Genomic DNA, 72,089 nt, shown 5'->3' with positions numbered 1-72,089 from the left:
TTATGTTCTTCTGTATCAGTGCACTGACGTGTTCAATGCTCTGAGATAACAATCACTGTGAGATCTGAAATCTTGCAGAATTTCACCCTCATGGAAGTTCAAACACATAAAGTATGAATACCTTCATTACCTAGATAGTTTCTTCTGGTAAGTGTTTGCAAACGTTGGAAAACCAGAACTCTATTTTCACACTGTACCATATGAAAGATCTTTTGGAAACAATTACCAACACTGAGTAACAACTTCATATAAATCCCACTCACAGCATCTTGCAATCGTAATCAACAATGATCCATTTATTGTGTTTTCTGCAGTGTTTAATCTCAGGTAGAACATGTGACATCTGAAGGTTATGTACGAATCATAGACCAAAGTTTTGTCATTAATTGGAGTATGTTTATTAGGTATCAATTATTAACTTAAATTAATAATAACAATAATCAGCATAAACTTCATTTTTCTTATTGATATGTGAAATGGCTTCTGTATAGTGACATATCTATAGCAAACAAACAAACAAACAAACAAAAAAGAGGTATAGCTTAGGGGAAGGATTTCCAGAAGTGCTTCATGTTGCTTTGACTCATAATTACACAGGGGTGGCACAAGGCCTGGCTGGATAATGCCCAGTGCACACAGGACATCGTGTCTGATCCATGTGGGAGCAGACTTCAAGTTAGGCTTGTGCAATGTGCCCGGGGGCTGTCTGCAGCTAGCAGGCAGGTAGGACACAAAGTGCATCATGCTGTAAACGCTCCAGAGGTTGCTCTTGCATTGAGAGCAGGAGTAGCTGCTATGCCAGGTCAACCTTGAAAGCTCTTGAAAATCCATCTTTATGCCTCTGCGTTACAGAGACTCTCTTCCAGTGTGACAGAATTGCTGCCAGGCCAGTTGTATATCCAGCTCTCAGTTGATTTTCATGCCTTTTGGGTAAGGATCCGTTCTTAGCACAGAGGTGGCATGTTGTCGGTCACCTCCTTGTTCCTCATAAGATGGTTTGTATGTAGGCCTGAATCCAGGGAAGGAGAATATCCAGCTCACTGATGGCCTTGTAGATTCCCTTCTCTCCAAGCTGTCAAGAAGATAAAGACATTAGAAAAGAAGCCACCCTCAACACTTAAGCAGCGCGGGTGAGAGCCAACACCTCCTGGTCTTACCTTAAGAAATGTTGTCTTTATAATTTTGACTGGTGGAGTTAACCTTGTGGATGGAGCACATGGAAGCTGAAGGGATGAGAAGAAACCAAAAGTTTGTTGCACCAAAGATGCTGATGGAAAGACACAGTGGTGAGGAAGAGTCAAACCCACAGTGTGGCACCATCGGACTACTTGTAAAATGTGTGAAATCAGCATCATCTCAGTACCTCCTGCTACTACACTTGTGTCATTTTACTTGTGTGCCTACTGGAAAATTGAGTCCATACCACAAAAACTATAAAGTGAGTATCACCACATCTTCATATTACACACTTTCTATCCATCTCAGGGCTCTTTATATCCGTGGCAGTTACAACCTTTGCACAGTGTGGCCTATCTCTGAGGTTCAGGTCCTTTAACTTGAATTTCCAGCCTTGAGACACTGCCAGCAGGGGGTCCCCAGGCCTGGCATCCACCACCCTGCGGGGCTCCACCTGCTGTGCCACCACTGTCTGCTCACTCTGCATACTCACAGGTAAGTGCTCTCTCATCATAACTCTTTCAGTTGTGTTTTTTTAGAGAAGTCTAGCTAAACTTTCTGAGCAGCACCTTCAACATGGCTTCCTGACTCCCCAGCTCCCTGTGCTTTACAAGGAAAAGAATCCTTCTTTTAGGGAAAAAGTGGAAAAATCTGGTATTTTCCAATTTATGAAGAAAGACAATGTTTTGGAAAAGAAAAAAGGCAAAAGTCTTGAGCTCATATGAAGATGAGTCCATCTTTCTACATCACACAGACTTTTTAAAAAGGAACACAAGTATTTTCTTTTCAAGTTACCTTTTTTACATGTTTTATTTACATGAAAATGTATAAAAATGCAACTCAAATTTATAAACCTTAAACCTCTTTATAAATTTATAAACCTTTTATAACTAGTTCAGACCTTCATGATCTGGGGCTTTTTTTAAGGTACATCTGCATGATGCAGATTTCCATAGAAGTAAATTGGTAGCAGAACTGAACACTGATTCAGTGACAAAACTGCCCCAAGTGTTAGTATGCTTTACAAACTCTTCTCTTCTTGCATACAAAGCAAATGAACAAATAAGCAAGCAAGCAAGTTTGCTTATTTCAAGCTATGCTGCAATATGCAATATCTGCTGAAGACCTAAAAGCACTGCCTGTAATGATTAAAAATTCTGCAGTGAATATATTGCCTTCCTGCACTCCATTGAATTGCAAGGGAAAAAAAAATTCCACAACCTCCTATTTATATAGGAACATCACAAGCAGCTCATAAACAGCTTGATGCTGTTCTCAACAGTGTTGTCATCCCAATAGGGCACACGAGCAAGTAAATGCGCTTTTTGTTGAGAGCCATGGTGCTGCAGATGGATGTTCCCAGTTTCCAAGAAGAAATGTGTATTCCCTTTACCATGCAATCATATTCTAATTGAAAGACCTCGATTTCACCGCAGAAAGGGGATTTAGAGATGTTGGTACCTATGCAGTTTTAAAAAAACAGGACACGGGCTCTTAAGTTATTGGAAAATGTTAATGTTTCTTTGTTTGGAAAGCAATCAATAAAAAAAAATAAAAAAATAAAAAATAAAAAAATAAAAAAAAAAAACAAAACACCAAGAACTAGCAACATTAAAATCATGATGATAAGGTAGTAGAAAATCTTCAGTAGTGGTTTGGAAACAAATGTTAAGAATTTTAAATAGCATGATTATATAACTTGGCTCTATAACTGCCTGAATTAGAGCTAGAGTTCATGAAAGAATATAGTGTGGGTATATATATAAAGATGTCACAGTTTCCCTCAATTGTATAAAGAACTTGACCCCTGAAAGAGGATGAATTCCTTATGGAAGTATGTTGTCATGGTGGAAATCCCTTCTGATAAACATCTTATAATACAACCAGGTAATAAAAATTAAAGAGCTTATGTAAACAGGTGAATGAGATTGCTTATTTATTGGGAAATAATATAGTGGATAAATCCCAAACTGTGTTTTAGCAGAAGATTCATCACTTTCATTCTGATTACAGTTTCTAGTATGCTTTCATATGATTTCTTTTGTTGGCTTTGAATTAATAAAAAATCTTTTTAAATTGTTACAGTTTTCAGAAATTAGATGTCTCCCAGAAAATCATGGCAAGTCATCATTTCAGAAAGAGATATTGTTTTTCTACTGTAACAGGAAGTCTTTTCTTTCCTACCAGTATTTTTTAAGATCTGGAAACTTAAATCATTTAGATTTGTGTTGGATAAAACACGGGTGCTAATTATGAAAAAGAATATAGGAGCTTTGAGAAAATCACTGCATTTTGTCTCCATACAGCACTAGAATCAAATGTATTGCTATATATATTACTGTATATATTGTGTATATATATATTACTGTATTATATAAATGTATTACTATACGTGATTCTATGATTCTGTGATATTATCTCCAGTCACTGATGGTATATCAGAATAAGTAATGTTCTGCTCTGAGTTGAGTCACAGCTGATAGTCTGAACTCTTCTGTGTGTACTGGCACTTGTATGGGGTGTAATTGCTTTTCCAGGCAAGAACGGAATCTCTTTCAATGATATTGTAGCGTACAATACCAGGAATTTTGACAGACACAGATAATTACAACAGCGTATGGAATGCTGTGAATAATGGCTGTAAATTGCAATGATGTAACCTGAGAACTGGTGGAGTTTTCTCCCACTGGGGTCTGAATATTTTTATATTTTACAAATATTTTGGTTGTGTTTTGTAATTCAGCAGCGCAAGGAGATGTCTGAAGATGCTTATTGTTGAATAGCAAATATTTGTGTGCATGTAGAACCAATGTTCCTTTCTTATATGCCACCACACAGTTAAGAACAGACAAATGTATAACTCAATAACATTTCATTGACTTCTCACCCTGCCTTCACTTTTTAAAATTACCATAGACATTTACCTGGCCATTCATGGTTATAAACCCCAAGTCACACTTGAGATTTTGTGACACTGTGATTTGTGAGGACTACAGGTTTTGTGGAGAAAAAAAATATATCCACAGGTCAAAAAGCTTTAAGACACACCCTGTCTTTATTCATGTACTCTTCAAAAAGAAGAGCCAGGTGGTAAGACCTCACAGGGTGTTCAGCAAGCTCACATGTAAGTGACAAGTCTGGGAAGAGAAAGGACCCACAATTGACACTGTCATGTTAGCACCACCCAGTAATCTATGTGTATATTTTCAGCAAAAGTGTGCTTTAACTGCCGTCCTGGTGTCATTTACAGATGAGATGATGATGTTGCTGGTAGAAGCACCTTTTCTCTGGAACACCTGGATCCACTGTAGGGACATGTTGCCAGTGGGCAACTGCTTTGACTTACAGGTATAACTGGCATACAGAAACTGCTCCCTTGTGGTTTATTCAACATCATAGGATCATAGAATCACAAAATCATAGGAACCATTTAGGTTGGAAAAGACCTTTGAGATCATCGAGTCCAACCATCCACCTAATGCTACACAACCACCACTAAACCATGTCCCTAAGCACTGCATCCATATGTCTCTGATACTTCCAAGAATGGCAACTCCACCACCTTCCTGGGCAGCCTGTTCCAATGCCTAACCACCCTTTCCATGAAGAAATTTTTCATGATATCCAATTTAAACCTCCCGTGGCACAACTTGAGGACATTGCCTTGCATCCTATCACTTGTTACCTGAGAAAAGAGACCCTCCTTGCTGCAAACTCCTTTCAGATAGCTGCAGAGAGAGATGAGATCTCCTCTCAGCCTCCCTTTCTCCAGACTACACAGCACAGTTCCCTCAGTCACTCCTCATATGCTTTGTTTTCTGATCTCTTCACCTGCTTTGTTGCTCTTCTCTGGACACACTCGAGCAACTCAGTATCTGTGCAGTGAGGGGCCCAAAACTGGACACAGTACTGATGGTGTGCTCTCACCAGTGCCAAGAACAGAGGAATAATCTCTTCCCTAGAGCTGCTGGCCACACTGTTTCTGGTGTAGGCCAGGGTGCTGCTGGCCCTCTTGGCCACTTGGGCACACAGATGGTTGATGAGCAGCACCCCCAGGGCCTTTTCTGCCAGGCAACTTTCCAGCCACTCTTCCCCAAGCCTATATCACTGCATGTCACTGCTTGCTCAGGAGACACCACCAGCTCTTTCCAGAGTATGGTGGAGCAGAGATGACATGTGAGTAAAAGAACCTGAGTCCACTGGGTATGCTGCTGAAGAAGGAAAGTATGACCAGAGTTAATACTGTGGAAACAAAGAGCCACATCTCTCTGTTTACTCTGCATCTTTGCAGCTTTGGTGCTGAAGGGCAGTATGAGGCAACATCATCAGAAGCACCAGTGGGGAAGTGGGCTGTCTCCATGTCACCTCCACCACCTCGCCTGCCCCCTGCACTCACTCTGAGAGGAAATGAGTGGTGTGAAACCTCCCCAGGCTCAGGGGGAAGCCCTCGGGAAGCTGGGTCTTCTGCGATGTAGGGCACACCATGACTACAAATCACCTCCTCTGCTTGCTAAAAAGGTGTGATCTAGCCCTTTCTTAGCCTCTCAGATGGACAGAGGTAGTTTAGCTCTCACAGATATACTCACACATGCATTCATGTTCTCTTGCAGGACCTGGAAGGCGCTAATAAGGTACAACTTTTCACTTTCCACTTCAAGATGACTGAAAACATTTTTCACGTAGAATGAGAGGACCTGGTCTCGAACACTGCAATTTGTCTGAAAACAAAGCAGGTAAGCAGCTACCAAATGAAAACCTTACAAGTCACATATGACCTAAAATTTTCACCTTGTAAAAATACATGTAGTTAGAAAGCATACAATCAATAGAAATATTTTCGTGAACTTTAATGTTCAGCTCAACATACCCCTATGTTTTCTGAAGGTAAGGCAAGAAGATGTTGCACTGGCACAGAAGGGCCTTATTAAGACTAGTCATGAAAAGAAGTGACAGCAACAAATACAACTAATTCACAAGGAATAAATGGAAGTTGAATATGGGAGTTAAACCAGATTATCTTGGCCAAATTGTAGGTGTCATTGTCTGATTCCTCCACACCAGTGTCCCATGCCATTCGAAGTGCTGTAAGGAATCCCATCTATCCCCAGCTGTTGCTCCAGAAAAGAACAGTCTTCTTGTACATGCTATGTAATACATGTACCTTACTGAACCGTAGGATCTGTTGGATACCCAACAGTATTTCAAATGGCTATATGCCCATTTTTAGGCAACTGAACCAAGTATAGGGTGCAAAATTACCACCAGGAGGGGAAGGCAGATACAGATTAAGCCACCAAAATGCAGGTGTCCACACGTACATCCCATGGGCAAGTGAGGGGCATTCACTCCCAAGGTGATCAGTGAGATCCAGGGGAGTTCAAAGGCCAATAGGTCGCTCAAGGATAAACTGACTCAATTGGCCCTGCTGACTAGATCTCTGCATAAAGGTATGTGAGCTCACATACCTATGAATAGACCCCCCAAATCAGTATTTTACATGCCAAAGCTTACAGGGGTACTCTGATCTCCCTCTTCTAGAACATCTGCCGAGTTCAAAACCCAAAGCAGCTCTTGGGTGCTTGGGTGTCCTGGGTGCTCTGTAGCATCCCTAGGCCATCTGCACTTCTGCACACCCTCAGCAGAAGGTTTCTCAGTTCATGGGATGGTGGCTTTGGTTCTGGCCCTCATGTAAATAAGCTACTGCCTGAAAAGCATTGCTGGGAAGGACCACACACACTAAAGCATTCACAGGAGGAGCAAGAGCTACCACAAACACACGCCTCCCCAATGCGGCAAACACCCTCACCCCAACTGTCCAAGGAAAGTACCGCTGCAACCACCAAGAGACAAGTGTCTACAGCCAGGCTTTCCACATCCTCTTCTTTCTCCCCATATCACACTCACATCCCCTTCATGTCCCATAGGAAAATCACTTTCTTGGGGGGCAGAGATAACATTCTTCCTCTAAGTGAAGGATTTCATTAAATGTACGGCTCTCATAAATACAAAGTCCTTCCCAATTAAACACAGCTGACTTACGTGTCAGCTGTCATTCCTTTTGATCCCACATTCTTATCTCTACAAACCAAAGGAAAATCAAAGCAAGAAAATGGAAAAACAGTTATATAAATCTTACCATAAACAGCACTTTTGTTGTCTTTTTTAGAAGTCTTGTGTTCTTGATGAGATCCTTCTGTAAAATACAGTGTGCTAGTATTAATTAATCTAAGCAGAGGAAGGAAAAGAGAGCTTTGTCTAGTTGGTACAAAGCTTCGCTCTGCAGTAGTGTTTCATACCAAGGTTCTTTGGGTGTTGTAGTAGGAATAATGATAAAAATCTTCTACATCTTATTCAGATGTAGAATGAGGACTCAGCAAATCTATGCTCCAATCCCAGCCTAGCTACAAACTTCTTCCATGGCCTTGGCGAACTCATTCCACCTCTCTATGCATCTTCTTTTTTTCCATCTTTATGAAGGGAGTAGCATTTCCCTGTCTCTCAAGACCACAGAGATTATTCAGCTTATTAAATTTTCCAGGTGGTCAATAACGAAGCTGCCAAAGAAGCATCCATAAATAAATAAACTTCATCTAGTGGGATCAACTTACAGGAACAGATGATTTTAAACTAGTTGCCTTGATATACAGGTTCTCTGTCACTTGGGAGAGGAGTCCTTTTCGGCAGGTATGCTTTCCTGTAGGTGACTTTTTGCCTTCCACAGTGAAAAGACAAAGTAAAACTAAAAAATGCCCAGATCTGAAAATAGAATATACTTTCATCTTCGCTCCCAAATCTTCGTGCCTCTACAGTCACAGCGGCGTATGTGATACAGCAAGACTGGTTAGACGACAGAGGTTAACCTAATTTTGTTAACCCTCAAAGCAGCTTCTGCACTGAGATGCTCATGTAGATAACCTATTGCTCGTGTGCTGGCTGATCAGTATTGTTGCTGCGCTTTTTTATACATCTTGCTCCACTTTCAACAAATTTGACCACAATCATCTGTGACGTTTTCTAAACGATATCTCCATATTTACTGGCAGCAGGGTCAAGGTTTCCAAGAAAGAAGAACTTCCCTCTCATGTGAGAAGTTTTCTTTCATTTAAGTGGTGGTCAAGTGAGAAAAAAATTGTTGAGCTGGTTAGTTTGGTTTTGTAACAAAGTACACCTAGTGTGTGATTTTTTTTTTATTTTTCCACAAAACCTTATGGTAGCAGTTTTGTAAAAGGTAATGGCCCAGAGGAAAAAAAAAATGTGTTAACTTAACCGAGAAATTTTAGAAAATCAGTTATCTATAAGGAAGCTGGACTATCCTGCCTTTAAAACTTCATTGCCTAGCCTTTAACAAGTGTTTTGTTTTCGGGGTACGGCAGCTAGTAGCAAATGATCTTGCTATTTTAATCTCTTGAATTAGTCTTCTACTAGGGCAAGATTTGCACCTGTAGAAGCAGCATGCTACGTATTGTGAAAGAGAGGGCTCCAGCAAGGGCTCTGCTCAAGGACCAGAGCATGCCTGGCTATTGGGCTGCTTCAAGAACCCACCAAGAACCAAAGGTTGCTGGAAAATGGCATGTAGGGTCCCAACATACCCACCACAAAGGCAGTAAAATTTAAACCATAGAGTCAGATGCTCACTTTTCTACAGTCATGCTCAAACATAGATTGGAAAGTCTGTATCTCTAGCCTGCTTTTGAGATAGCCAAAGCTAAGAGCTTCAGAGCTGTCTGAAGTGAAGCTGGAAGAATGGGATAAATTCATCTCAAGTACCACTCAATAAATGCAGGGAACATCACATCAAAGATAGACTTGGAAATCCTGAAGCAGCACCAGCAGTATGATGCTGTTAAGACAAGAACAGGTGTAAATCAGCCATCAAGACCCCTAGGACTAGCTGAGGTGTATGCAAGAAATGGGAGAAAGCAGCTTTTGGTCCAGCATAGCAATTCTTCAGCCTACATTGATACCAGCTCTGGGAGAAAGAAGGATGAGATGAGCTAGATTATAAACTCACCCCAGCCTGGATCCCACTAGCTATTTTATAAAAACAAATATACATAGCCTCCAGGCCAATCTGGACTCACATGTGGCCCCAGGGATCCAAGGATCATAGAAGTATTAGAGCAAGTCCAGAGGAAGACTATGAAGATGGTCAGAGGGCGAGCAAGTCCAGAGGAAGACTATGAAGATGGTCAGAGGGCTGGAGCATCTCTCTTATGACAACAGGCTAGGGGGGTTGGGGTTGTTCAGCCTGGAGAAGAGAAAGCTGTGGTGAGACCTTATAGTGGTCTTCCAGTGCCTAAAGGGGGCCTGCAGGAAAGCTGGAGAGGGACTCTTTGTCAGGCAGTGTAGTGATAGGACAAGGGCGAATGTTTTAAACAAAAAGAGGGTAGGTTTAAATTAGATATAAGGAGGAAATTCTTTACTCAGGGGGTGGTGAGGCAGTGGAACAGGTTGCCCAGAGAAGCTGTGAGTGCCCCATCCCTGGAGGTGTTCAAGGCCAGGCTGGATGGGGCTTTGGGCAACCTGGTCTGGTGGGAGGTGTTCCTGCCCATGGAAGGGGGTTGGAACAGGGATCTTTAAGGTCTCTTCCAACCCAAACCATTCTGTGATTCTATGATCCCACCTGTAACAGCTCCTGCAAAAGGGTTTAAGCACACAACCACCCACACATCCCATTAGCTTCACCAGTGCTGAAGAGCTCTTGGGGTCCAGGCCCAAAGAGGGCTGCCAAGAGAGCTTAGATTTTGGTAAGTGGAGATGATGGAGACCTGATTCCCTGCATGCATTGTAGTGCTCATTTGAACTATGGTCTGTGCTTAAGCTCTCTAAATGCTGTCAGACTTGCTTGATGAGATACACAAAACCTCAGCATACAATGTATGTGGATGGAACGTTAACCGCTTGCTCCAAATTTCTTCCTAGAAAAGGATCTCAGGCAATTGCAAGAGTCAGAATACAAAACTGCCTCAGGTTCCCCAAGGTGTGGTACTCCCTGGTCAACAGTTTTCCTCTAAATGGGTCATACAGCCAGTTTGTAATGGCTTTTCACTAGAAAATCAATAATTTTAAATGTCTCTGAAACTTCTGTTGCTGGAAAACCCTTGAGCCCACAAGGGTTTCATTTTGTCTGTTCTGTGAGCTCCTATGCTTGGAGGGCTGTAGTAGTAACACCATATTGCATTGGGCTCTAAAGAGCCCCTATGGTGAATCAGCAAACATCTTAATGGATCTGGCTAACTTTTAAACTGAGTGGTGTAAACAAATGCAGATGGGTGTAGACATATGCTGTCCATATTACATATTGATAATATAATATATAGGGATTCCTTAGCATTCCTGACGTAGAAGAATGGTGGGTACCATTTAATATCAGTTCCTGTACAGTTACTCTCCACCTCTTTTGAAATGCTTACTTCGTTATCAGTCAGAGAATAACCATTATCCATTAACTTTCTGTTCCCTGTTCAGAGCAAAGTTGTTGTTTTCTTCTTTTGGGGTCTCATTTAGTGCTCTGTAGTACCACTACATTTTAGTGCCACTTTGGCTCTCAGGCATAATTATGATTATAAATAATATAGATTAATAAAGAACTGGTATTACAACATGTTTTAAAGTTGCATGAAATAGAGGAAGAAACAAATTCAGGGACACAGACCTTTTAGAAAAGAACAGTGAGAAGAGCTACAAAGCTTTGTGTGGATAGTGGAACTTGCATACCCAGATCCAGTCTGAGGACAGTAGTAAAACACACAACAGAGCATGTTGACTTCCAGACATAAGATAGAAACCATGGGAATTTAAGGAGACCACCCCAGTGAAAATGGGCTCTTACAGCACGGAAACTTTTAGATGCACAGTATTGTGAATACTTAGAGCAGTACAACACTTTTGACACATGAAAAGTTCATGTATTACATAAATACAACTTGTGTAAATTTTAAAAAGAATAAGAAAAACTAACAGAGCAGACAACATACCAGAAGAAAATCTTGCCTGATTTGCCCTGCCTAGGGACTAAGCTTCAAAGAAGGCTGAAAGTAATTTACAAATGCAGGACCAGTGCATGAGAAGATCTTTTCTTTGCTAACTTATTGAGAAACATTAAATTGAACCATGGAATGTTTTTGATCTATATGAGTTAAATAGATATTATTAATATTAAGTTATCTTTATCTATGTAAAACACACAGACACATCTATGATTGCTACAAAGTTCTTAGCCTATTTAAGGTAACAAACATATCATCTCATTGTTTTGCAGCTTATCTGGTTTTCTGATCTGCATCCATAAAAAGCCCCAACTAGTTTCTTACTTCTGAATCTTTTCACCTTTCACATTTTCTGTTTATTCAATTTCCTGTTAGTATAACTAAATTAGCTGTATGCTTCCTATAAACATTAATAACACTTGTTCACCTGCAGCTAATGTTATCTTATGCTATTTCTTAATCCCATAATTTTTGTTCTCTTCTCCTTTGATATCTGACTCAATTCACTTTGATCTTCTGAAAAATAGTAGGTCTACATGAAGATCTGTGGTGTTTATGCTCAAAAATTTGACTTGATAAGTAATAATGAAGTCTACTGAGAATTGGGGATAATAATACCTATCCTACTATAGGACTCAAAAAAAAAGAAATATTCTAGTGCCTCCATCATAGAGAGAAGCTTGGATTGGAGAAGCTCCTATCATCCAGAGACGATTCTGCAATCTTCTGAACAGGGTTGTAATGAACATAGGCATATAGCTAATTCTGAAATATGCACAGAAATGCCCAGCACTGCTCCTTTTAACCTTCTTTTACCATCTGAAATAATAGCAAACTTCGGAGCTGGTATAGATTTTTTCAAAATTAATGAACAATTATGAGCCAAGTTTTCAGAGAAGAGAAGAGAAGAGAAGAGAAGAGAAGAGAAGAGAAGAGAAGAGAAGAGAAGAGAAGAGAAGAGAAGAGAAGAGAAGAGAAGAGAAGAGAAGAGAAGAGAAGAGAAGAGAAGAGAAGAGAAGAGAAGAGAAGAGAAGAGAAGAGAAGAGAAGAGAAGAGAAGAGAAGAGAAGAGAAGAGAAGAGAAGAGGAAAAGACTACCTGGTCCAACACCCTGCTCAAGCAGGGCCGTCCAGAACAAGTTGCACAGGACTATGTCCAGGTGGCTTTTGAAGATCTCCAAGAAGGAGACTCCACAGCCTCTCTGGGCAGCCTGTGCCATGCTCAGGCACCCACACAGTAAAGAATTGCTTCCTGGCGTTTAGATGGAACCTCTTGTGTTATGGTTTGTGACCATTGCCTCTTGTCCTGACACTGGACACCACGGAAGAGTCTATCTCCATCCTCTTTACACTCTCACATCAGATATTTCAATAAGAAAGATTCCCCATCCTCCTCTCCCTTCCCCCTCCACAAACTTCCTCTTCTCCAGGATAAGCCATCCCAGGTCTCTCAGCCTCTCTTCAGATGAAAGATGCTCCAGCTTCTTAATCTTATTTGTGGCCCTGCACCAGCAGGACCACATGTCTAATGCACTCAGAATTTTTTTCACTTTATGCCTTAGATGAACTTCATAAAAATTTTAAGGCATTAAGTAAAGCAGAAATCAGACTCAAACATAGGCAAAAAAAAAAAAAAAAAAAAAAAAAAAAAAAAAAAAAAAAAAGAACAACCACAATTACATTTCCTCTGGGCATTTGCATTTCTTTGCACATTATGAGTAACATCTTGTGATTAAGCCTCAAATGTGAATTGCTATAAAACATACTCGTAATGCCCTCTCATTTTCAAGGAAAGGCACAAACGGTTTCAGGTAGTGGGTGTCCCTGGGCTACTGGTCTGGTTCTCTGTTTCACTGTGGTGACAGATGCCCTGTAACAGTCTGCCAAGCTAGTCTTACTTCAGCTGCCTGATAAGAAGGTCTCAGCATGCTGTCACTCCAGAGACAGTTTACAGAGTGTGCTCATAGTCCATTTTGAAATCATTAAGGTACTAAACCTAAAATTTCCCTCCATGCACAGAAAATAAGCAGCAGTTTAAGTTTTCAAAGCAGTAGTGAATCATTATGGCCAACAATTAGCTGTCTCGGAAAAATGCAAAGCACTCCCTGAATATCTCAAGACACCGTTCAAATATCTCCAGCTGTGTAATTAAAAATCAGTAATCACTTCATGACTAGACAAGGATTTGTGTTTGACATAAAACCTTTATACAGATATCCTTTACTAGTCACATCATTGTAGTCTGTTGGGGAGATTGCTATTTGAGAGGAACGATTATTGAATATGAAAATATATTCACATTGTCCCAATCAACCCATTACATGCTCTCACTTAATTACAGTGATTCAGTTCCTATACTCTTTAGAAAATGTGAGTTTAATCCCCACCATACTCTTTAAGAAAATTCCTGTACAGAGGTATTATTGCACAGTTTACAGAGATGCTTGGCAGAAACAGACAGCTCAGCTTCCCCTTGTAGACAGACAGCTGTTCCAAACTCTTGACTTTCTCTTGCACATAGAAGAGGATTCAGAAGCCTGTGACCTGCTTTCTCTTGAAATTTCATTATGGCTTTATAAAACAGTTACACTAAAATTGTAAAAGGAAAAAGCAAACCATGTGGAAACCTGGGCACGGTTCTGGGGGAGGAGGGTGCCTACATCTAGGCTGGTAGAAGTGGGTCATTTTGCACGGCACCACTTTTACACCCAAGAGCTTCTGTTTCCTTCCATCTTTGTACCCCACTTTTCAGCTTTTTCTCTTTCCTTCATTTTTTCTTATCCTTCTTGTCTTGTATTCTATTTTTTTACAGTTTTAAATTCTAATTTTTAAAGCTTTTTCCCCTCCATTCTCTTATCCTAGTACATCCCTGAGCAGCTTGGCAATACCAACAGAGGGTGCCCAGATGGCTCTGTGAATAATATTGACTGGGAGCTGGGCTAGAAGACTGTGAAGCTGCAGAAGCTGATTTCTTGGTGTTGGAAATGAACATTGTATCCTGGCTGCTGCTGGACTGACTGCCACAGGATGTCTGCAAACTTGGTTCTCCAACAGTAGCATCAGAAAAAAACAGCAAGGGAAGCAATGACACAGTAGGCAACAAGATTTTCTAGAGCATTTTTCCAGTGGAGGTACCATCCTCCCTCTGGTGAACTTAAACCTATAAGTAATGGATGTGGTTCCTTCAGTTACATTTCCCTTGGAAGTAGCCCCCATTTGGTCTGTGACCCAAAGTCAGAGATTGCTGCTGTGGTGGCATCTCTTCAGCTTTTGTTCAACAGCCACTTAAAATCTCCGGATTTCTCCAGTTCCCACTGTGTATCTGCTTTCTTTGTGAAGTGCTGCTTTCAATCTCATTAGTAGGGGCCTTTTTTTTGTGGAAAATATAATTGTCAGATAAGATCACATTTCACGCTTTTTTGCTACTGAAGATATAGGAGCTGAATAACGAATTACTCACACAGGGTTCATTTTCCAACTTTTTCCAAAATTTTTCATTTTCCTGCCGGCACAGGCCACATAAATAAACACCAGTGAAGTACTTGAGGGTGGAGTAAAATCTACATTTCTTGTTGGCAGTATTTATATAAAAGAGACTGCATTGTAAAGACTTTAAAAGTTATAGGGAAAAAAGAAAAAGTAAAAATGAAAAAACACAAAATAGGGGTAGCACGTAGACAGATGTGCCAAATGTTAAAATATGAATTGACATTTTGACTTAAGATTAGGGAAATTGTAAGTTTGTTTGTTTGCTTTTCCAATTAAAAAAAAAAAAAAAAAAAAAAAAAAAAAGAACACCTTTGCTACCATCTAAAATATCATTGCTTATTACAGTTAGTATTTAATTATTAATTATGACAGTAATTGGATCTAGAAACCCAGGAGAAAACAATGAAGTTCACATTTCCTACATCATTTTAAAGTCTTTTTTAAAAACTTAAGAGAAAATAAAATACTGATTATATCTAACTTTGGATAACTTACTTGTCTGACGTTTTACTCTTTTGCTTATTTTTAGGCTTTATTCCTCATTAGTCTGGAGCCAATATGTAAAATCATGCACAATATTTTAAGTTACAAAAGATATGTTTAATGAATAACTTATTTAAGAAAACATAAATATATCAACTTTAAATTTTTGCAAATTTAGTAAAGCTTTTATGGAATGCTTAGGTGCAAAATTATAATTACAGACCTGAGCATTGACCTTAAAAACTCCCATATATTCCATTAACTTTGTACCTGTAAGAGAAATTTAAAGTATCTTGTATGTTCATTGGACTGAATTTGAAACTAATTAGAAAATTGTTGATGTCCTCATATGGAAATAACTACTATTTTATGTATATAAAGATAGATAGATTCATACCTTCCAGTGAACAATCAATAAATACTGATTCTTTTTTTCCCATTTCTAAAAAACCATACTGGGCTTTTTGAATTCCAGGAGAAAGTCAATACTTATGTAGAAAAGCAGCAAAAACATTCTCTTCTTCACAAAACTCATCTTCTGTCAGAAGAAAACAATAAAAGATTCCAGTGGAAAAGGCCTCCAAAGAGAGAGAGAGAGAAATCCTTTCTCATCATTCTTATTATTTGAATTTGTTACATCAGCAAAAAAAGGCTAAATCTATACCTCTCCTCATGGGCTGGGAAAATTTCAAAACAACCTTGATTTTAGTGTCTTTTTTCCAGCTCTAATTAAATCTTTCAGTATTTTTAAGCAATTGGGAATAAGCTTTTGTCAGTCTCACTGAAAATGTCAGTGTATGTTGGCCCAATACCAAACACCAGATAAACGCCTCTGGGACTATTAAACCTTTCCTCACATTTCCAGATTAGATTAGATTATTTGAAAGCAAATTTTTCACAGAAGAATTCCTTCCCTTGAAAAGGAGTATTTTCCCAGTAAATTTACCTTCACTGCAATTAAAAGGTCCATAAAAATCAGATTTCTTTTGCTTTGGTATTCAACCATGCTGCTTCAAAACTTTCAGGCAAGCCCTGAAAAGAATACCAGGTCTGAAACATTTGATCAAACCTTTGAATTCTACTGAGGTTTGCTCTTACTCATCTGTCACTTCTGAAAACAAACATTTTATTTATCGCAGCAAAGAACAGGAGATACTTTATCAATCCACAACCTCTCTTTTATCTCAGTTCTGATAATGGGGTTACAGAATAAACCTAACTTTCTTGGCCAAAACTTCAGATTGTGGCTCTAAGAAATTCTCTGTTTTACTTTTCGGAAATGTAGAAAAGATGAGTTGCTCCCTTCTTCCTATTTTCAGAGAAACCTCTCATGTTCATCTCACCTAAAACACATTCTTTATTATTAATTGTTCGTTTCCAGCATCATTGGAAACATTGCATAAACTGAAGTTTGTAACTGCAAGTGACATTAAAATAGCAATGGAAAACAGTTACAAAATGAAAAACAAAATCTAAATTTATTGCCAAAATGTTTCCAAAGTAAAATACAATAGATGAAGCTGTTTGTTTCTGGTTCTCTCTCTTGCCAGTAGCTTGACCTTGGAGCAACATAACTCCCTGCAGTTCACAGCTGACATTTGTCATGCTTGGCCATAGACCTCTGGAGGATGGATCTCTGAGCAGAGGATGGATCTCTCATCACCCAGGGTTCCCTCTGTGGCTGGTGGAGGGGAATGGGCCCTCAGAGGATGCGTCACCTCATCTGCCTGACATCCTTGCTACTGAAGGAGCTGGAGATGTCAGTCTACATCACAGGCTCTGTGGAGACCAGTGGGCACCAACTGAGAGTTTGTTGGCTAGTTTTCTGGCACCCAAGGTAGAGGAGAGGACTGATATAAGGCCATTATCAAAATGAGGAAACCATGTGGTGTTTTACAAGCTTGTTGGATCAGAGGGATGGTCACTGCTTTGTTTTGCATTCCCAGTCACTGCCCAGAAGACCTTGTCACTTAACAACTGAATCATTGGCAGATTCAAAATGAGAGCATGATGCCACAGTTGAGTAGCTCCCTGTTTTGAAGGCTTCAGCCTCACCCATCAAGTTAAATGAGAGGGTTGGTGTGTAAGGAACTTACTTCCATTTTCTGAGGCACACAGGGGTCCCAACAAACCAAGATACTTTTCTGATTGTTATGCAACTTCTATTACATACAAGACTAATGATCATTGTGTTGAAATTAAGAAATTCACGCCTACAAATGAATCATATTGTTTGCCAAATTCTGTGCTTGACAAACACATATTGTCCATTTTTGTGTTACTTGAAGAAGAATGAACTTCAAGTCTGTTAAATTCTAAATCTGGGATTATCTACCTAAAATGTCAGTTATTCAAATTGTTTATGATTAAACATGACAAGGGGAGAGGAAATCTGAATTTTCTTCTGCTGTTCAAGACTGACAGAGTTTACATTATAAAGGAGAACTATAGGAAATGGTCAAACCTGAAATTTCAGAGACATGTTTGATAACAAGTATTAACCCAAAACAAAGTCTGGATAGTTTTAGACCAACAAACAAACAAAAGAAAGATCTCTGCAATGACAAACAGTGTGTAATCTTTATCTTTGTTTCCCAAATAAGTGTCATTATTGTGGACTTTCTGGAACAAGTCTTTCCCTGGCACAGTCCAATTTCTCAAGTCTATCTAATACTTGCGCTGAAATCTTTCGCCTTTTCTGTGTAATACAATTCAGTTGATACACATACAAACAACAAGTCTTATCTTGAAGTCAATAGGAAGTTTCTTTCTATATTCTGTGGAGCAAGACAATATACATGATGACCTTTCTATTGGGGAGATCTTACACATCATGGCCTAATGCAAAAGACAAATCAGAAAGTCAGTCTTCAAGAATGCATAACTTTTAGACTGCCAGAGAGAAAACTGCCCATTCCTTTCACAGTTGGAATCAACCAAACAGAATACCATCACCACTCCTTAAATGTACTGTTGGGTTTGGAAGTGCTTCTCTTTTGGAAAACTCTTTAAATTGGTCCAAGTTGGTAATTTTTGGAAGACAATATTGCATTCAGTCATTTGAAACTAGTGCTACAAATTGCACTGATATGCCTTAATGGTTCTTGCAGAAACAAACATACCATCGTTTCAGTCAGTTAGTCAAAGACACATTTTTCTCTCTGTTTTTTTCTCAAAATTTTTCAATGTATGTTGTACTGAATAAAGCAGAAAAAAGGTTTTATTGCCATTTCTCTTTATACAGCCCTACAGAACAAAAATGGCCTGATCTTGTAAATATTTATGTTCCAAAATCAAAAGATATGTATATTTGGGTCTTATGAATTAATTTGTTGAAGATAAATGGGCAGTACTTCTCAGGAGAATTTTCTAAATTTCTCCTTAGAGTTGGAAAGCTGTAGGAATACTTTCTTTCCCAAACCATTCATGGGTGTATTCCAAACGAAAAGACAGAAATCAATATCTGTGAATTTGGCCAGAGATTTGGAATTTAATGGTTAAGCAGAGAGAGGGATTTCCTATACTTCAGAATAAATCATTTCACTGACACAGTAATTCAATACTTTTGCTAGTGTTGAAATTCATACGGTTCATCTGATAAGGTCTGTCTATGTGTAAGCCCAGAAAAAGTTGTTAAAAATGGATATGAGTTTAGAACCACATGTGGTCCCAGAGATGCCATCAGCCTTAACACAGTTCGTATTTAGTCATTCACCTCACTCAAATAAAACTTCCTAACAAATTCTTGAACAACATTGAATCCTGGCTTGGATCCCATGAAAGGTTGCATGACTTTCCTACCTACATGTGCTGGTTTATGCACCATGTCGTAGGTAACCGCCCACCAAAAATCCCTGGAGTCCCATGAGACTGCACTATAGGTTTTCCTTCTTTCCATGGCCTCTATCTTCTTCCTGGTAGCATCAGTAATAAGCCTGAGGTTGACTTTAATGTCTTTACCTATCCTGCTTCATGTTAGCAGGCCAGTTTTACAAACATCCATCGGCTACCGATGACTGCTATGACTGAAAAGGCACAGCCTATCAGGAATGTATGGTTATTCAATGCAGTCTGTACCTCCTTCAAAGCAGAGTTTAGCTGATTGTGTTTTAAAGCACAGGCTGATATAGTCACATGCTGCTGGTTAACTGTTGGGATAGCTCCAGCTCTTTGCAACCTCTAAAATATAGTTCCAGCAGCAAACTGGAAATATCAACGCTTTCTTATTCTAGGTCACTTAAAGAGTATATATTCAGACACTGAGCATGTAAATCTCATAACTGAGTAAAACTCAATATAATATATTTAACAGAGGTTTCTTAAACTGTCACCAATACTTACTCAGCAGGATGTGGAAACTTCTCTTCATGCTTTGGGTTCCCCTCTCTTCTCTACATGAAGTTTCAGAGTTAGCTTAAATGTTTTATAATTATCTATGTAGCAAGAAAGTGCCTGTTCCGGTCCCCTAATGTAAGTGAAGGGGAGGAAAAATCCACAGAAAGTAAATCTGTCCTTTTTTTTTTTTCCTTTTAAAAGGTCCTCCAGCCTCTACAACAGAGGTGTCCTCGACAAAGGATGTGGAGCAAATGTCCTCCCTAATAACACTAAGTCAAGAACTTCTGGGAATTACAAATAGTCCATAACTCGCAGGGTAGCGGTGAGGAAAGGAAAATAGGGCAACGGAAATTAGAATTGTGCAAACAGCAGGGTTTCTGTTTGGTGACCGAAAAATTAAACCAAAAAAAAAAAAAAAATCATTTTGGGTCAGCCCAAAGTACTTGTCAAACTCAAAATGAAAGAGCTCATTTCGCTTTCGTACCTCTTTTCATCGTTTGAGAGAAAATGTAGGTAAAATTCTAAACCAAAACAGTATTTTGAAATATAAAACTGAAATATTTTATTTGGAAAATGTCAAAATTCAATACTTCAGTATGATTTCCCTTTTCCGAGCTGTAACTATTGACCGAAATGAAACCAAGCTTGTCTGACTCAAATTACTTCTTTATTTTCTTTTTTTTTTCAGTAATTGTTTGTCCCAGACATTTCCTTGGTTATAAGGGAAATCTCCAACTTCTACTTCCTTTGTCTATTCAAAACTGACCATTACTCAGCATCTTTCACACACCCACAAGCCACACATACCCTGCCTGCAAGAAAATCTATGTAGGAAACTCTGCAAAATTTGCCGTGTGCCATTTTCAGGGCTCCAGCGCATTAGGTTACCATGGCAGAGTCTTCCATCTGGTGGTTTTCCAGGTTGAGGAAGTTGATACATAAATTACTATCATTTACACTGGTGAACAAATGGTTTATTTGGGTTTGTCCCAGGGTGGAAAGCTTGAGAGATTGATTTGATGTGTCGGGGTAGGACAGCTCAAAAAGGATGATGTGGAAGGGGTCTAGAGGAAGTAGAAGAGAGAAATAAATTAATTATCCATTTGTGAAGCAATGCTATCAATGAGGAACAGCACAAATGGTTCTTGGTCTAGCCTCTATAACCAAGGAAGAAAACAGGTACTTCTAGAGAAAATCCCTCTCATTCTGTTCAGAGTCACAGTCTTTATAAACCTCTAATGTAGATCAGATGAATCACACCTGAATAATTCCTATTACCCTTCATTACATGTAAATTGAGCCAAGTATAACTTTGGGATAGGCTTGTCTATGAAAGGTCAGTGAGATGAATTCTCCAGCTGGTGTTTAACTTCCTTTCTTTAACTTTTACTGTCAGCTGTTGCAAGTTTGAATGATAAGAGAAAGGATGTCAGACAAAGAGAAAAGGTGTTGGACAACAGCTCTTGATAATGTCATTGCTTATCCCATAAGTAAGAAAATAAATATCCTCTTCAATATAGTAAAAGGTTAAATCTCTAACGCGGTCATATGTTATCAAAGCCTGTCTGGCTGTCACCATTGGGTCACTTCTGCCTTGACTGTGAGCAGGGATGTAATTCATTTGTTGAGAGACACACAGCAGAGTGTGGAGCAAAGCAAACCACATTGATTGCATCTAGGTTGACAGGCAATGGACATCTATCACCCAGATGCATCATATATCAGCTCAGTATGTGAGTTCCCACAAGAAAGTGTTATATCGGTTAACATAAACCTTTTTCAAATTGGGTGTGGGTGGATGTTTTTTGTCCTGAGAACACTCTGATTCAGGACTGACAAGGCATAGCTTAATCTTGCTTTAATGACAGTTCATTACAACAGCTGATGTAAGACGCATTGAAACTAACTAGATCTGGACTAGCTTTGATTCCTCTTTGAATCTAATTATTAAACTATCAAGACAGAAATCATTTCCCCCAAATATTTTTACAATTTACAATACCTATTCATGGAGATTCCTCTAGATGTCTCTTTAGCAATCATTTTTTAATTTTAATTTCCCTGAGATGCCATGTTTACAAGACTTCACCTGCGCTGCCAACTCAACTGGATCTTTTATTCTGAGGAACTTCATCATGACTTTTTTTTTAAAGATGTGGACAGAATACTGCTGACTGGATGAATAAACAATAAAGCTTTGTTCAATAAGTCTTTACCAGTTGCTGACTATCCACAATTATATTTATTCTGATTTTCTGACTATTTGGATACTTCTGACCTCTTCAACCTTTATCCAGCCACTAATGACTTTGGCTGTACCAGAGCAACTCTTTTGTCTCCACCCAGGGGACATTGCTGAATCTCAGAAGAATCACAGAATCATAAAGGTTGGAAAAGACCTCCAAGATCATCTGGTCCAACCAGATCATCTGAAAAATCTGATAATGAAAAAAAGTGTGTAAAGTGTTCTTCAGTGATTTCACATTTATATGTCTAGGAGCTTGTGTCAAGAGGAGGCACCAAGCAATTCCCTTATGAAGTGCTCTCAATCCATGATGCTGCAGAGCACTGTCTGGGCTCAGCATGCCTATGGGTCAGTGAGAACTCAGTGCTTTGAATTTTCAATTAATTGCTACTGCTTGACTGTTTCCATCTCATCTGACCTGAGAAGTGGGGGACAGTTTGAGATATTTTTTTTGCCAACGAGACCAGATCTTTCCTAGGGAGGTGCTGAGGCAGAACCAATGAACCTTACCAGTGACTCTCAGGAGTGTTGCTATTTTTCCCAACCCACCCACAAGAAAGGCTGATTCATGTGCTCCCCACTAAGCCCCAGCCTGTGACAAGTGGAATTTTCAGCATTAGGGTGAAGAAGCATTTCCCCAAGCTTTCCTAAGCTTGCATCCTTTCTGGATACAAGGATATAGCCACTGGCCCAGCAGCCCTGCATGCATGGCATGTGTCACCTCCCTTGCATTTGAGTAAAAGAGAAAAGCTCTATAAAATAGCAATATTTGATGACTCAAAATATTTATTATAATAAATTATTGAATAGGCATTTATAAAACAATACATCTGCATATAAATATTACACAGCTGTTTTAGTTTCATAGTTCATGTAAAAGCCTCTAGTACAGCTTCATAAATACATTTTCTTGGCTATGTTTCAATTTATATAAATAAAAGTATGTATAATTATTACCTTAAAATAAGTTACTATTAAATATAAGTGAAAAAAATAATTTCTGAATGTCCAAAATACCAACACTTCAGGTAAGGGTCAGAAGAGGGCAACATACACAAGAGAGATTTCCAATAAAAGACTCAAAACTTCCTGGCCACAGAGCACTGCCTACCTTGACCAAAGCTGACACAGGTGTCAAATCTCAGCCTATTAAATACAGAAATAGTTGCCTTATTCCGATGCAGATGAGCAGAGTAGGAGCATGCCTTTGAAAATAACTCGTGTGCTGTGTTGAAATGTAGCCACACACACTGTTCTGGAGTTTTCATTTGCAAAGAAGACAGCAGTATGCACCCTGTCTCTGCCTAATTAGTTGGCTATTTTCAGTACAGGTTAAAAAAACATATACTTCATCTACAGATGTGACTTTTTTCCTCAGTAGTTAATCAATTTGAATAATAGCATGAGTTTTTTGGAGACATCTCTTCAAGACTGATCTGATATTTTTTCAGTTTTTCTTCTTATTCCCTCCCTTCTTTGGGGCATCAGTACAAGCATTTTCTACGTAGTCAAACAGTAAATCCAGTTCTCCGATGGCTTTATTCTTTCCATTCTCTCCCAACTAGAAAAGAGCAGAATACAAGGTTTAGCATCTCACCATTTCTCAAATTTAAATTAAGCTTGTCACAGAAATTGACTTGGGAACTTACTCTCCTTGTTCTCACAAGCAGTTCTATTAAAGACATTATACCATAAGATACAAATTAGCTCTTTCAAATCCAGTCTAGGATACACAATGATCTGCAGACTGACTTCTGAGGGACAATTTTAAATTACTATAACACATGCAGAGAGTTAATAGCACCAATGAAGGAGGGCTGGAAGTAGAAACATCACTAATCCCTTCTTTTATGCCCCTGCAAACTTCACATCTTAAATAAACTCCAGAGCTTGTTTCATAACTAGGTCAGCCTTAATTCAGCTAAATAATTGGGGTTTTGAACTGTTCTATTTAAATGTTGGGAAAACATGTACCTGTTTCATTTTGCTCTTCATCTCCTCCAGATTCTTTTCAATGTGCTCTCTGTTTCCTGAGAATTTCTATTAAAAATAATAATAATAAAATTAAATTAAAATTAAAATTCAGAGGTAACATTGTCATCTGTATGTGACAGTATGCTGCTGCTTTTTCTACTTTTTTTTTTCACACTTTCCTATCAACCTCCAGTTTGGTATCTTAAATCTGAGGTTTCCTTTCATATCACTGCCTTTCGCCACTCTTTGTGCAGCTTTCTGAGATTCAGGAGCAGTGATGAGATTCATGAGTCAGCAACGGGAAAGAAGCCCGACACAACTTACACATCTGCTCAGCTCCGAGGTCAGGGATGCCAGGAACTGCGCCACCTCCTCAGTGTATGGGTACTTCTCCCTGGCCTCAGTGAGAAGGACGTCTTTCACTATAATCTCCACAATTCTCTTCATCATGTAACAGCGGTTGTTTTCCTATGCACACAAGTAGAAGGTCACGTTAAATCATGGTGAGAGGTCAAAGAGTGCTGCAGAAGAATGTCAAATCGTCCGCCTGGTGTAGGACTTACCTTGATGTTGATGTAGAGCTGCTGCCCAATGAGCCTGTTGTCAGTGTCCTGGTCTGAGGCCCTGGCCTGACAGAAAAAAGGAAATGTCAGGTGAGGGTGGGAGCCTTACCTATAAGTTGACAGTAAACCCTAAGGTTTTTATCAATAACAGTCCAGGTGACACAAGGAAATGGACACTATAGATATCTTGTTCAGGGTAGATAAGCTCAGACATTGTGGTTGTTTCTCCCCTTAACTGTCTAAGAATCAAGATCATTGGAAAATAAATAAGCAGAAATCTGAATTCATGTCCCTCTCTTAAACATTAGATGTCATAGTGGTTACAATGACTAAAGCAGATACTGTGGGTGGCCATCCTCAGCATGGCCCGCAGTGCTGCAGGGAGGTGCTGCAGCTCTCAGTGGTGTGCAACAGGGGGACCCACACATGGCAAGGGCAGGCCAAAAACCCGTCCAAACAGAGAACCCCAGGAGCTGCCTGGCCAATGCTGGAATCCCAAACAGACCCAGCTCTGAATGGGCTGGGGAACAAGAGAAATGTAAGCTCATGCCTCACAATTGTCACAGCAGCCACTCCAGAGGAGCTGAGCTGCACCAGGGCTGCAGGACAGGCAGCATCTTCCCCTGACCACACCACCAGTGGGCAACAGACCTACTCCACATGTCAAGAACCACCTCACTGCAAGTATGCGTTGCTCTATGGAAAGGCATGAGAAAGAGAGAGAAACACTAAAGGCTAGAAGCCGGGGAACCGGCAGAGGAGGAGGTCCCCATATCCTGCCATGAAGGGCAGATGGGTTACTGTACCATTTTAGCCAAGGTGTAGGTGCGATTCCTGATGTAGTGCTGCTGAAAGTTGGTCTTCCTGAGCCTGCAGGTTTGGTGGCTGGTTGAACCCACCCCTGCCCCTTTTGGAGGCAGAGGGCTGGTGAGAAGAAGAGGGAGACAGCAACAGCAGCAGAAAAAGACCCATACTGAGAAGCTCTTGGTCAGGGTCTGCAGGGAGGTCATGGTTCACGATCCAAAGTCGTCCGTCCCAGCAGGCTGCAGTTACAGAGGTCAGCACTGATGAGAGAGAGTAATGTTAGCATCAGGGAGAATAGGCAAGGGCAGAACAGGACAGGCACAAAGGCTGCTAGTCTTACCTTTGCTGTGATTCTAGATGTGCTCTGAAGGAGGTGAGGTGCACCTTATATAGGGCCATCAACATCTCTCTCAGCTTTTTTTTTTGTATTGGTGGTGAATTAAAAATGACATCAGCAAGTCTCTTACTTTCCAGTATCCTCTTCTGAGAACTACCTAACCACTATAAAACCCACAAATACAACTTCAAGGCCATTGTAGTCCTTAGGTTCTTATAAAGCAAACCAACATTTAATGCAGGGACAAAACAGGGGGTTTTACTGGGGCAAGAATCCTGAATCCTTTTCACATAAAAACATTTGAGAAACGTGTGAGTGTGTGCCTTCTGTCCTGATTGCACCACACTAATTATATCGGCAATTTGATGGCAGGTAATATCATCTATATTTATTTCTGTTCATCTTCTGTTGTAAAGGACCCATGCCCCACTGGAGCTGATGGGGGTACACAAATGGTCAGTCTGCTCCAGACCCAAAGGACTGACCAACTGACCACCTGTGGTTCTCATCCTGCAAACACCCTTCCCATGCTGCACCCCAGTGGAGTCACAAGCTGTCTGCCCATCACTGCATAATTCCCTCTGAGAGATCAGAAACTCTGGGACCAACACTGTATTTCTCATATCCCTTATCTCCCAAATTCCCATTTTCAAAAAAAAAAAAAAAAAAAAGGATCTGTGTTCCAGGCTGTAACCAGGGGTGATGATGAGAGCCACGGTCATGAACTTATTTGTCCAGGTGATTTCCATGTTCCTCATCCTGTTCTGCTGATGTAAAGGTGCAGTACTGCACCTTGAGCCTGAAATATTACGCAGGGTGCTAGAGGGAAACTGTACTCTTTTTAGAGAGCAACTTGCAACCCAGCTGAGATCACAATACATGAGGATGCAGAACTGGTACAAATGCAAGCTCCTGGTTGCCTAACACCCACAGGGCATGAAGGTGACAAATACGAGAAATTGGACCCAGCAAGCCAAAGCTCCAGCTCTGCATCTGAGAGCAAAGAGGGGTGACCCTAGGGCTGACCTTCACCCCCTGTGGCTGAGGCTCTCGGGGCAAGCATAGCTCATCTGGAGCTTGCCTTATTATGTGCGGAAGGATAGAGCAGGAGGACCACTTGCTGGAGCAACTTAGAGTTACAAGATGGGGAAAAAAAATCCCCAGGGAAGGGCAAAATGAGGTGGGGAGAATTTGGCCCTTACCTATAGTCACTATTACCCTCTGAGCTGAAATGCCCATCTCTTTTCTTATACCTCCTAAACAGAAGCAGTTTAAGGCCAGCTGGCACCAGGTTTACACTTTAGCTTCCTCTAATATATCCACATCCTTCACCTCTCTATGCCTCAGTCACCCTCCGTTACCTCTCAACTCGGCTCTGCACAACCCTGTGCCCTTGAAGCTGCACCCCCTCACTCTGGAGCTGGTCCCAGCAGAGCCATCATCACCGTGTCCCTTTCCATGCCTCACAAAGATATCCCACCCATTCCCATGTCTGGCCTTCAACAGCATCCTGACTGCAGTGGGCAGAAGAAAGAGAGAGCAAGCCTGGACCCAGGGTGCTGATGACGCAGTTCCTGCCCCAGATGTACCAAAAGACTATTCAAGAATATGTTTATAAACTCTTTTCTGTGAATTTTTCATTTGCCAGGCTAATAGGTCCAGCTGGGGAGCAGGTCAATGAGAAGACATGAGGATGAGCTATACTTAGCCAAAAGACAGGCATTTGTGACCAAACCAGGAGAAATATAGACAGAGAGGCTGTTTCAAAAGGATTGACCTCCTCTGAAGTGCACTCCCATGAACTCCTCTCCGGGTGTTACATAGTCTGACAACCACAGTCTGTTTCTAAGTTTGGTTTCTCTTACTTTTCCACCAGCTCATCCAGCAGACCAGATGTACTAAGACCGAAACAAAGCTGTGAACAGGCATTTAGACCTTTCCTGAAGGGAGCAGGAGCCCTCCTCCTGCTCCAGAATCCCTGTCCTCCTGACCTTCTGGATCCCACCCCACCATCCCTTTGGTCACTCACTCTCATCAGAGGAGAATGCAGTTTTGCCTGACCTCTTCTTGTGGTTCAGAGCTCATGGAAACAGTTTGTGACTTGCACATGCAAGTGCTGTGGCACTCGTGTCTGTTCAAACTGCTGTGAGGAGCCCACATGCTCCCAAGCTTTCTGCCCTGGTGGATAACTAAATAACACCAGGCAGAGGGATGAGGAATTAAATGCAGAATCTTTCTTCTGCCTTCTTTTATGCAATGATTATAGGTTCTCTTCTATCTGGCTTCTCGAGTAGTGCAAATCATAGATGGGGACATACCTATTTTCATAAATTAAGTTAGACTATGTAAGGCTTTCTTTCTCTCTCCTATGCTTTTAGTCCTCTCTCAGTCATACATCACTGGCTGTGCCAAGATGTCTTCCTCCTGAGGCTTTCAAAAGAGCTTGTTTCATTTGTTTAATTTACCTCCCTGCCTCTGATATTCACCTTTATTTTCCAGACACTTAAATGACCATTGTAAGTTCATTAATTCATACTTCACAAATTACCTTTTCATGACATTTCTAAAGCCTTTGCATTAATTCACCTTTTGTTTTTGTGAGTTATAACAAAACTCTTGTCTGTTTCCTAATCACCTTTCATCAGGTGACCGGTGGTTCTTGATGTACCCCTGAGCTACGGTGTAGCCACGGGCATGGTTGTAGTTATTCCCTGTAGCTTTTCAAGAGAAAATCTTTGGAAATGGGGCTATGCCCTCCTTTCCCATGGTCTGCTATTTCTGTTCTGAGACTGCACTGAACAAGGATGCGACCGGTCACCGCTATCACTGACTAGCTCACTGATCCCTACACAGGAGATACACATCCAGCTTTCTTCCTCTGTTAACATTGCCAGGTATTCTAGCAAGTAATATGGTAATGAGCATTTCCCAAGGGCCTGAACTACTGATGTCTCATGATATACTATAGTCATAAGCTTTTATTTTTAAAGTGTTCTCTCTGAAAATAAATAAATAAATGCCCTGAACTCTTTGAGCTTGGGGAAAGCAGGGAAGGGGGAATCAAACAAGCAAAATTCAAAAATCAATTTTCATTTTGAAGTGTATGAGGTTTTGTAGGTTTAATGCTATTTTAATTTTTTAGGCTAATAGTACAGTTTTAAAAAATATTATGAGAAAACATACCTGCTCTTGTTCTATTTTAATTAAAACTTACAAAGATCTCTGAACTTTTCTAAAGTAGCCCCTGCATTGCTTTTTAAGTATAATTACTTCAAAAATTAATTTTGAGATTTTTCACAGATCACCTTTTCTCCACAGTGATGCCCCGAGAGTTAAACATCTATCCTATTGCTGACTTTATCGATAAACTTTTGAAGTGTAATTGCATGGAGTTTCCCTACTTCATTAAGAAACCATAGTGGTTGAATATTCTCGACAATGACTTCTTGACCCATATTGATCACAGGATTTTTTGAGGAGGTCTGGAACTCTGCATCACGTCTGACTCAAAAGCCACAAACACTTCCTTCTTTGAATGAGGCCACAGGTGAATAACCAGTACTGTACTTCAGTGCTCATCCGCTGTGTATTACTAGCACACTGGCATGCAGGAATTTTCTTCAGCTTTAATACATTTTCAGTTAGCTGGGATTATATTGCTTTATTAGAAACATCCTCAGGATCAAGCACTGGACTGGAAACATTGTCAGGAGTAGGCAAGTGGAAGAAAGAGTCTGTGTATTGTCCTCTGGGGTCTTTCACCTGACAAATGGAATTCTCTTAAATACCTGTACAAATAGACCACAGATAACATAGCACTTAAAACCGAACAGGCAATTCATCTGGAGACATCCCCAGCTTTCTCATGGCCTTGTTTTTGCTCCATTATTATTAATATTTAATTAATTTTGAATAACAATTTTATTTTATTAAAATAAATGTTTAAAAATGTCTATTAGCTCATGTGTGACTGTGCAATTCATTGCATTTTATCTCAGTTCTTCTACACTACGTTTCTTTCCTAGACTTTCATGCTTGAAAAGATGAAAGCAGACATTAAAAATGTTCCAGACAGATCACAGAGTCCTAGGATGGCTGCGGTTGGCAGGGCCCAAAGCAGGGACACCCAGAGCAGGCTTTCCAGGACCACGACCAGGTGGGTTTTTAAAGATCCCCAAGGAGGAGACTCCACAGCCTCCGTGAGCAGCCTGGGCCATGCTCAGGCACCCGCACAGCACAGACGTGCTCCTGGTGTTCAGAGGGAACCTCCTCTGCTCCAGTTTGTACCCTTTGCCTCTTTTCCCAGCACTGAGCAGCACTGGAAAGAGCCTGGCTCCATATTCCTTGCACCTTCCCTTTGTGTGTTCATAGACATTGACAAGATCCCCCCCGAGCCTCCTCTTCCCCAGGCTGACCAGGCCAAGCTCTCAGCCTCTCCTCACAGGGGAGGTGCTCCAGGCCCTCACCATCTTGGTGGCCCTGCATTAGACCCTCACCAGTATGCCCAGGTCTCTCTTGTACTGGGGGGCCCAGAACTGGACCCAGCACTGCAGGTGCAGCCTCACCAGCACCGAGGAGAGGGGAAGGATCACCTCTTTTGAAGTGATCAAGCTCCACAGGAGTCTTATTTCAGTCAGCTCTGTGCCCAGCAATGAAAACATCAGTAATGGAAATTGATTCTTCTTTACAGAACTTGAAAATAAGCTTTTCATTCAGCTATTCATTATGAAGATATCCTAACACATTTCTGGGCATGATCGTTAGCAATGGCAGAAGGGATTTGTTTTCTATGGAAGAAACGATATTAACACAAAGACTAGGAGAGTACATATAGCATTTGACCTTTACATTTTTGCCTTCTTCATGATAGGTTTAATGATGTGTAAAACACTGAGAATTTGTTGGAAGGAGGATTATTTTATTAAAATTGCTTAGCCTGAGACCGTTAAATGAATTCAGAAAATACCTCAGCACAAACAAGTGCCAGACTTCGGTGCCGACACTGCTGACTCAGGCTTTTAGTGGAGGATGTTAGATTCACCTACCTCTCCTGACAGTAACACTTTTGTTACAGAGTAAGTACCATATTTCCTCTGACAGTAACACTTTTGCTTATATATCTGCTATCCCATCAAAACCATTTTTTTCTGACCTCTGTTGGGTTCTGTTACATAATTTCTGGGTCTATTAAATAAAAGATGCTACATTATAAACATCATAAAATCAGTATTTCATATCATGAAAAGTCTACATGGGTGGGAACTAGTAGTTTGTTGTAGTCCCAAACTGCAGTTGCGTTCTTGGTGTAAACAGCTTTATTTTCACCTCAGAAACACTGATGTAGTGGAGTTCCAAGAGAGTCCCCAGAGACAACGTGGGACGACAACATGCAGCTGCTACTGATATTACTACTGCTGCCCTGGGACCACTGATGCGGTAACTTCTATTGCAGTGTCAGGAGGAATCAGTGATTAATACAAAACCAAAAATTAACAGTCAGTGGAAGTGCACCAGATGTTAGTACGGTGGCCCTGCCTCTGCACAACTGCTGCTGACATGGGTGAAACATAAAGATAAGTTTTAGTCGGACTTGCCGATCGGAGCCATCACCTAGCTCACGCGGACGGGAGAAAAGAGAATTTAGACCATATCAGGGCACACAGCTTCGTGCCACCAGAAGTACCTCTATTTGCCTCTCCACCATACAGCTAGTTCTCCTAATTTGGAGCGTAAAATCAAGCATCTATTATGCGACTCTGTCACTTTATTTAGTGACCTACATATATCCAACTGTGTCTTGCAAATAGTCAGATCAGGTGAAGTGAAACTTCTGTGCTTCCTGTTAATGTGGTGTGCTTGCACAGCAGTGACTCAGTGGCATGGCAAAGTGGAATTACTGACATAGTGCATCTCAAAGCAAACCACTCTAACTGGGAACACCATTTTGCAAGCTGGTTTATAACCCAAAATTCAGCAGTATATGCTTACTCGGGTTAAGAAATAGCCTCAGCATCACGGACCTTAATTTACCAAGTACAATCAGTTTTACCACGTAACAAATCCACTGCATCATCAGTAATTAAAATTGTTCTGAAGGGGAGCAACATTGTTTAAGGTGGAGTACTTCTACCCAGATACCGCCCACTGAGGGCCTGAGTTCAGCAGCATCTCCTGACGGCGAGCCCCTGACTGCTCGGTCATTCTGTGTGAGGGGGCTGCTGGAGAAGGAGGTGTCAGTCCCCGTGGTGCTGGCAGTAGTCTTCCAGTTAGCATCGGTCTCTAGGAAGTCATCATTCCCCACTCCAGCCCTTCTCCAACCTCCAATAGTTACTCTACTGCCCATCTCCCAAGGGAGTATCTTAGTCAGCAAGTTTCCTGTTGGAGTAGGGCTATTGTCAAGAGCGTGAGATTTATGGGGCCAAAGGGAGGCCAAACAAAGTAACTACAGCCTAGCAATTAGGATGCTGTTTTCCTGGGTTATCTGTTTTTAGCCACATGTCGTGTAAGCTAAAATACGTAAGCAGGCTGGAGCCAGCTTCCCCCTGGAAGCACAAAGAGCACACTCCTCACGAGAGCACTCCTCTGGGAACACCTCAGGCCAGGAGGACACCGAGCTTCTGTGTGTTCCCACCGGGCCTCACTACAGCCCTCGGGGATGAGAGCTGGGCACGCAACGCCCCAGAACAAGGAGCATCACCAATGCCTCTGTGTGCGTGTGCGTGTGTCAATTTACTGGCTAGAAAGGGACCTGGGAAGGGTAATCCCAGAAGTACGTGCTTCCTGGATCCTGTCAGCCACTACTGTTCAACTTGAAGTCACCCCAGGACATGCAGACACCCCAGGACATGACAGTGTTAAACAAAGCCATCCTGAGCAAAAAACGTGTTTATAAACACACACACACACACAAAACATGCATAGGTATCAGACTTAAACACAGTTAAAAGTAAAAGCTTTGAGGCCCGCTCAAAAACCTGCATAGGTTACGACCTCAGTTACTTCAGGAAAGGCAAACTAGCATCAACATAGATTAGTCACATTTACAAACTCACGTGCTTTACTAGAAAACTTGATCGAAACCTCTGAAGGCAATGGGGAGTAAGAAACTTCAGCCATCCTTTTTCCCTCCATCCAAAGAACTGCCTGCACTCCGCATTTACTGCCATGACTGTACGACCAAGGGGAAGCTCATACCAGCAAAGGAGTGCTTTTGTTCTTGTGCCTTTGTTCCAGCCCCATGAATGAACTAATCTGATCCTACAAAAGGTAAATAAACTTCCAACACTATCAGGTGTTACTTGGCTTCCCAAAGGGCTGCCAGCCTCCAGGTAAACCTTGCATTGTTCTCGGTCCTCCACATCAACAGGACACTGAAGGACCACTGAGCGCCGTCCCTTGGGGTTTCTTGGGACTCTTCCTATATCACATATACTACAGACGAGCTGTAGTCAATATCCGAGTATTTAGGTAACTCCTTTACATTGTTCACATGGCACTCCAGATGTCCCTTCATCATACCAGCAAACTCAGAACAAAAAGCAAAACAGAACTTGGATATGTAGGAAATTGGGGTTTTGGGGTTAGCTACCACCCACTGCCCTCTTTACAGCTTCTGCTGCAATCATTGCATACCAGCATCATTTTCCTACCAGTTTTCAAAGCCAGATGAATCTGCACCAAAGACCTGGCAGCACCCCAGGGAGTTAACTTTAGCTCCAAACACTTCAGGAGACACAGGTCTGTAGAGGTTTGGGTAACTGCAGGAATTGGGAGTGTAATTTTAGGTGGCTTCAAATGAAATTAGTTTTGTTTTGTTTTTATTATAACCATTTAAATACTAATGAGAAGTTTTCATTATCTCTCATCTGTGTGTGCCTGGGTAATGGAACTATTTTGTTACAGGCTCTGCTGAAAATCAGTCAACTAGTGCATAGCAGAACTTCCACTTGCATCAGATGGTGACCGGGCTCTTTGCAGACAAAATTTACCACCCAGTAACAACTGCTCTGACACCACAGCACCAGCTGCCAGCCCAGCCTTGCAGGAACAGGCAGCTGTAATGAAGCAGCATGGCGTTATGCAAATAAAAGCACGCGAAGTTTTTCAAAGAAACTGTGCTTCCTGCCCCTCTTCAAATAATACAAAATTGCTGGGCAACTATTACAGCTAGCAGAGGAAGAAAAATGAATTTCCCAGTGCTGTCAGCAATGATGCCGAGAATCAGATGAAGGAAACATCTTGGTAACATGAAGAATTGGAGTGAAGGATAGATGTGGTGACTGGTAACTTCCCTTCCCTTCACCCTTCTGTAACACAGGCTGGTTTTCAACCTGTGGCCCTTAGGTGCAGGGCAGATTCAGACTACCTGTAAGACATCAGTGAAAGCACATCTGTTTTCAGGAGGCTGTTAATCACTACACAGGGATCCACATGAGCAACACATGGGTCTATTAATCAAAAAGGCTGAGAATCCCTATGTAACAGCACACCCATAGTGACTTAGGCATCACTGGAAGAGCACTGGGCAGCCTTAGGACTTAATCCAGACATAAACATTCCTTCTTGTCTACCAATTACTTGTCATTAAAAGTAATCTAGCACTGGTGGCTAAAGAAACTGACTGCTCACATTTGGAAGGTTAATGACATTCATACACTTCACATAGGCATTAAAATTTTAAAGTAACAACTAAATATTACTGCAAAATCACTGCATTTTAGCAGGACTTTTATTGGATGGAATTACCCACAACCCAACATTTTCTCAAAACCCTTTTCTCCATAGCTGTAAAGCCCTAACTGATCCTTCCCTAACTGTTCAGTCCAGGGTTTCAGGGATACACTCAGCATTTTAAGGCTGACACACCATGAAAGGCACTGGAAATTGAGACACTGGAAAGAAACAAAAGTCCGGTGACATAAAATGATGCCTAAATACTACCTTGCTGCTACTGTAAGCATGAGGTAAATCCTCAAAACTCTCTTCATTCTCAGGGGGCATCCAAACTTTCCCAGAGAAATTGCCTAAGCACTTATAAAGTTGTTTCATGCCTCCCACTGAAGCCAAGCCACTGTGAGCAATTCAGCCAGGAGGAGGATGCTAGAAGCGAGCACAGCTTGGGCAATAGTGAGCACAGCTTTGCTCCAGTCCCTAGTCCAGCAACTGTTTATATGCAAAGTAGAGAAGATTCAGTAGAAGTATAAGGTATGGGAAGGACTTTTCCCCAGTGGCAGTGGTCTGTGAGGAGAAACTGGCTGACTGATGGGTGGTTGAGAGCTGTGAACCCACAGCAGTGAGATTCACCCGCTACTGGAGCAGAAGACCTGCAATTCAACCAACTATTGACTGGATCCATTGTTAATGTGCTGGTTTTGTAAATCTTGTCCTTGACAAGCTCCCAAAGCTGTTTCTTCCTTACAGATGCATCTCCTACTGGCAACTGACTTCCTCCTTGTTTAACTTTTTTGTCTCCCCACTCCAAGGTTTTTAAGATTTCCTTGACTGAAAACAATACACAGTCACTGTACAGCACGCATTTGTGATTATTAATAAAGGGTGCACTTTTGAACTTTTTCCATGTTCAGATTACTGGAAAACACAACAGGAAACATGTTTGAAAGCTGGACTGAGTCAGAAAAACAAAATTAAAAAACTTTCTTGAAGAACTAGATAAACAACAATAGCAGAAAGCAGGCCCAAAAAATTGTGTCTGCCTCAAAGACTGCAGAAGAGCATCCTTCAGAAGCTTTGCACTTATGCTAGAGCAAAAAGGGTATTTTATCTACATTTCACCTATTTCTGTCCCAAAGTAACTTCAATTAGAACATTTCAGACAAAAGCTGAAGTGTTCACATTGGAAATATCACGATGAAGTATGGCATGCCAGGAGTTTCCATTTTCATCTCTAAACTGGTCTGTACCATTGTGCAACAAAATCATCTCCCTTCTCTACCACTTCTGTTGTCTCCCTGCCAGAAAACACCAGACTCACAGTGCAGGACTTGAAGCAGAGCTGATATATATGCTATTAAAACTTTTTTTTTTTTTTTTTTTTTTTTTTACTTCCAGGCCTTAAAATCAGGCCTGCACAAAAACTGATTGAGCTGCCAGATAACCAGAAAACCCAGGCAACTCTAGAAAAGTAAAAAATAAAGTTTTTTAAGAAGAGGACACCGCTCATAAAACTCATGTTGGTTTACCACAGGGAAGTATTGGAAGATGAGAGCTCTTGGCTATGACAAGCATTAAACAATATGAAGAACATGGACAGAAGACAACCAAATTAACCCTGCCACAACATATCGCAGCAATGTTTCCATCTTAACAAAAAGATTTCCAGCTTTAGCCATTAAGTCTCCCACTGTAAAACTATTATTTTACAGGAAAGCTGTCAGTTTTCATAAAATATGTTTCACACAAAAATAGGGAATCTTCTTCATTAGAAACTTTCTGACCAATTACAACTTCAGTATTAGGTGTATCCCAAAGAATAAGTCCAGAAGTCTTTGAGACAAAATAAAATGCCTTGATTTGTTTCAAACTCTGCTGGTAGGAAGTTACCGCAATGCAGAAATTCTGGAAGTGGACACTGGTTTCCATCATGATCAGTGCTGGATACCGTTCATTTTGTGTATCAACACCTCATTTGTTGGGGACTATCCTTTTGGGCACTGCAGCCTTTCAGCTTGTGTAGCACCCATCTGCTCAGGACTCCAAGTATCAACATATCTGCATAGCTTTACTAAGTTATTCTTTCTAAAGACTTGTTCTGAGGTCTTGTCTTTCAAAAGTCCATCGATGTTCCAGCTGAACAGCTGTTCTACTAAACAAAGAAGTGTCAACATAATAGACTCTACCAGTTCATCTGGCATAACTTGAATAGAAACAAAGCCAACTTGACCTTTTTTTATTTTAAGTATTACACAGACGTAATTGTGTACAAAATCAGAATGCATACAAATGTGTACAAAATTCAAACTGTTCTAGTACAAAATTTCCACATTAAATATTATTAAAACTTGAAGCCGCGTGAGAAGAAACAAACCACCGTAAGAGTTGGCTGCTAGCCATCTACTTCTTCTATTTCATGTTAATTTGTTTGCATCAGTTGCAAAGAGAAATCAGGCTGTCAGCATAAATCACAAATATTTTTTGCTGTGACAACCGTAACAGTAGTCAAGTCTCCCATAAACACGCAACTAGAAAGAGGTAATTAAAATGTCAAAGTCAAGAAAACATTCTTCTTTTATTCTAAGATATCAACTACCCCTAAGTACCTGAGGTTGAAGAGGGGTGGGAAAGACCATTGTTTAAAGTGGCTAAGGTTGCTTTTTCTAGGTAAGTTGACATTAACACTAAATATGGGTCTTGCCCACAAAACATTTCACTACATCTGACAAGCTGCAGAACTGTACACGTTGATCTTTAACAGTCATCCTGGCCAAAAAACTGTGGGCAATCAACAAACCCTGAAGCTTAATGCCCTTTTCTGAAACTCTTGTATGTTCCGTCCTAGCTTCCCTAAGAAGTAATAGCCTGTTACCAAAAAGCTCTTATAAGTAGCAAAAGCAACAAGTTTTGCGATAGTGCTGTGTTGCAACTCACACTTCATACAGTAACAGAATCAAATACACCACAGTTGCTTTTAAAATACCTGGTTAAAATCAAGCAACTGAGATGTTTGGTGAATGATATTACTCCCCCTGAATACTGTCCCACATCATACTGCCAGACTGCAGCAGGATACCCTGAAAAGTAATACACAGGTTACTGGGTATAGTAATTGTCTGGGTTTCAAGAGGCGCTATTAAAAACAAAACAAAGAACAAAAGAAACATGGCTGTGTAACATAATTCTCAAATATGAAGGACCTATATTTTCAACACTGGTTTAAATGTCAAAATTTTAAATTGGGATGGCAAGTCCTAAAGTTGAGCCATAGTAGTGACAAGTGAAAGGATGCTACATGGCACCTACAGTCATCATTTTTAAAAACTTACACTATAACCTATAAAAATAAATATTTTTACAGTTTCTATAAAACAGGTGGGAGAGCCTATGTCTTGCCCCAGAAGTCCTCCTTCCTCTTCTGAGCTCGTTCCAGTATCTGAGATGCAAGTGAGCTAGATGCTGCCGAGCGAGCAGAAATCTGAGACAGCCTGTCATCTGTTGGGGAAAGCAACAAGGAAAAAAAAATAAACACAAAGATTAAATTTGCATTTAAAACACAGTCACGTTCATGGCAGACTTGGAAAGTACAGGTATTTTTATACCCTCTATAAGGGTAGATAATAAAATAGTATCACAATATACTTTGATTCTATTACTTGGTAACTTACACACAGGAGAAGAATTTCACTAGAAAGCTACTATGAGACCATGTAAAGCTTAAGAGAGCTACATGCCCAGCACCTAAACTCAAGAATGAGATCCCCACTGTCACCTGGGGAATTTTGAAAGTACTGCCTGATTCTCCAAGTCGTCTTTACATTTACTCTCCTGTCAGGGACCTCAGAAATTGCTCCTGTGTAGAGACTAGACTCTGACAAAAACATTCATGAAAGCAAACCACTTCAAGCAAACAGGACAACCTTTGAATGCCACAACTAAAATATCACAACCTATGCTGCCAAAAGAGCTCTTTTGTGCCAAAAGCAGTTAGTGTGCCACAAGCTGTTAAAAGAAATGTATCTTCTGAACAAAACAGGAAGTTTAACACAACAGCAACAAGCACACTTTATAAATGTACTTCTGAAAGGTCTTCTTTTTGAATATAGGATCCACTTCACACCCAACAGAACTTTGAAAATTAAACAGCCTGGATGCTGCTTCTCTAGTGAAACACAATGTTTTACTTCTGCAACATCATTATTAACATGTTGCTACAGCCCTGTCAAGATGCTTTCTATGAAAAATCACACCCATTCTTCTGCAATGGATTAAAAATATGTATATATGTCACTGCTTTCCAGGCCCCCTACCACCAAAACAACGAAGATTCTGCATCTACATTCTACCTGACCTGTACTTTGTCAGTGTTTCAACCATCTATTCAGCAGCATTTCTACATCCCTGAAATGCAGTGATCCAAACAGCTCACACCAGACTCACACGCTGTGCATAACAACTGTATTCCCACGTATGAGAAAGCTGCTAACTGCACTTGTGTAATCAGACGTGTCCTTGGAGTAACTCCCAGTTTTGTATGCACGTGAACAACTATGGGCTAACGAAATATCTGTGAGCTGGCACGTTGCACCTGTTTCTGAAAGCTCATACACCATCACTCAGCTCATAGTAAAAAGAAAGAAAAAGAAACAGCAATTACTGCACTTCATCTGAGAGCTGCAAGCTTGTGGGAAGCTGCAGAGTACTATAGGATTTTGCATGGTTTACGTAGATACACAGATGCTTGGCTGAGCCATCTGCACAGCCCACACATTTTCCAGCCAACTGCAATGAGTGAAATAGAGAATCAGTCTGAACCTTGGTTAAAACCAAGGAGCCAACAAGCATAAGGGGTACCAGAAAGGGCTTTGGTTATTCTGGGGTATATCTATAAATAAACCGCTGTCAGATACAACCTCACGCTGCCCATACTCTAATCTGAACCAAACACAAGGGATTGCAAGTTGCACAGCACCACACCAAGGTCAACCCTATACGTCAAGCTAAGAAATGATGTGTATCAGCCCAAACCTAATGAGGCTACAGTGCCTTTGGTTGACTCACACGACCAGAAGAGTTTTTTTTGTGGCTGCCCACAAAAGGGCCAAGAAGACACACTGGTGGCCCATGCACGCACTGGCTGCTCCCCCCAAGTAAATTTACAGTAAATGGAAGAAAAAGCCAAAACAGAAATCAGAATAACAGGATGCCTCTGCTCCCTAGCACACGTAGCAGAGGAGCAGGTTGAAAATTGAAGTCAGAGGAAACATTTTATGCTACATATCTGGTGGTGAACACTCAAGCAAAATCTTTATCTGAAGATACGTGGTACCTTCTAAGTTGCATCCATAATTACTGAAGCTGCAACCTGAGCTGTGATCATTTTGCAGTTTGCTTCTGTTGCTACCAACACAAAGGCTTAAAAAAATTTGTGGGGAGGAAATGATTTTAGGTATGGAGTTGAGTAAGCTATATTAAACATACTGAACCACAATTGGCTGGTTAATTTTCAGCTGCATTTAATGGTTTATTTATTCTGGAATATTCCTTCATATTCCTACTTCACATTACCGGGGTGAACATTTTTAGTTTCTTTTGATAAAACAAATAGTGGGGTAGTTATTCATGCAAACGCATAAACCAGTATCAGTTTTGACTGCAAAAGTAAAAAATTAATCTAGATAACACACATATGATATACAGGAATATTTTGTGATGAGAAATACCTTCATCGTTATAGTTTCTTTCCTGAAGGGGTAACTGGAAAGATCTCAGTTTTGGATTCCCAATGTTTCCTAAGAGAAAAAAGTCAAAGCACATTTTGGAATCATTTCAAAAGAGACAAAGCATAATATTTAATTGTACAACATTTTAAAATGTTGCATTATTTCCATCAACACGAGTCTTTCAAACTAAACATGCCAAGAACTCCATGTAACTCCTTTACCCTAAGCTGATGCTGAGCTAGAACACAGCACCAATTCTAACTTCTTTCCAATGAGATTCTCTGGATTTCACTAATCCTCTTAACCTGTGCAGTACTTGCTCCTTTCTCAAACGAAATTATTACCTTATTATTACCTAACAATTATAACGCAAGAACCAAAAATTGTGGGATCATTTTGGGCAGCTATTGAAAGCCTTTCTGGAATGGCAATGCAAGTACATAAACTTTATTTTGACTAAGCAGTGAGGGATTCTTCATTATCAGATTTATGCCCTCAGCGCCCTTAACAGTTGCCAAAAATCTCTTGAAATGCTCTAGCACAAATTCTTCCTCAAAAAAAAATTTTCACAGGGAATTAAAACAAAAAACAAAACCAAAAAACAACTTCAGTGTCTTTTCTCAATATCCACTAAATCTTTATGTTTTTTTTTATTATTTTTTGTTTCCATGTTCTGCAGAACTATTTAAGGAGCTTATTTCTCAGAAATCCACAACTTCTGCAAAATAATACCATGTTTTAGAGGTCCAGTTACACATCACTCCACATATACATACCAGTTGTGGCCTCAAGATTAAACGTAACAACTGTTCATGCTAAACCAAATTATTCTCATAATGAGTAAGTACTTATTGAAATTAACATAGAAAAATTAGACAACGGACCACTAGAACACAATGATGTTGGTGGAATCTGAAACCAGGGTGGACAGCTGTGCACACCCTCTCAGCAAGCCATGGTAGAAAAGCTTCCATTTACAAACACCACATTCTTTATGGTCATTAAGGCCAGAATACTGCAAGGTAACCATTTCCATCCCCTGACACTAACACAGCCAGTTAATAAGCAAAACCCACCATTATGCTGGAATTCAGGATCCTTGAGAGTTCCCTGAATACGGGGAGAGGGACTCCAACAAGACACAGGGCAGCTTCTGGCTGACTTCAGCAGAGGAGGTACAGAGGAATGCTCTTCATGTGCTGAGTTATGAGAAACTCGCTTATCAGAAACAGCGTTAGGAGGCCACCGATCCTGCCTAAGCGGCAGAGGATCCAGAGTTCCCAGCCCAGCAGGTGGAGAGGTAAGGAGTGAAACAGCTTTCATTTCCACATCAGGCTAAAACAGAAGGTGGAAGGTGGGGAGGGAGAAAAGCAACAACAAAAAAAAGCAGCTCATATATACTGTTTTAAGTATACGCACACCAGCCTTCAAGTACAGACCCTCATGTATACAACAAATGTTTTTAATAGGAAAAAAAATAAGGGCTCCTTATTGCAACTTGTGTTTTTGTTTTAAAAAACATACATGTAGCAGAAAAAGCCAAAATGGAGCTCATCTAATCTCTCTCTTTTACTTGATAAAAAAATACATATTTATTCAGATATCATCCCTTTTAGTCACAGATGCTGATAACTTTAGGATAAAATATCACACAAGAAAAAGAATTATCGAGTAAAGTACTCAAATTACTTTAAAAGCATTTTCCTGAAATGCAAAAAGCTAAGTTCCCTTACTTACTTACCCGGAAGGACCTTTTTTTTGTAGCTTCTCTTATACTTTGCTTAGCTGAAGAAGGGTCTGTTCCTAAACCTCGCACTCTCGGCTGTGAAGATGAAGACCTGAGTTTAGGAGGAGACACTAGAACTGCACCTCCTATTGTAGTGGAGAAAATGAAAAATAAATTATTACCATAAAAAAAACTTACTGAATTAATTCATACATGTCTTTTTTTTTTCTTTACTTCTTGAAATACATTTTTGCAATAGAAGTCTTTTTACCAACAGCAGGGGTAGTGAGATCATGATGAGTCCTCTGTGCTCTACCAAGTGCTCTCAGCTTTGGAGTAGGAAGTCTGCCGCCTGGCTCTGAGGATACAGAAGAAGAATCTGACACAGCTGCAGAATTCGGCAGTAAGGCATTCTCACTGCAAAAATGAGAAATGATTACCAGGTTAGCTAAGGACTCAGGCATCTTGCATTCAAACTTTTGATTTCTAACACATCCCTACAATGAAGGTAAGTCAGTGAGGGCCATAAAATACCAACAGCCTGTAGCTACAACACCTGTTTGCAACAGCAAATCCTGAACTCCAGCCCCTAAGTCTCGGTTTCTGTAATTTTTTTTTGTAACGTCACTGGATAAAATACATAAACAGTTTGAAGCTACAAATTCAGACTCCCTCTGTCCCAATAAACCTTGAATGCTTTGCAGCACAGTAGCACAGACTCAACCTGAGGGCTGGAAAAAGTCCTCGCCCAGCATAACTTTGAACCTGACGTTGCCAATAGTCACCTCGGAGGTGGGAATGTGGGTTTGTCTCTTTTCAGTCAATGTGGTGGAACCGAAACCAAGTATCCCACATTTATGCAACCACTCCAGCCCCCAGGTTATTATATAAATCAGCACTACCACTTCTGTCTTCTTCCTCCAGATGCATCGCAAAATAGGGTGGCAGCATGCCCACACTGTGTGAGGAACCTGATCCTACTACCATGCTAGACACGCTCTGAGGACCTCTAGGCAAGGAGTGCCTCGTTTCTAGCTCTCAAGCAGGCTTGGATAGCATGCAGTTTTTAAGCTGCATGGCCACACCTAGAGCAGGTCTCAGTGTGCACACAACCACATTGCGAGATGACAGAGAATCTTCGATGTCAATCCAAGAAACATCAATGAGCTGCATCATCTCTAGAATCTTAGAAACTTGAAGTTTTCAGGTGACAGTTTTGAATGTTGAGGCCTGCGTTTCATTTCTGTCTGGGTCTAGCATCTCAACCTTTCCTTGCCTGGTTTTGCATACAGGATATAATCCCCAAAGGAGATCATTACCTTTCCTTACCTTATATTTGTGGGGTGACACCAAAGATAAAACACAATAGGGAATACAAAAAGCTTAGATAGTATGGTAACAAGGGCCAGAGTTATTCAGCTTTAAATATATACCAAACTAAAATACTGTTCTACCAAAAAAGCCTGCAAAAGTTGCACAGTAAAAAGCCAGAGACTTCAGTAAGTAGATATAACATGGATCTTTCAACTGCCAAACACAGTGCTATGCACTGTACAATTCACATGGTTCTGAATATCCCCACACTTTTTTCCCACCTGGGCTCATTAACATAATCACTGGTGATTACTGGATGCTAGTAAATTTTTTTTTCTCCCAAGTCCTCTATCTCTGCCCATGAGTTTTATTCAGAAAAACAGGCACTTAAGAACAAGATTAGCATGGATTCTGTCCTTTGAATCTTATCAATCCTATACTATCAACCTGAAGCAAATTGTGAGCTTTAATTTTCACTGTACTTTGCTGCTGTGCAATGAACAGCCTGTTCTGATAGGCCTATACCACAATTTTTAAAGTTTCTGGAAAAATGCATTATAGTTTGTCATGCTTCTATTGATATTACAGCTTCAGCCTGACAAGCTAGAAAGCCAGTATTCTTCTATCAACCAGCTCAATGTCTTGAAATTTCTTACTCCTTGTTGTACGATTAAAAAACAAAAATAGACACACTAAATTATACTCTTATAAGAACAAAAACTAGTTAACATACAATTTCTGAGATGTTAGAGGAAAAAATTAAATATATGACAAACATGTTCAGTTTTACCCTTCAACTTTGTTATCTTCATTGTTTTCCTTATTGTTTTCTTCTAAATTCTGCACCACAACTGCAGCTTTTTCATTTTCTTTTTCTTCCTCTTCTGTTGATTGCTGATTCTCCTTTTCCTCAGTAGCTTCTTGCTCACCCCAGACTAAACGCCTTTTGACTGGAACAGTTGAAGCATTTGACACGTCTTTTTTCTCAGGGCCATTCTCGTGTGACTCTTCTCTGGCGTCAGGCTCCTGCAGCATTTTTGGCCTTGGTGCAGTCTCTTTTTCAGAAACACTAGGCAACAAAGAAAGCAGCATCTCTTACCATCGATTTGCATGAAATACGTGTGCCTATATAGAGCGTGCTCATTAGCTTCAGTCCTTCATCAAAAGTACAGCTCAGATATTAAGTGGTACAGTTAACATTATGTATGATTAAACTCCCATTGCAACTTTAACTGATGTTTAAGCACAAGCCATTTTCAAACTAGGTTCTGTAAAAACTCTTTTTGAACTTCTATTTCCAGAAATGGACTGTAAAATTAGCTCTGTATTTTGAAATATAAAACAACAATTTGGATTATCAGAAGTGCTCAAAAAATAACTAATTCCATGTGTAGGAACTGTCTGATGGCACAATGTTGAAAGCCAAGCAGTTCAGAAAACTACTTTCTTGGCACAACTTTTCAAAGTCTTAAACTCTCAGTTGCTCACAGAAATCAACGCAGGGCACAGAAATAAGATCAGTAAGAGGGTCTGTATCTCACAGGCAAAAAAAATAAGCTAACAAATCCCCCAAATTACCACCCCATACTTGACATCACTGTAATAAATACAGTTTTATTGAGTCATCCCTCAACCCTTACAACAGAGACAGTCATACAAATGCATGGATCTCCCCACACCACAGAAACAGCAATCTAAGTGGAGCATACACAGAAGCATCCAAGATTTTGTTTTCAAACATCAGATCCCAGCAAAGACACAGATGACTTTTCTTCCCTCTTCTTTTGAATATGTCTGTGCATTTCACTAAAACACTATTTCTGAATTTTCCTAGCAAAATATTAAATATCTGCCAATTCTGATGGCACTCTAAGGAAGGAAAAAATGGATGCACACCATGCCAGACCCTAAATCTTCATCTCAGAAGTAAGCAGTGTCTAAGACTCAACCACTGGGTTACTAATTAATCCTGACAAGAACATGGATGAATTCCAAGCAGGCAGAATATATTTCACATCATTCCAATGCAGAGGAATATTACTTCAGTATGACTCAGTGATAAATTCTCCCATCCTTGATGAAATTAAGGTTGTCACACTAAATATACATTTGTGGATAACTATAACGGAGAAGCATTTCTCTTCTTTCAGAAGATTTGACAATGTCTCATTTTAAATCAGAGAACAAATCAACTGATACATCTGTGAAATGGTAAATGCCTACATCTGTTCCAGAGAATTTATAGTCAAACATCAAAGATCTTAAAGCTATGCTAAGCCAATATTCAGCATTTTGCTCTGTTTCAGAGCTGCAGAATAACATGCAGGAATGCCTGTCTTACCCAGCAAGATCTAGTGCTCTAATGTCATTGCTGATGCCTTCTTCTGAACTGGAACTGGAGGACACATCCCAAAGACTGTTATTATCAGACAGGATCTGGTTGAGATGGTATCGGGAGAAGTGTGTTCCCTCTATTCGCTGTCTGTAAGCCTTTGCTCTTGCTCGAAGTTCTCTCACCTGCACATCAAAGTTCCGTTAAGTTGCACATCTCTTTAAAGTTCCCTTATATACTACTACAAAGTACTTGCATTTGCTAATGGCTGCTAAGGGAGAAAGGCAAGTTACTCATAACAGGGCCACCCACAGCACAAATATTGCATGCTACAGTAAGTGCAAAAAAAAAAAAAAAAAAAAAAAAAAGGAAAGCAAAAATAACAAGTTTACATTTAGTAAGCATGTTCCAGCCATTAAGCCAAAGCAAAATTATCAATTACTTATTCAATGAGCACAAAAAGTTATGCAGCAGCTATGAATAAGTTTAGTGTTGGATTCTATTTTTTTCATCAGGGTTTAGGCACAGCAGAATGCTCCAAGCATTAACACAAGAACTTAGATGCAACCAACCTCCATATACCACATGGAATTTAGGGGGTTTTGAGATGCCTAAGAAGAGGAATACAGAATTATTTTTACATTTCTTAATCTCCTCCCAACGCTGTATCACTGTTCTAACTTTATTACAGTCTAAGTAAGTAACTAAAGACTGAAAACCTGCCAATACAGCTCTATGCTGCCTCCCTGAGATTCAGTAACAAGTTGTAACACGAACACATCAACACTGGTATTTTGACAATTTTTGTCAAGGTTAAGGAAATTAATTTAGATTTCTAAGCCTTAACACTCCAAAATTCAATCAGTACACATTAATTTCAGAGTATTTCTAGTCGACAGATCTGTATGCAAGTGTACTACTGAGTTAATAGTTTGTGAGCACTGCTCCTGTCTATTGCTACACTGATTTTATCTCAGCAAGGAGCTGATGACTACATGAGATCGCTTAGTGCTATTTTGTGTAAGTCATAATATCAAAATCATTCCTTCTAGGCTATCACTAACTGTAAGAATGAGACGCAAAACTGCTAAAATGTCAGTTTTAGTTTCAAAAATAAGCGTTGCAAACCCTCTCTTTAGATGTTATGCTGCTGATTTAGCACTGCCATTTTTATGGTTAAAAGTGTTGCAATACTCACCGCCTTGTGTCTTTCACACAAACACAATTTAAAGCACATGACTAAAAAGCAACAACAAAACTTTTATTTTTCAAATGATTAAAAGTAAGTTCTTGATATGTTTGTATGTATCCTGTTATCCTGTCTCACTAAAAAATGGTTCAGAGGAAATAAGCACTTTGTCAAAGAGCAAAAAAGCAATACTGACACTACCCTTAGTACATTTTTACGTTACTATTATTATTGTTATTTATTTCACAATAGGCTTAACATAGTTCTTCCTGTAAGGAACAGGGATAAGTGGGCCAAATTCCACAAATCCCACTAAAAGCACACAGATGCAGCAGATAGAAATCCACTTAGCCTACACCAGCTAATACCCCATAAGTTGCCCCACTAAACTTCCAAAGAATAGCCCGTTAAAAATATATGCTTGTCATTTTAAGAGGAGAGTTTAAAGTTTGAGGTGCGAGTGATTTACTGGATTATTCACTTTAAGAAGAATGAAAAATTAATTATGATAGCCACAACAGAAGGAATATAAACCCAGAGCAACAGGATGCTGCAGGGGGAGGAAGAATACTATGTCTCCAGTGAATTGTGAAGAAGTACAAAGGACAAGCGTCTCCTTCAGTGACTCAGCAGGCAGCATTATCTCAGCAGGACACAGGCCCCAAAGAGTCCTGCTGTGATTATGAATTGTCCGCATTAATTTTTCAAAAGCGTAATTCAAAGAGGTCTTTTCATTCTACTGCTCAAAAGAAAACCTTAATGATATGTATTTTAGGTAGCAGTCTAGCAGTAATCACTACAGCAAAGGTCAGACCAGGACTCTCTTACAATCTTTGCTGTTGGGCTCAGAATTTCAGAAGGTCCATTTTAGACCCAAAGCTGTCTACGCATCGTCTCAACTAAGGGGGAAACCCGACTGGAGCAGTCAGAGTTCATCATCTAATCACTTACACTAAAGAGAGATGTTCTGTGGGCACCCTCAGCAGGGGGGAGTCTCAAAGAGCAGCCAGAGGCAGCAGTTAGATACAGCTCTGCAGAGCAGTCGTGTCAGTGCATTATTAGCAGGGGAACAGGTAGGGAATCATTTACAAACCAAAAGGACTGTAGAGAAACTGGTAAGGAAATTGTGAATGGCCAAAATACCTTTGTTGCTTTACAAGTGAAACTGCTTGATGCTTTTTCCAAGTTTTACATCCCTTTATTAATCTGCAGTAATGTATTTCTCAAATGGCTAAATTCTTTCTTAGGTCTCAACTGTGAATGAAACATTTTATTCAGTTCTGCTAATTCAGACATACTGGATTCTTATTCATTAGAACACAAATATTAATGAACTCAGAAAAAAAATAAAGCCTAGCAAAAGATAAGGTTGCTGTTGTTTTTTTTTTCTTATACTACCTGAGGTTTTAAGAATTAATTTAATTAACCTTGGTTTCCTTCCAACCTATCCAGAAGAGAAGACTGGAAAAATTTCAAGCTTTAAACTTGGACTACGCCCACAAAAACTTAATTTTAAGAGTCATAATTCTGTAAGATTTATAAGGAAATACTAACAAGACACTAACAACTTAAAAAAAAATACACAGAAAATCACACTAACACATTTGCACAAGCTAAATCGTTTTCTTTGTCTATTAGACAAATTAGTTTGATACTCTCACAGGCATGTGATTCCAAGTCTAACAGAGGAGAAAGTCAGGGAACTCCAATTGTAAAAACCTCTTCTGTATGAAGTCATACTAAGATCTAACATAGATATATTCAAAACCGTGCATGTCATATAAGCATATTTATAGTCAATAAAACATTTGTTATTATTGTCTTAAAATTGGCTCTTCTAGCTACCTGGCACAACTCCTTCACTTAGAAGGTCCTAAATATCCTAATAATTCTTTGTTGAATTCTTCATGAAGTGACTTTTTATCAGGTTTCCTCTGCAAATCCCTCGTCAGCAACAAAACCTCCACACGAGTCAGACCCATCCAAACCACCTATCTACCGCGTGGCAATTTCTTGTGCACTCCAATTAAACTCCAGAGGTATTTACTTCCAGCTTCTCCCAAACACATCCTAAAAAGGATCCTGCCTGGTAAAGCTGAACGCCCGCCCTCCACCTGCAGTCTCCTCATTCCTTCCCTTGATTGTACTGCAGAGACTCCTCTCAGCTGGCCGTGTAGCAAACAAAACACACTCCATGGCAATGCGTCCCTGTCCCTCTACTTGCCTGCTTGGCAGCCACTGTTGAAGCAGACGCTGCTCTGGACTGCCGCCTGCTGCAGTTTTGAATGCTTCTGACACAACATCCAGTCTCCGGACAAAAGCCTTAGATGCCAGACAAATGAGGTGATATTCCACAGAAACATTCTGTAGACTTGCAGTCAGGCTGCAAGCAGTAGCTTAGATCATTCTACAGCCTTAGGAATAGTTAGTGTAAATCAAATACATACATCAGTATTTATCAAAAAGAAAATACTGCACATTTTTAGTCCCCTAACCTCCTCAGCAGACAGTTTTTGCAGAACAGATTATCTGATGATGGATACAATAATTTGAGTCATCACGAACTACAATATAATTTAAACTTTGAGACGTATTTCTCATTCTTACCTATATTCAATATAAATTTCTTTTTACCTAAGAAGAATAGAATGACATTTTAGATCCAGTAAGAAAACATAGAACTATTTGCTGAAGCTCAAAGCCCAATCCCTAGTCAACCCCTCCAGTTCTGCCTTCCACAGCAGCTTGGTCTTGACCAAGGAGACAACTTTCATTTGCCAAGCACCTACCATGTATTTAGCAGCACTCAGTGTCTCAGGAAGGCTCCCTCCATCACATGAGAGAAGCCTAGGCCACTTCAGTGAAATCTGACTGCTGCAGAACTACCTCTGGCAGTTTTGTAGCACACTGCTGAAGGTTTTGATGTACTTGGGTAATTCAGGGAACCCTCCTCAATAATCACTACAGAATACTACGTTCCTGAAGCTGCTGAGTATTTTCAGAGTTCTCAAACGAGTTCCTATGGGGTATAACACTGATAGTGGTTGCTAAATAAACTACAAGAAAATACTTAGGTTTGCTAAAATTGGACAGAGAAATTCTGAATCTTACAGTGTATGCGACTGAACGCAGCTGACTGCTTTGAATGGATTTATGTTGGCAGGCTAACACACCGAGTCTGACTGTCAGACTGACCTAGGCTGGTACATGTGTTGGCCTTTCCTTGTTATTCCCTTGAAACTTCTACATTTTAAAACTGGGCTGAACATCCAACACTACAATTAACTGGTTGAAAAGACGCTGTTCTGGACAATTCTGATTTGTAAGGGAAACAAAGTTCCTCCCTTACTTTCCATGTCACATTAATTAATTTATTTTTAAAATCACACTGCATCTTACTTTTTCTTACTACATATTATACTGGCTTGTCAGACCTTAATCTTCTTCGTAGTCACCTTTGTTAGCACTGCGATCTCAAAACTGTATTTTATGAAGATAACAATTCAAAGTTTTTTGCATGTAAAAAATGATAATACAAAGCATACTCAGGTTTCAGATATTTTTTTTTTTTTTAAAGAATACTCACCTGATTGGGAACTTTACTCCTAATACGAGACCAAGCTCCATCTTTGTAGAAATACTGGGCTGGAGACAAAAATTTTGACCTATACTCAGTGTTCATCTTCCTAAGATATCAAGAATGAGGATGTGGGGGGGGGGAGGAAAAAAAAAAAAAAAAAAAAACAGAAAGAATAAAGCTTGATACCCAGGAGACTCTTTAAGAACATTTTTAAATTTATATTACCAATAAAAAGTATTCTTGCACTTAAATTCCAGGACTAAGATATGAAGGTGCATTTAAGTAAAATTGCCTGGTCTGGCACTAAGGCGCCCAAGATGTTTCTTTCCATGAGCTCCGCTGTAAAGGCAATATGCTCTGCATGTGGCTGGGGTGGGATCTTGGGGGCAGAAACATCTGACAAGTAGAACAATGTTCAGTAATAATTCATCTAACTATGGCCTACTGTCTTTGATCTTCAAAAGCACTCGGTACTCTTAAAGACAGATTCATTTTCCCTTCAGCCACGCAAATGTAAACAGAAAAATTAGCATAACCCAACCTAAAGCAGGCAATAAGCAATACTACAAGCCCTTTACACACTGAACTGTGGCTGTATTAGCTTAAATCTAAACAGTTGTGTGGGTTTTGTTTTGTTTTTTCTTTGCTTTAGAGCATTGCTATTTTTTTTCACCTGATATTTAATATATTAAAATAAATATACTTTTTCAGTCCTTCAGAAGTAGATCATAGAAGCCCAAAGTCAGAGAATACAACATATCTTTTAAAACAAAAAGTATCAGGGTGAAAAAAAAAAAACTGTTATATTCAGAACTTCTTTCCATATGGCTCCTTTTTTAAGGCTCAGATCTTTTTCAGTTTTACTTGCAAAACTAATGGATTAGCTCAAAAACACATCACTACTGTGCCTCAGTCTGTCATTCTGTTGCAAAAGCAGGCCACGCAATGCAGGTTGTGCAAGTCCTGTCTACTTACTGACAACTTTTGCTCTGCACATTTTCACAATTATTTGCACAATGACTTTTGGAAACTTTTGTTTGTGCTACCATACTGAAGGCATAAGAGGCAGAAATCTGTTTTCTACCAATTTAAGGACAATCAAGAATTTTACACAGAATTTTACACTGAAAAAATGACTACAATCTATGACATCAAGGAACTATAAAATCTAAAGATTTAAAGGCTTCAACTACCTTACATCCGCTCACTTTTTCATAAAGCAGTTTTATTTCATAGTATTTGGGGAGATGATTTTGTCATTATCTGCCAATATCTGAAAGCATTCAGGCCTTGGTAAGTCTCCTCTCCCATCTTCAATCTAATACCTTAACACTGACAGAAAGCCATGTGAAGGAAAGCAATCACTTGGAGATATACGAAGCGTGAAGACAGCAGAGATGGAATAGATTTAGCCATTTTTAACCTTACTTCTATTCTGGGCTTTTATTTCTCTGACTTATCTCAGATGTGTGGAAAATGGAAACATGAGTTCAGTTTCTACAATGTAGGCATGCGGCAGGAGAAGATATTTGGCTCTCTCTCAGTAACATACAACGTCATTTTATTTCAATGTTTGTCAGATTACCCTATACTGCCCTATAATATTTTTTTTTATTTCCCTTTTGTCTTGTATGGTCTAGAAAAACAAGACATCAAGTACAATCAACACAGCTTTAAGACATGTTGAACAAGCATAGGAAAGCAGTTTGAAAGGTGACTACAACTTCCAAAGCACTCTGTGAGAGTTTAGTAGCAGCACTGCATCGATTTAATTTCAATCCTTTTTAATTTATTAATAATAATGTTATTGCATCAGGAGGTTCATCTGAACCAGTGTGTTTACAAAGCTTCCACTTCCTGGAGAAAGGGATACAAATTAACATCAGGTTTAGATGTCCCCACAGGAAGCTCAGACTAAGTGCTGGGTCATACAGACATCACAGTTGCTCTTGTGACTCTAGGATCATACAGATAAAGGCCATCATAAACCATTCTAAATAGGCAGCTGTACAGGTATTTCCTCAGCTAGGTTTTCCCATTTTATACATACCCACGATTTGTACGTAAAGAGAGGGGTTTTTGATTAATATGCTGCTTATTTTTTTGTTTAGGATGTTTCTGCTCTGCTTTCCCTCGTTTTGATGCATCTTCTGCTGGCTTGTGAAGTGGTTCTTCCCTCTTCCTCTAAGGCAAAGAAAATTTTAAAAATACCGTATTAGCTAACAAACTGAAAACCCTCATGTTCCTTTTGACATCAAACTTTTGCAAAAAGTTAAGTTTAAAATGTTAGCTGCTTTGCATACTTAACATATTACATTTTGTTAATGCAAAAGTCAACCAGCAAAATGCCAAAGCTACAATTCCAAGTGCAACATTCACTTAGTTAGATGATCTATTCCGTACACTTCACAAAATGAATTTAACACAAAAAAGAAATAACAAAAGAGTACCATACCTGTGCATTCTAACCAGACTCAACATGTGTATTTCTGGAATTTATAATTAAAATAAATACTGTTAGCCTTATAGTAAAGCAATATAAACCAATTTATAATAAACCAAAATGTGATTTTTTAATTTGCTGTCCTTCTGGTTTTGAAAGGGTCAGATTGACTTGCTCAGCTTCCACATCTAACATTTTTTTTCCAGTTTATTTCATCTTCTTGGAAATCTCAAACATTATTTCTGTTTCTGCTGGAGACCTTTACAGAAATTGTTCAAATTCAAGAAAACAAGACTGTAATGCAAGAAAAATAGCACACACAAACTCCCAAATGTTTCTTTACAGAAATTCAGAGAAGGTATGTGGGTATAGACAAAAAGTATTTTGAACACTTTCACCAAAAATTCCCTTCTCATGCCTTCTTTTCCTTTCCTTATTAGTTCTCATGGGAAAACATAACATGAATTTCTGATATAAGAAACAAAGAAACACTTCCTGAAAGCCTCATGACTTTTAGGCTTTCTTCACATTTGCTAGAAGAGGCAGGAAGGAGCATAATGTTTGTCAGTCTCAAATGAGACTTAAAACACCAGGCAGGTCTAGGTTCTAAATCATAAAGCCTCCAAGTCAACAATCGTCTTTAAGAACCTCTAAAGTATCAACAGCTTAAACCGAGCCACAGGCACTCCACGTTAAGGATGCATTTTGCTCAGTGCCAGTCCTAAGGAACGTGTTGTCTTATAATGGCTGTTTCTGTTTATCAAGAAACAGAGATGGGCGCTGAAGAAGGAAGGTTAGCTAACAGAAATTTAGACAATGCTACTCTCAGCACCTTGCTACAAAAATAGACATTCATCTTTCCACCTTGCAAAATGTCATGTAATCTAAATTGCTCTCTCCTATTTTCAGAAGGTCTTAGTCTGAAGTAATTCCTTGTTATTAAATGCATTTGGTAAAACTACAACCACATTTACTACAATTCCACCAACGTCTGTCCAAGCCAACAGCAAGACAAGGAAACGCAAGGCCTCACACAGCTGAATGACTTTTGTAAAAGGCATTTTGCTCTGGGCAACAGAACTTACATAGGCTATACAATGTCCTGCATTTACCTTTCAAGGTACAGGTAAATCAACGATAACCCTTCCTCCATATCTCTTTTCTAAAAAAAAATATTGTCTCAAAGTCAGTTCCAACTGTGACAGCGTGATTTCTTTGTTTTTAATTCACACGCTACCTGACTTACCTAAAAAATTCCAGGCCTAAACAGTAGTAGAAGCACAAGCCTTCCCATCCAGTTGTCCTGCACCCTAATAAACTGCACTGCTAGCAATGGGAGCATAAACTGGAGACTTAGATTTCAGAAACTATTCCAATCACTAAAAATGTTTACATGAAAAAAAAAAAAAAAAAGAAAAAAAAAAGAATGAAACTCAAACTAAGAACTCAAAAAAGAACTTGAAAGCTTATAATCAAATTAAGGTGACAGTTCAGGAAAAAACATGTGGAATGACTTTGTAAACTGAACAAATGCACTGCAGAAACCACTAAGAGCAAATAAAGCCATACAGTGCTATTTTCAGTCTTTTACAGCAAAACAAGTACTGAGTTCAGTCCAGTGTCATTAATAACAGCTATAAAATGTAACTAAAACAAGCTTTTAGAAAACCTCACACCCACATTATTGAAAAGAACAATCAAAACTATTAAAGCATACTTAGTGCCTTTCATTTAGGGAAATATTTACTTGTTCACAAACCAGAAATTCTTTCTCTTCTGAACAGCATCTCTCTTGTGGGCTCTTAGCAGGAGGAGAACCTTTGAAATTTCTCTCATGTTCTGTTTCAGAAGTAATTGCAGGAGATTTGAACGGAGGTATGGATTTACTCATATTGCAAATAACCTTTAGGTAAGGAAAAGAGATGAAAAAATAGTATGGTGATTTGCTTACCTTAAGGCTAAATTTTCAAAATCAGTTAACCAATTCAACATACCAACAGAGAGCCAGTTATGAATAAAAATACAGTATGTGCAGGCTAATTAACATCTAGGACAAATTGAAAAGAAACTTACTTTCAAAAAAATACATTTGAAGGAGACCAATTCAGGCACAGATGAACCTGTGTTCAAATGCTGTTCTTACTGAAGTTCACTATCAAAGTTGTTTGTTTTTTTTTTTTATTATTATTATTTGGGAAGACAGTGGGGAATGCTGCAGTTCAGCTTCAGGCTTACATGTAGGATTTATTTATTTTTAAAACAGATGCCATAAAACTTCTCTAGGAGTCCTGTGCTTAAGAAACAACAGACGACTGTTCTCTATTTTCTAACTCGGTGCTTAGGGCTTGGTAATTTGATCTAACCATTTTCCACTCGCTTCTGCATTATAAGCCAAGGTACAGAATTTACCTAATATGTGATCTGGTATCATTTCCTCATGGGGTGTTGAGAGTTGAAGACCAGGCCATATGTCACATGTGGCATACGTTTTCCTCAGCTTTGTTATGTGAGTTTAGGTGAGACTTACAACCTAACTTGGGTAACTTGGTCATTTTCACTGCATTTCTTCAAGGGACAGGTATTGTCATTGCTCAGTATTCAGGTACGTTCTCAAGCATATCAATAAGAATCAGAAGTAAAATATTTTTAATATCTTTCATTTTTATCATGGAATTCTTAAGCTTAGAAGCTTAAGAGGCTTCTTAAGCTTAAGCTTAGAAACTGCGAACAGTTATGTTCAGAAACCAAACTGATTTCTAATAATATCAAATGGAATTCCATATGAAATTTTCTGTAAGGTGACATTCTGGGACTGGCCTCTTGCTGAAATGGTCCTTTGGTTTCTATGCTACTGTCACACTTTTCAGTGAGTTCTCCTTGCACAAGGGACTGCTGGGAAACTGGTATCTCAAAGTACATCCACCTGCTCGGCAGTGCAACAAGAAAAATACAGGACCAGGTTTATAGTGATTGACCCTAGTTATTAACTGCTATCACCTCTGAAAGCCATTAGGGAACAAATCTGCTACCTGCAGATAGCAAAAGAGATAGCATCATCTGTAGTAATCCCATTAATGCGTATGCCCCTAGTGAACAAACAAGACAAAACAAAAGCTCTCTTTTACAGCAAAGTTTAAAATTCCAGATTCTACAGAAAAGCCTATACTGTAAAAGGACCAAAAGACAGAGTGGGTCTCCTTTGTTCCAACCTCAGTAACAATATATTGAAAACACGAAGCAGTCTCGCAAGCACAGTTATTCTTCCAGGTCTGATTAGCAGCATTTCCAATACTATGAAGTCCAAAAACTCCTAAAATGCATCAAAATCCCACAGGAGTGTCTTAACATCAGGAAATTCCACTCTGACATATAAGCAGTTCTCATGAAATTAAAAACACAGCTGACAAACTACAGAGATGCACTTTAGGGCCTAGAATTTTATGTGCACAGAGATGGAGACATGAGAGTAAGAAAACATGGTAGCACATAAAAGACCCTGAAAATAAATACTGAAACCTGCTTGATTTCAGTGGCAAGACATGTTATTACAATAAACACCTGAACATTCCTCTGTTGATCAGCTATATACAAGACAACATAACAATTATGAAAATAAAGGGCAGTACTGAGTAGGACCTTTGAGCTCCTCAGATAAAATTAATGCAAATTAAAGAAAATGGTCCTGTTAGAAAGAACTGAATAAAACCAGGGTGGAGGAGATCAAGTGATTAGACTTGACTACAATGAAGAATCACAGGGAAACACATCTAATTATCCTGCACTTTCTTTATACTAGAAGAAAAAAAAATATATGTAATAGCATGTCAGTTTATGAAAAAGAAAAAAAAAAAGAAAATCTTGAAAATTAAGAAATTTTCCTTAGACATAAAAGAAATTATTCATTTACTTTTTGAAACTTTTTGAAAGTTACCTCTTCAGCTGCAAGTATTGGGGACTTTTCATGAGGACTCTTCCAAACAAACTGGCTTTGATATTCAGAATTTCTGGGGAAAGTATTTAAACGTGGAATATTCATGCCTGCTTTCCTCTGAAGGACTCTGTGAAGCTGACAACAAACAAACAAAAAATTAGCACCAATTGTTTCCTCCCCTACAATGTTTTGGAGGTCAGAAATCTTTCAACGCACATCTTCAAAACAATTTTGGTTCTTTTTGTTATAGGAATTCTGTGAAAGCAAAGTACATTTTCTCATAATAGCAAACAACCCCCAGAAGTCTATAAATCACTGGCTAAATCGTCGTTTAAGTGAGATCCATAAAGATGGCATGTGAAGGGGAAAATTTGTATCGACCTACATGGAACCAAAGGCTGGTCTCAAAAGTACTGTTCTCCCACCAGAAAAGCTACAACGTACAACAACATCAAAATACAGAACCAAGGAAAGCTAGACAACAGAGGTGATGTATGTGTGCTAAGTTTCTGTAAATATCAGATTAGCAATTTTTATACCAGTCAATTAAAAAATAATCTTCCCTTACCCCATTATCCATTTTTTCTGATTCCTTTTTTGAAGACACAAATGCTTCGTTTTTATTTGGTGGAGCTACAGTTGGTGATCTCTTCATATTGTTTTCTGGAAGGGCAGCAGCAGTTTCAACTCTAGAATCTGCAGAATGTGACCGAACTTTTGGGGGGAGCCTTGGTCCTTCCGGTGTTTCAATTTTTTCCTGATTCACATCATTATTACGGTCTGCGTGCAACTCTGCAGTCTTAAGAGCCTCAGTTTCAAGTGGGTCATCTAAATCACAATCTGCTGTCCACTCAAAGGACTTTGAAATTTGTGGATTATGGTATGGTACCCTTCTCTTGGAAATGAAGTTTGGTTCTCTTGTGATTCCTAAAAAAAAAAAAAAAGGACATACAAGGTTGAACTAAAACTTTATCCTGAATACATAATAACACTCTACTACGAGAAGAAACCGAAAGCTTGTAATACAACAGACTGTTAGACAAAAAATATTCTAGTATCTTTGAGCAATGACAACCTATTAGTTATGGGCACAACCACACAATTCTTTCACATCTGCAAATGCCTTTCCTTTCCACGCAAGAGGGACAGCAACACCATGCTCCAGGACCATGTTGGATAAAACCCTGTAAAGAAAACATGGCCACAGAACAATCTTTTGCAAGTTGATTCTGGGAAAAGGAAAACAACAACAAAATTAACAGAGCCAGTGAAGAGAATGCTGTTAACACAGGTAAAGAATAACCAGCCTATAGTGATAAAGAATATCATGAGCACTTCGAATTACACGTGCGCTATTTACCTTGCTAGACAGGTTCTCATTTATTGTGCATGGACCATGACAGACCCCTAATACAATTGTGGGCCATTAAAGAAGAGATACTTGAACCAACTTCCACTTTTAAGTATCTTAAAGACTGTATTATCTCAGATAGCTGGTAACTCTTTATAGTACAACCATGAAATAAATTCCAAAATTCTAAAGAGACCTCCTAACAAAACAAGGTATAAAGTTATTTTTAAAAATTGCTAACATTTACACATGCAGATGCAAATAGAATTACCCTACCATTTTAAGACAAGGCTGAATGCAGTTAAATTGGAAAACCACAATCCAAACATTAAGTGTGCATATGTGATGGAAAAATAATTGAAGGCCTATAACTGGCTGAAAGAAACAATTTCTAGGAGAAAGAAACTCCTGTCTCATGAAAAAAAAAATATAGATATAAACTTCAGTGAAAGATCTATACAGAATGTCTGTATGCCCAACTGTATATACAGGTATTAGGAAATAATTCCAGTGGAGAAACACTGGAAAAGTAACAGGAAAAAACTCAGAGGACCTCTTAACTTTTTCTGCCAGTATTCCAAGTCATTCTTAAAACTGTCAATTGTGCATTTCAACAGGAAGAACAGTAAGTGCATTAACAACAGCGAACTGCACAGATGACAAAGTCCTACAAGGTGTCAAGAGTGACATTCAAAGATGCACGCTGTTAAATGGCCACAAAATATGTGTGAGTGCAAATGAATACAAAAATGTAGGAAAACTACACCAAGCACACACAAAATCACAGCTACAATGTGAAAAGGAGAAATTGCTGTACTGCTAACTCATGACTTTATTGCGAGTCTTGTAATATTTGTTGTATGAAGTTTCACCATCCTACACGTGAGAGGAGGCAATGCATAGCTCACAATTTTCAAAAGAGATTAATATGTGTGGATATGCCCATGTTTCAGAATTTGGGGAAGTTACTCTCTTAAATACAGGTACTCGCACCTCCAGGCATGTGCAAGGAAAGCAAGGTTAAAGAAAGACGTATCTTGAAGTAACGAAGAAAGTGGTAATATACAAGTAAAATCTGTGGCAAAATTAAATTATTTACTGAAATGTCTAGAATCTCAGACGAAAACAAACCATACTCCCAACAGTTGGTTCTTAATTACTAGGCCATAATAGAGATCACTTATTGTATTGTCTAATGAATATATTGGACTCCAATTACACAGACTGTGCAGTGCAATTGCACTGAATTGCACAACTTTGTTAATCTGCTTTGTGCCACTACAATAATTCATATTGTTTTAATGCTCCTTTTCAAAGCACTGACAGTTGTCATCACTCTACAGCTTGCTCCTTTTCCTCAACTCCCTATGGGTCTTCCAATCCAGATGCTATTTCCTTTCTCTTCTGCTTTCCAATCCCACATTTCCCTGTCATGATAACATCTATAACACTAAATCACATTTAATGTCCGTCTTTTTTGTTTGTCCCACCCAACTGCCCTGATAACTCTTCTTAACAATTTTACTTTGTATTAGACTTTGATCAAATTAGTCTTTTCTTAATACAAAGTTTTACTTAGTGTTTCTATACACCACAGGTAAACCAATGCATCCTTCGACACGCTCTGTATGGGTTAACACTGCACCTGTGCTTCACGTTTGGGATTTAGCTTATGCTGCATGACAGAAACCACGTTTTTCAGGTTTTGTATAAACAGAACTAACATTAAAAGAAAGTTTCATCGTAGCCTGAAGGAATATGGCATTCAAACACGTATTCCTACAAATGGTAACTGGGAATACACGTTCAATTGTGTAAAGAGTCCAAGCTGCCAACATTACTGGTTTGCTGTGGTCACACACCCCACCACAGCGAACCTCTCAAGACCCACAGCAGGTAAGGCTGATTTTGGCCTGGGCTGACTCAGGTGGTGCTGGGTTTTGCAATCGAGGGGCAGTTTTGGGGATGCTTACCTAGCTGATCCGACCGAAGTCCTGCCCACTGGGATTTCTGCTCTTGGTCTGGGCTACACAACTCTGGGGTTTTCCACCTGAAGTTTCTCTTATATTCGCTCAAGCCCTGCAGCAAACAGAGAGGTGTCTGTCAAGGGAGTGCTACCTGCCGTGCTTCTAGCACCTGTGGGGACGCGAACTGCGAGGAAACACCTCACAAGACGCCTGCACGAAGCACTTAAAGTAGGAGGCTGCTCTCCACGTCCCAAGCCAAACCCCACAGAGACCAAAAACTACCCTCCGAACTGCATGAGGAAGAAAAAATAAATAAATAAATAAGCGTGGAATAGCGTCACGCACACAAAAAGCATACAAAATCACGCTTTAAACAACCTCTTCCACGCCCACCACGGCGCTCCTTCTGCCGTTTGGGGCCGCTTCCCCTCAGCACAAGGCTCCCCCTCTCCCGGGCCGGGCCCCCCCCCGGCCGCCCCCGGGACCCCCTCTCCGCCTCACCCTGAAGCGCACGGGCATGGCGGAGCGCTGGGTGCCGGCCCCCGGCCTCCACCGCCGCCGCTGCCCCGGCAGAGCCGCCGGCCCCCTTCACCGGGCGCCTGCGCGGCGGCTGCAGCACGGGGGCGGGGAGCGCCATGGCCCGGGGCCGGGCGGCCACCGCCTCCCTCCCCTCAGGGCGCTGCCCGCGGGGGCCATCTTGGCCCCGCGCGTCACGGAGCCCCTGCCCGCTGCCCACCGAGCCCCGAAAGCGGCACGGCGTCGTTTTGCTGCTGCTGGTTTGGCCCCGGGAGCTCTGGCAGAGACTGCCGAGGGCTTCTGGTGGCGGAAAAATAAGGTCCTTCGCCTCAGCCGCCCTCCCGGCGCACCGCCCGCCCTCAGACCCTTCAGGGCCACGTCCTCCTCCGGCTGGCTGCCCGCTGCTGGTCTCCCGCCGACACCCTCTCTTTGGCTACGTTGAATTAACAAGAAGAAAAGATTTTAAAAAAATAAAACAGAAATATTAAGCAAAATGCCTTAGGCAGTCTGTACTCCCTCTGCCCTTGGCTGCTGGCTCTCCCTCTGACTGCTGGGTGCAGCCTGTTGCTGTTCTCCAGCACAGCCTAAGCTGCTTGAGCAAGGGCTTTGCCATCTCTTTACGCACCTCTTTGTTAACAAATGTCAAGACAACCATTCTGTTAGAAGTTACTGATCGATTACCCTTGAAACCATTAGGTTCCCCCAAATCAACTGGTTTGTTTTGTTATTACAGTGGTTTGTTTTCAGGCAGGTCTAGTTTACGTTTTCTAAAATAATGCTAAACTTCTTATAGAATATGAAAATCCAGCTGGCAAGTCTTTCAACATAGATTCCAGGTTTGCCAGGAATCCTTCTTCTTTGATATGTATGGAAACCAAGCCAAACATAATTTCAGTATATTTATAGGGTGTTTTCCAATTAGCCAAGCTGTAATAATATATTTATAGATGGTTTGGGGCTGTCTGGATTCAAAGGTGAGTTTGAATCTTTAATCCAAATACATAACACGACACTACACCATCCTGAAATGCTGGGCATTATATTTCTTAACAATGTCTTCCCTGTCTTTTTTAAGATAAAGCAAAATAAATTTTACTGAAATGATGGAATACATATTCATCTACATGCACTGATTCCTTTAAATTGTGTTTGAAATCTCCTCCTTATAGCTAAGAGATAGCTTTAGGTGATGTGGAGGAAGTATTTCAGTAAATATGTCAACCACTGAGCTACTTGATGCCCTTTACCACTGCTGATGCATATTACCTACTTCAAGTTCAATGTATATGCATTACTGAACACACTGTTATTCAAGATATTATGATGTAAGAGTGCTAAAATGCTTAGGCTGCTAAGAATATTTTTGTGTCGGTGCCGAATAAATAATGCAATCATGAAAATGAATCCATGTGCAGGAAAAGTTACAGCATATGCACAAACTCATTGCACTGAAAAGAAAGAAAATATTGTGTCCCAAAGCCTATAGAGTTTTCTGGAAAATAAATTAGCTGGGACTGACACAAACATAAGTCCATTGGTAACTGGTCTGTATTATTTATTGGATCCTATTGCTTTAAATAAATAAATAAATAAATAAATAATAAATTAAGGCTTGTGTTTCTACACAACACAGTTAAACAGTTTTAAGCGTGATTCAAGTCATTTCAGATTTCCTCAACACTTGGGAGGGTGACTGTTTTCCTCCGTTGTTGCCTATAAAACATGCAAGTATTTTATTTTGTTTTACTGATATTCATTCTAGATTTAGATCTTGCTGTTGCTGTTCTTCAAATGACTTAACAGATGTAATTTGCTAAATCACACATGAAAATTCTCTTTAATTTTTACATATGTAATTTTAAGTGGATAATTTGTGACCCGTGTATTTTTCTTTTCAGATTGTTTGCCAGTTAGCTTGACTGCCTCTTGCTGCATATCGTGACCCTTATCGCTGACCTTCTCTGTCTCTTGACCCAAGCTCTCTGGAGTCCTGACTTCAAGTGTTTGATTAGATTTTCCCTGAGAACCTGTCACTTGAACATCAGCCTGTGAAAAGCTTTCTATTACATCTAAGTAAATGAGGACCTCTTCATGACCTGTTGCTCACGCTGCTTGTAAACTTGCATACTACAAGCAACCCTGCCTTAAAGAATCGGTAACCTGAAGTCTTTTTCCTTTCTTTTGCTTTAGCGTTGATGGTCTCTCCTGCCAAAACGCACGATTTGTCAGCAATCCTCCCTGCAGCCAAAGAAGGCTAGACGCAGCTTGCCGTGGAGCCTGTCAACTCCATGTGTCAGCCTGAGGGAATCAAATGAGAGCAATGAAACATGTCTTCTACCTCCAGTGTCTGTAGCCTCTAGCACCTACTGGTACATAAGCAAAGGAGGAGTAGCACAGCTGGCCTGGCTCCAGTCCCATGGTTTTACTCTTAATAGCAAATGTTTCTAGTGCAAACTTGTTCACGCTTATTTTACAACTCATTTAGAAACTGCAGTGTTAAAATTACTCTAGCTTCACTACTCATTTCAATCCACTTTTCAAGTTATAGAGCTGATCCAGCAGTCATTAAAGGGCAGCATTCTGTTGCTTACGGAGATCTGGATTCAAAGATCCTGGATTTGTGCCTCAGTAATGGTTCTTGAGCACTGGTAAATGCGTTAACTGTTACCTTAAACTAGTCTGTCAGTCTGATACAATTTCATTCTGAATAGCTGACAAGCCTACACAGTTCATCTTTTTAGCAGCAAGAGGTCATAAAGTGAATATAAAACATGGAAAGCAGGTTCAACTCTGGGCCCACCATCCACTTTTTTGTACGCTTTGAGCTCTCTCAAGGCAAAACACTGTCAAAAGTGACTGCTGCCTTTGAGAACTTAATTTTTTAGCCACCCAAGGGCAGGCACATACTGCAGAGCTTCCCATAGCCAGGAGCCACCAGCCTCCATGGCAACCCTGGGTGATCTTGAAACTCCACAGTGCCTCAGATCAGACCACTCTTGAAATCGGCATCCTTAGCCTTTCTGTAATTCTCCCCTCGCTAAAATGAGAATAATATGAAATTCCTAGTTATAGTTTGGTATCTGCTAATCATGAGCTTATTTTGATTATAGAAGTAAAAGATTAAAAAAAATAAATAAATACATGGAATTCAAGTTCAGAAACAGAACAATCTCAAATGTGTGTGGCTGATGAAAGGGTGACAGTGACCAACTTCAGTTCAGAAGAAAGCGCAAAGTAGGAAAAGTAGGAAAGCGTGTGTAATTGTGATCTAATTTTGATCTAATGTTTGCCTTGAGAGCACAACACACCCACAGCTGCTCATCCTGCAGTGAAGATGCACATACCCAACTTGTGGCTATAAGCAATAGAGATCTGTTCCTGTGGGCAGCACAGGGCATCACTTTGTTGTATTTGTGTGGTGGCATTGCCAGTCTCCATGGCTGTTCATAATGCAGTAATAATCTCCTTTCCATTTCTAAAAGTGCGTGAGATTTACACACCACAGTAGCAAAATTGTGCAATGCTGGCATGAATAATGTGTTATGACAACCCCTCAGGGAGCAACTCCTGTTGGCAGTGTGCGTGTAATCCCTGGCTGGCCTGCTGCACTGGTAACGGCACGGTAACAATGGAAACGTGAGCGTGGCCTCGGGTGTCGCATGGCTTGGCTTGGCGGGCTCAGCTGTTGGCAAGGCAGTGCAGCTCAACACCAAAGCAGAAGAAGTGGCTGGTGGTCACTGCAGAGGTGGCCATCTGCTAGATGACCCAAACTCCCTATGCTGTATCAAGAAAAGCTTTTACAAGAGACCTGCTGAACTTTCTGTAGAATTAAACTTTAGTTATCTCTCACTCTGCTCCGTATGCCCTCTGTAACAATAATCCGCTGTAACACTAGTACAAAATTGTTTTTGCTCTGCTAGTAATGATCTATCAGTGCAATTTGCTCGTGCCTGTTATCCGTGCTAATATCTGTATCTTACCTGTTATCTATAAAAAAAGAGTGTAAGGAACAGAGGTAATGTTCTGAATAAAATGTATGTGAAACTCTTTTTTACAAGAGTAAATATTGAAAGAGATTGCATTAATATCTTAAAATACACTGTACCAGTAGTTGTAATGGTGTTCAGGAGCATGATTTCCCCAGATTGGGAAGGGGATGATATTATCAAAGGGGAAACAACTTGGGCACCCAGCTGCAGGAAAAGCCATTAGTGGCATTTGTGTAGATCATGTATTTCCCTTCATTATCATGAGCTGCTTCTCTCTAGGTACCAAGGGTACCTGCCTCCAGACAGACAGCTCATTACCCACTTTCTGCTTTACAGATGGGATCTGGAGAAGCTGATTATTCCGCTGTAGTATGCATCTGGCCTGTGCCAACTTCTTAGGTCACCACACCAGTTTGTGGTGATGGTTTTCTGTGGCAGAGACGCACAGAATTATTTTGTGGTAAGATCCTGAAGTCAGATCAGCTTTTTTATTTACCTACCATTTTATCCATTAACCCTGCAGTAACTGTAGTGCAAATGTCCTTATTCTTGTTTTCACTTTTTGTTAAGCAAACCATCAGCAGCTGGCCAGCCTTCACTGGTACAGCTCAACAATCTACCTGTACCAAACACAGGCCAGACTTCGATTCTTCAGCCTTTTTCAATGGGTGCCTCTTCCTGACTCCTACCAGCCCACAGGATTAAGAATAATGCTCCAGCAGTTAGCTACACAATCCTACATCTATCCATAAACTACACAAATTGATAAATATTACTGTGCCAGCTACAACATGTCTTAGTGAAACTAGATTTGCTGTGCACAATTACTCGATTAGCTCCAGTGTAATCTAATCAGGTTATCTGAAGACACTGATTACAGTAGCTTAGAAGAGGGGTTCCCAAACTGTTTATGCATTCTCCCCAAGCACGCATGGTTTGCAGGACAGTATAGGAGTTGCTTTCATTACCTGTGGCCACCGCCACTGCTGCTGGTGGCGGTCCCTGCCACCAGCACAACCACCAGAGGCGATACCTTGCTTTAAAAGTTTGTGACAGCCACATTTAGAAATTTCTTTCCCCTCAAAGAGGGTAACCAGGGCATCTGAATGAGCTTTAGCAACCTTTAGCTAGCCCAGCTCAAACCTGCAGCTACCGAGGATCCTGTAGTCCTGGACTACCAACCACAAGCCTTTGTTCTCCTGGTGCTCATCTGCGCTAGGTACACACAGCAGGTCAGGTAAACACGTCTCAGCCTCATTTAGCTATTGCAAGGAGTCTGTTTTACTGTGTACCTGTTTCTGATGGGCTGTTCACAAGGTCAAGAGCTTTTGAACACTGTGTAAGCTTCTGGTTACCGCAGCTCAGCGTTTCAGTTGGGATTACATTAGGTAATAAACAAGAATGTTTCAGGGCACTTAATGCTGCACTAAAACACTGCAGGTGCGAAGTGCCACAGGCGTGTGACTTGTATGTGCTAAAAAAAGTTCACTTTTGTATTAGTTTGAGTATATTCTGTCCATACCGCTCCGGTTTTATGTCAGACTAGATACTGCCAGTCCCCCACAGACAACGTAACGTCAGTACAAATACCATATTGTGGATAATTCAGCAGCAGTGCAATTGTGTGCTCCTGCACAAGCCATTCGGACTGCTAGGTGATCCAGTACCACACAAATCAAACCTTAGTGGTCCTGTCAGTATGTCTTTACTGTAACTGGGATTTCTTAATTGTCTCGGCCTCTCTTCTGTCTGGCACACATGTGAACACAAAGAAATCTAATATTTACCAGAGCAGCTGTTTCCTACCTCCTTCCCCGCCTGTAGCCCCCCGGGACACCATCCTAATAGAGTTCTGTGTAAACAGCAGTTGGCAAAAATCCTGAAGTCCCTTCAAAGGCAAATATGACATCACTGTGACACGTTATCTCGACTTTCTTGAGAAAATTGTTTCCTCGAGATAATGCCCACCGGAGAAATTGAGCAAGATGAGGGTGTTCCCGGAGGGCCTCATCCATGGCTGTGCCTTGTCCCCTGACAGCCAGAGCTCCCAGTGGGGGGAGGCTCTCAGGGCCTTCACAAAACAGGCACATTGGGCATGGCCTTGTTTGCAGCTGGTCTGCACAAACACGATGCTTTCTAGTATTTTCTTTGTATTTGTAGCAAAATCTAAAGCTCTCATTTACTGTTGGAAAGGAAAACGCCACCCAACCAGCAGGCTGGTCCTTATCGCACCTGCTCAGTCTCAGTGTCCAAAAGGCAAGTTTCAGTCAACTTAATCCTGCAGGCCTTTTCAATTTCAGACGTACCAGAGCTTTCAGTACTTTTGAGAAAATATATGCCATTAACTATGGTACATTAGATTCATTTCATAATACCTGACTTGCAGCAGTACAGTTCCAAAGATAATTTCATTTGGGTTTTTCTTTCCATAACAGGACCTTGAAAAAAAAATCTGCAATCTTCTTCTCTTGCGTAGTTTCTGCTAAAATCAATGGAGTGACCTCAGTGGCACAGTCTACTGAAGGTATCTCTTCTTTCCACAGACCTGATTAGCTGCTTTGCAGGCCAGATCTAGCCACAGCATCACTGGCTCATCACCTCACTAAGAGATCTAAAAAGGATTATGTATGATAACCTTTTGTCTTCCTGTCACTGGCTGGAACTTGGTCTGCGTGAGCAATGGCTTGATGTCGTTTACGGGATCACTCTGCAGTTGTAAATTCTAGTAAAACTTTTCCTCAAGTAAATAGGTTGTCCTATGTAAAATTTGGAAGGGAAAAAAAATTTTAGTCTCTGGAATATCTGTAAAAAGTCTCCCCACCTGCAGAACCGCTGGGTCTCACTATCACCAGTTGGAGTGTAAGGTGTCAAAATCCAGCCCATTTGATTATAATATCCATGAAAAGATATCTCGAATTTCCAAGAACAGTTCTAAGTTGTGTCCAGAAAGATATCACTAAGTCTTGGATAAAATTCTTCCCTCAGAGGTTGGTGAGGCACTAGAACAGGTTGCCCACAGAAGCTCTGGATGCCCCATCCCTGGAGATATCATGAAGACAGGGATGATGAAAGCATTCATGTAAGGAGCAATATCACAGTAAGTTAAAACTAGCAATGGTGGTGATACCTACTGTTTTTAAAGCATAGTTCAGGCAGATGTTCCACCACTCCTGGTAGCATGAACAAGTTGAAATTGGTTCTACATCCCAACAGGGGTGTAAAAGTTGCAGGAAAGAAGCCATGTGAACATTAGGTAGATTTTTAAATGCCAGTTTTAAAATACAAATGCATAGGAAAAACTCGTTGTCTTGGTTGACTTACGATGGAAGTTTCCATTTGGTTTTGGATTTGCACATCCAAAAAAATAGGGTCAACTTTTTCAGAATATTCTCTCTTTTTTTTTTCAACTCCCAATCTGCACTTTCTCTAGTGTAGCAACATGGTAATGACAGGCTAATTGTGACTAATTAACACCCATTTGTGAAACTGTTGGGGCCACCACACCAAGCCGAAAACCTATATCCCACCTTATATTTGGAGAAAAGTGTTCAGGGCAACACTTTTACTGTTAGCACAGCTTTACTGAACTTTTTTACTGTTTTACTTTTTTACTTTTTTAAACTGTTTTACTGAACTTTTACTGTTCAGGACTGCTGAACAGTAGTAAAATACTTAGCTATCTATCTGTCCACACATAGCCTCCAGTGTGACATTAACCTCCCTCAGAGTATTTTGTCTGGTAGATACAGTGCTATGTAGAAACAATTGGAAGTTAAGTATTTCATGTGCAATCACCTGATTAAAAAAAAAAAAAAAAAAATCACAATTTTCCAATTTAAAAAGCTTCAAATTTTCCAAAAACTTTAATCTGTGTTGAGGGAAAGAAAGGAAAGGAAAGGAAAGGAAAGGAAAGGAAAGGAAAGGAAAGGAAAGGAAAGGAAAGGAAAGGAAAGGAAAGGAAAGGAAAGGAAAGGAAAGGAAAGGAAAGGAAAGGAAAGGAAAGGAAAGGAAAGGAAAGGAAAGGAAAGGAAAGGAAAGAAATTGGAAAGTATCCAGCTGCTCTGTTTTTATCAGAAATTGGACTTAGTAGAAATAGCTTAAGGAAAAAAGTTTGAAAATCATTTGACGTGTTAATTGAACAATAGCAACAGGATCCAAGAAGGCAATCCAGCTTGACTCCATTATCACAGCTGGTGTTTTGGTCTTGCTTGAGAAAATGGGTGTTTTTGTTTTCCTCTCCATTTTGGATCTCTCCTTTAAGCATGGGTCAGGCTGGCAGTCTCCATGAAATTGTTGCCTTTTCAAGCTTAGAAGAATTATTTGAGAGTTAATATGTTTGATTTTTTATTTCAACTCACAGCCTTATCTTCCTCCCAGACACAGTCAACCTCAAATCAACAATTTGCTGTTGAAGGTGTTACATTAGTTCCTGTCATAACACACTGCATCTGTCCTCCTAACTATAACTTTAAAATGTAACTGTAATGCAGCAGCTCTTCCAAGTGATTTTCCTCCTACTCTTTCTACATCTGCACTTACTCCACCCAATACTCACTGAACACTGAAAGCATGGTATTAAGACAGCTTAAAGAAGGCATATTTCTCACATTTCTTCTGTCTATTCGATGCTTAATCCTCAATAAATGATGCTTTTCTAATCTTTTTTTTTTTTTTTTTTTTTACATTTATTGAGAGCCATTGCTCATCTCTCAGGCATACTTCTGGTTGTGTTTTGAATTGGATTATTTAAGAAGTACTGAGAAAATGCCTGAAAACCTTTATTGGTATGATATCACTTCTAACAGACAAAGAAGTCGTACTTGTTTTTCCTGGACACTTTGCCTAATCGTTTTTCCTGGGAACTTTGGCTAATCCCAGTGGCATAAAGGCTTGCTGGAAGAAGGAAATGAAGGCCCACACATCCCACAGGGTGCAGGAACTGAGGTGATGGAGTAAGGGTTAGGTCCAACAAGACCTTTTATCAGCAGTTTCTCTCAGAGAAAGTCATAGGAGATCCTAGGTTTAATTTAAAGCTAATCTTATAATATATAAGATTATAAAATAGCAGTTTCCAGAAAAGAATGGAAGCAGTGCCATGTTTTCCTGTCCACGAGGCTTCTAAAGCAGCCTGGGTTTTGGATGGCTCCTATTTCCTCACCAGAGCAAATCAAATATTTAATCTCTGTGTGGGGACAATGCAGATTTTATGGCACAACAGCTTCTCTGAAGACTTGAGTGCTGACTTTCTTTTCAATATTGGCCTGAATCCACTAAACTGTGCATGAATGTACAATACCAGAAATTTTCCACTGCAGCCAATTCATTATAACTACAGTCTGTTTTCTGGCTTGTTCAGTGCAGAGAGATTGAAGTCAACAATTTCTTGTGTTGAGTTTTGGTCAATAAATATCCTGGTCCAGATTCATTCCTGGTGTAACTCCAATGCTGCAATGTTTTTTTCTCACTCCCTGAGTAAAATCGTACAACCAAAAAGATGACAAACCTTCAAAAGTATTCTGCTGGAAATGTCACTGAACAAAGACAAATGGAAAAATTTTAATTTAAAATTTGCTGAGGATTTGCTGACAACTGGTTGTTAAGCAGATCTCTTCAGAGTGGAGTTTAGACAATAACCATAAATCAAAGCGAAATACAAGCTCCGTTAAATAAAGATGTTTAGAAACATTTTGTTTTAAGCTATACCTTCCAGGGTTCCCAGGCAATATATGGACTGTTGACAGCTGTGTTATGACTTGGGCAAATGAAGAAAGCTGCAGAAGTGGCAACGAGGGAGGACAGCATGAGTCTGTATTTTGCTTTTTTATTACCACACCGCCTCTGGCTTTCAGGCCCAGGCAGAGGCCAGCTGTAGTGGGCAGGCAAATTGACAGATATTAACGCTTGCCTCCGGCATTTTCTTTCAAAGAGGTTATTACCCGCGGTTGTCTGCGGGCTAACGTGCTGTTTGACAGCGAAAAGCCAAAACTTGACTTGGGCATACAGGGCACGGACCGGTAACTTCGGATTTAAGCGAGTGAAAGCGCATTGGGAGCGCGATTATTTCTCATTAGATTTGAGAGCCGGGCTTTGCACCACGGCCGGGACGCGGCAAAATGGCGGCGCCGCCACTAGGTGGCACGAAGCCGATGCGGCGGGAGGGCCGCGGGGCGCCATGCGGCGGGCGGCCGGCGGGGGGGAGCCCGCGGCCGCCACACCGGCAGGGCCGGGCTGCTGAGGAGAGCCCGCTGGGCTGCGATTTTTTCAGCTTTTTGCTACATAGCAGGGGAAGGAGGAGTGTGTTCGCGACAGGACTGCGTGAAAAGTCACTGCTGTGACTGAAGTTTTCTGCATGTCGCCGCAACCAGGCCTTTGAAGCGCACTTTTTTCTTTTTCCGGCTTGGAGTTGGAGCGATGTGCAGAGCACGGCAGCACCATAAAAGCTCGCCCAGCTGACTGACACTGCTGTCCCGTTCCCCGCAGCCACAGCCACACCTCTGGTTGGGTCCAGGCTTGCTTTCAGCCCTCGAGGTTGTACACACCAGCCTCACAGCACTGCTTTTAGGCCCGGCAGATCCCTCAGTGCCACCAAGCAACCCCCATTTCTTCAGGGATATGCACTCCTCATATCTTACACAACTCATCTTTTATTCAGATTCGCTGGTACCTAATCCATTACTTCACACAGCATTTGTAGGTGATTATGATGATCAGTCTCCCCTAAAACACAAGGTTGGCCACGCCGCTTACGATGCAGGAGACAGCTACAGAAATAAGTTCTCGTTAGGCTTACAACTGTTGGTTAAGATGTTGTAATAAAATTTTATTTCTTCAGTATCGCAGATGTGGAAAGCACCTTCAAGAATAAATACTGCAGGCCCTTTTTCTAAAATAACTGTGCTTTAAATGTGGTATCCTATATGCAGGAGGCACTTGAAAGTAAGCAAATGGAAGGTCCTTGTACCAAAGCACCTATACTTTAAATGAGATTAAGCGCAGGATAAAATGACAATAAACAAAGGGCTAGATGAAAGGCTGGCAATGGGAAACAGTCAGACTTAATAATATGACCATATCTTATTTCCTCTTTAGATTTTTTTTAATACAGTAAATTTATTGTAATAGGATTTCTGGACAGCATCCACTTTGAAAGCCTGTGTAGAGGTTAGCAATAGAAGAGTGGCTGAAAAAAAAAAAAAAATCTGAGTCACAGCAAAGGATTTTAAGGGAGTCTGAGGTTGCAGGAAGCAAGAGATCAGAGACTGGTCCTCTGGAAACACTTTTAACAATACCTATTTCTTATAGAAACAGCGTGTTTTAATACATTGCTCTTATGTAAGTTCCTGAGTCATCTGTGTCAAATGTGAATTTGGGTTGGTTTCCTGGAAGTGTGATGCTACATTCAGACACTACGGTGACGAAGGTTATATACATGAACACAGTCAGAAGTTGCGTGCAGGAGTAAGAAAGAGGTTCCTTACAGGAAACTTGATATTTGCCAGAAAACTCACCATGGTCTCAATTTTGGTCGAAGAGTTTTTTCCAAAAAAAAAAAAAATGAGGGGGGGCAGGGCAGGGCAGGGTAAAATATTCTTGTTTTGTGAATCACAGAGGAAACCAAACTATTTTTGAGAAATTTTTCATTTTTCCCAAAACTGATTTTTTTTTTTTTTTTGTCAGCATAAGTTTTATTCAGCAACATTCAAACATTTCTAAAGCATGTAGATGAATTGTCACACTGCACGTGCCTTGCCTGAGAAGGACCATTGTGGTTTAAAAGGCTGGGCTATAGGGCATGGCCCTGAATCTGAGCTCAGGCTCAGAGTCCAGCTCATCTGCAGGAAGCAGAACCGTACACCTGCACAACTTATGCCTGGAGCAAAGGCACAGAGTGATTGCTGGGAGTCGGTAGTTGCCAAAAAAGAAAGAAAAAAAAAAAAAAAAAAAAAAAGCATAAATGCTCACATC

At 40.2% G+C, this 72,089-nt stretch overlaps 3 protein-coding genes across 5 annotated transcripts; all 3 read right to left on the bottom strand.

Annotated features, from left to right (window-relative positions):
• Positions 1–985: 985 nt before the first annotated feature.
• Positions 986–7,955, bottom strand: IL26 (interleukin 26; the record flags this gene model as incomplete). Its single annotated transcript, XM_082752138.1, has 5 exons — positions 986–1,072; positions 1,158–1,223; positions 5,763–5,894; positions 7,313–7,369; positions 7,785–7,955. 5 exons carry the CDS (start codon positions 7,953–7,955, stop codon positions 986–988), a joined length of 513 nt encoding a protein of 170 aa, XP_082608264.1.
• A 15,207-nt stretch (positions 7,956–23,162) lies between these two features.
• On the bottom strand, positions 23,163–25,262 carry IL22 (interleukin 22; the record flags this gene model as incomplete). Its single annotated transcript, XM_082784560.1, has 5 exons — positions 23,163–23,276; positions 23,690–23,755; positions 24,014–24,157; positions 24,253–24,318; positions 25,059–25,262. The coding sequence occupies 5 exons, from the start codon at positions 25,260–25,262 to the stop codon at positions 23,163–23,165; spliced, it is 594 nt and encodes a 197-aa protein (XP_082640686.1).
• Positions 25,263–36,033: 10,771 nt separating this feature from the next.
• MDM1 (Mdm1 nuclear protein) lies at positions 36,034–60,191 on the bottom strand. Of its 3 annotated transcripts, none has more exons than XM_082778245.1 (15): positions 60,121–60,191; positions 59,626–59,731; positions 56,870–57,228; positions 56,302–56,436; positions 54,118–54,273; positions 51,978–52,111; positions 49,934–50,033; positions 45,731–45,769; positions 45,168–45,343; positions 43,617–43,895; positions 41,784–41,929; positions 41,528–41,658; positions 40,863–41,121; positions 39,787–39,855; positions 36,034–37,558 (listed from the first exon to the last, which is right to left on the bottom strand). In XM_082778245.1, the coding sequence occupies exons 1-15, from the start codon at positions 60,136–60,138 to the stop codon at positions 37,449–37,451; spliced, it is 2,217 nt and encodes a 738-aa protein (XP_082634371.1). In that variant the 5' UTR covers positions 60,139–60,191; the 3' UTR covers positions 36,034–37,448. The 3 variants fall into 3 exon arrangements, with proteins under 3 accessions (XP_082634371.1, XP_082634372.1, XP_082634373.1); XM_082778246.1 differs by having other exon boundaries at positions 54,130–54,273; XM_082778247.1 differs by lacking the exon at positions 45,731–45,769.
• Positions 60,192–72,089: the final 11,898 nt, after the last annotated feature.

The sequence above is a fragment of the Aythya marila genome (genome assembly GCF_965140915.1).
Source record: "Aythya marila genome assembly, chromosome: 1".
NCBI classification, from domain to species: Eukaryota; Metazoa; Chordata; class Aves; order Anseriformes; family Anatidae; genus Aythya; species Aythya marila.
Note: the sequence above shows the minus strand (reverse complement) of the source record. Positions and strands in the feature narration are given on the sequence as shown.

Excerpts from the sequence above, each read along its gene's own strand:
- MDM1 (XM_082778245.1), bottom strand. Across the intron at positions 50,034-51,977 it reads TCTTTACGTACAAATCGTGG|GAAGATGAACACTGAGTATA; the intron begins GTATGTATAAAA and ends TTGATATCTTAG. Across the intron at positions 41,659-41,783 it reads TCTCACTACCCCTGCTGTTG|GAGGTGCAGTTCTAGTGTCT; the intron begins GTAAAAAGACTT and ends CCACTACAATAG.